General features: G+C 39.0%; 2 protein-coding genes across 2 annotated transcripts; both read right to left on the bottom strand.

Annotated features, from left to right (window-relative positions):
• Positions 1 to 28,671: 28,671 nt before the first annotated feature.
• On the bottom strand, positions 28,672 to 52,130 carry LOC107042913. The gene is made up of 2 exons (XM_015264165.1): positions 50,901 to 52,130; positions 28,672 to 28,890 (listed from the first exon to the last, which is right to left on the bottom strand). The coding sequence occupies exons 1-2, from the start codon at positions 52,128 to 52,130 to the stop codon at positions 28,672 to 28,674; spliced, it is 1,449 nt and encodes a 482-aa protein (XP_015119651.1).
• A 1,179-nt stretch (positions 52,131 to 53,309) lies between these two features.
• On the bottom strand, positions 53,310 to 54,488 carry LOC107042912. Its single transcript, XM_015264164.1, has one exon. The coding sequence runs from the start codon at positions 54,486 to 54,488 to the stop codon at positions 53,310 to 53,312; it is 1,179 nt and encodes a 392-aa protein (XP_015119650.1).
• Between the last annotated feature and the right edge of the window lie 5,565 nt (positions 54,489 to 60,053).

Raw genomic sequence — 60,053 nt, 5'->3', positions numbered from 1 at the left:
TCGTTTGTTTGCAGGGAACCTTGAGGGAAATACTCGATTAATTTTGAAGCTCGAGCGGCATTCGGGGGATTATTTTTTCAAACCAAATTTCTGTCGACAGGATTGTTCCATGAGACGAACCTCACAGTTGTGAAATACAAATTTTATTTTCGAAACAAAAATATTTTAATTCAAATTGAGGGTATTGCAGTTGAAAATACAATTGTTGTAGATGTTGGTGGATGTTTTCTTCGTGTCAGAATTGTCAGTAATAATCCCAGAGGAAGTACATGGTATGACGTTCGTCGTATTGACTTCAGTGGTTTGATTTTTTCGTAATTTCTTAATAATTCCTTCGTGGTGTTCGGGGTCAAGTTGAAGATAGGGCTTAATGGAATTACTGTTCGCGTGTCCAGTGAGTTTGATGATTTGTTGTTCACCGATTCCCGATTTTGCCAAATTGGACACAGCTGTTGCACGACTGGAGTGATTAGTAATCTTTTTGTTGTCAACATCAAGCCCAGCTTTCTGAGCTGATTCCTTCACCCATTTCGAAATTGTGTTTTGGCCTATTGGAGAATCTTTGAACCACTCACTGCCTTTATTTTTCCAAAAAGGATTTGGGGTCAGAAATAGTCTGTCGCTCTTCAATTTCACATTTCTCTTCTCACATAATTTCTTAATAAGCCTCACTGGACATTTATCAGGGAATTCTTGATTTTCAATTAACCATTTGCTGTCCGCGCACTTTTTGTCACCCCCTTGTGTGGTCTTGGTAAAAATGGGATTGTATTCAATACGCCCCGTCTCACTTCCATCATTCCCTTGCTCTTCTTTGAAGTGATGAATCGATGCCATACAGCCCTCACCGCCTCTCCAAGCCAATTCCACCGAAATAATCATAAATAATTTTTTTTGCAGACCATCAGGGGTTTCTTCATCCCACACGTTGATCATTGTATCCCAATCCTCTTGTCCCAATGCTACTGCACTCGCTTTCCGCTTTTCTGGAATCGCTTGGAGTGCTCTGCGTTTTGCATCGCGGGCTCCTCTCGCTGTTTTAAAAACAGCATCAGAAAATGGATTGACGTTGATGTTGAAGTCGTTCAAATATTTTTCCTGGAGTAATTTAGCAGTCTGATTCCACATTGATTTGACGGTGCCCTCTTTATAATCATCTCCATTGATTTTCTTCATGTTGTAAGCATAGTCTTTGAGGATATTTGCCAATTGCTCAACACTAGTGTCCGCACGTAACGTGTATTTTCTTTCATCACAGAAAGTTGTAAACTGATTCCAGACTGTTTTTTTCGATTTCACTGTATTAACTGGAACATTTCCCTTCACTTTTTCGTCGATGGTTTGTAGGGAATGCTCTCCAAATCTACTCATTTTTACGTCAAAGCCACGAGGAATTACAATCGAATTGAATCTGTCATTGACATCTTGGGTTAATTCGACTGGGTATTGTTTTGTTTTTAATATATAGGAACTACCAGAGAAAATTATCAAAAAATTATCAGTATAATACCATGGTCCTTGGTACCACGTGACGTCGAATGGACCAATCCTGTTGACGGAAATTTGGGTTGAAAAAATAATCCCTAGAAAATGCAAGTCAAACAAACTTTGAAACAAAAAAAAAACGGATCCTAATAATAATGAAAAATAAACAATCGTAACGAGTAACGGGGAAACTATAAACTTGCATTTTCTAATAAAGAAAAACCATAACAATAATACTAATATACAATTGGGAAAAACCTTTAGATAAAATGAAAAAAAAAAAGAAAAAAAAATAATAATAATAATCAAAAAAATATATATTAATAATAACAATAGTTCAAATAGGTCATTATCCGCATAGTAGGGAGAGGAGAAATAATATGATACATAAATGAAGATTAAAATTCCGAAAAGAAAATAATTAAAAAGGAAAGATCGCACCAAATTGTTATCATAAAAACCAAAGAACAAACAACAAAATCCAAACAAGGAAAAACACTAGCAGCAATAATTTTACTAATGAAACCAGTCTCACACAACTGGCTTATTACAACTGATTGCAGGTATGCGACAATGCAATCCCACACACGGCCGGATGTAATACGACCCGGGGTCGCATTACAGCAAGCCAGCAGTCCAGCGTTATCCCTCACCTACTGAAACAAAAAAAAAGAGTCCAACTTACCTGCCTTTAGAAAATTCACTTAAAATAAATTTGTTTGTACAGAAATATTCCTTGTAATCCGTGGGTGACGCCTAACGATGAGAAGCGCATCCATATCTTGGCTGCACCTCTCGCTGGGGGGATGTTGTGTTTGAAAATATAAAAATATTTGAATATATTTTTATAACCAATCAATTATAAATTGACCCATGGGAAAAATATTCTGGAGAATCGAACAATCGAACGCTACGATTTACCAACTTCAAACACGGCCTCATCCACGGAATGTGACGAACAAGCAGAAATTTTTCGAAATCGCGCATCAGCATCACACCACCCGAGCATTGACCGCACGATAAATGATGAAACTCCCGGGCATTCACCGAAATGCACTTAAGGAAAAATAAAAAATCAAGCGAGTCTTGTCCTAGCATCGATGAAGAGCACACAAAGGGGCGAACTCCTCGCGATTGCCAAGTACCTGGTTCCGGAATCAGTTATACCCTATGCCCGGCTTCTATTTGGTGATCCGAATATCGGGAATATACTCAATCACAATTACGTACATCTTCGTAGTGATTGGTCCAAAAGACAATATTTAAAAATCGAGCTCTAGTGTTATCGGTCCGCGAGTTGAAAAATTACTTGTTGTGCTGGTGCGCTAGTTCACGTGAGATAAGGACTCAAAGAAAAATAAAATAAAGGAACAAGAAATACTACATTCTCAAAAATCTTAACCAATAAACATAATTTCGGAGACGATAAAGTGTATCTGCANCTGGTGCGCTAGTTCACGTGAGATAAGGACTCAAAGAAAAATAAAATAAAGGAACAAGAAATACTACATTCTCAAAAATCTTAACCAATAAACATAATTTCGGAGACGATAAGGTGTATCTGCAAAATTAAAACGTGAGTAACATTGATCCCAGTTAATTTGGCAAAGAGGATTAGTCTTTTCTCTCTCTCCCTTATGATTGTTAGGAACTCGATGTAAATTCACGGTATTAAAGTATCAGATGTAAATTGATAACGGATAGTATCTAATTCTTGAGTAATAAATGGAATCAACTTTTAAATTGCATTTAGCATATATTCTCTCTTTTAATTAGATTAGACCAATACCCTCAATTCCTTATGATTCGACAGATGTGTCCAACACTTTAAAGGTAAGGATCCATACTAAACAAAAATAATTATTTTGTGCTCGGAGGTAATAATTGTGTTCTATTCAAATAAATATAACCCAATTATTCCATATCTAACACTGTTCATGAATGGTTTATGAAGACAGCTCATGTTAAAAAAATTGCAGTTTTTCAATCATTTAATCAATATTTCGCCAGAAGTAATCTTTCTCATTTTTTCCAGATTTAAAAAATGTTTCCTAACGGTTCAAAAAAAAGATACAAATTTAAAACTTTAAAAGCTCATCGGAAAGAAAAATTTTTTCTTTTGCATATTTCAATTTTTTCTTTCAAGAGAGCGAAAAAAAATTGAGAGGTCCCAAATTCAGTCTCATATTTCTCTCGTTTCTTTTTCTTTTTTTTATCGTTATTTTACATCCCTTCGACCCGGTTAGGGTATACTGCGATGATGATCAAGACTTTAAATGGTTAGATCGCACCATTCTACCCGGCCGGGATTTGAACTCGGAACCTTTCGCATGTGAGGCAATGAACTTACCCACTGCGCTACGCCACCGGGTAATTCTCGATTCTTTAATGGGACTTGAAAATACCCACGCATTATTATGTCAATTTTTTTCTCTCGACACTTGAAATTCATCAAATAATTTTCAAATCTCGAGACAAATCTAAAGCACATTTGAGACTTGTTAAATCTAATTTTGAGGTGATCCTAAATTTGTACGAAGATCAAAAATTGATCGAGTATTTTTTAAGGTTTCGGACAAATTATGAACCGCCTTCAAACTTCATTCGTCACTACTCAATGTACTAATTCAATCATTTTTATGTATCGAGATTCGGCAATAATAAAACCAATAGACCGAAATTTCTCTCAACATTTGAAAATAATTATTCGATTTCATGGAACGAAATAGTATTCAAAAATCAATCTTAGCACAGCTCGACACATTTCAGTGTCACAGGCAAATTAAATTCACAGAGTTATTAATTCAATCCTACCCATAAATCCAATAGTTTATGGGCCTAGGCACAGTGTATTACTTGTGACTGAAAGCCGTCAAGAAATTATTTCCTTCCATTGTAATGTTGTACGGAACCGCAATTTAATTTTATTTATTTCTAATCATTGTTCGGGACAATTATTTATTTGAATCTTCTCTACTGTTTTGTAATTGCTCATCATTGAGTGTTTTAAATTTCGAATTTTTCAAAACACCTTGTGATTCCGTTCAACCCTAAATATTGAAGAAAATAACAATGATTACCTTTGGTCGCCTTCGGGTAATTGATTAATCTGAATTGATTTCACCTTTTTTTTCGGGCCTTATTCGATAATTATCAATTATTGAATGTCATTCAGGGGAACTCCTATTCTATCAAACTAATAATTACTAGAAATATAAATATTTGGGATTCTAAACTAAATAAGGAAGTTGACTGTAATATTATTCGGGTTACTATTGAATTATTATAATTTATTCAAGAAAAGAATTGAAATCTTGAATGAATGGAGTAAATTAACAATTAGGAATTGGATTACGTCTAATCCACCACCACTCTGCACACTCTCACACAACTCTATTGTAGGATTTCATCAATTAGACTGAAGGAATTTACACATTATTATTCGGGAAAAATGAAAGAATACTAATTGATGTTCTAAAGCTCCAAAATAATTGCCTGTTTGACTCAACACGCGGTGTTACATCGACCGGTTGATCTCAGGAGCCCATCACGCCCATTGTCCTATATTGCACGCGACCTGTCTCCCAAAGTTAATTACCGGTCACCCTCACCGTGTATTATCTCTTGATTACTCCCCAATATCAATTATTACTCTCTCTCCAACACTCGACTCCCCACAGCACGTAATATTTCTACGGTACTTACGAAAATTCGGGGAAAACTGAATGTTGGGTGTTTCGACTCTTTCGGGTTAATTATATTAATTTTTCCCTCAAGATCTCGGCAGGCATCCGTGACGACCTCCCAGGCAAATTCACCCTTCACGAAAAGGTGAAACTAACACTAATTTTAACTTCAAACTACGAATTTTAGATTTTTCGTGTCCCCACATCTGTCGGGAACCAACGCTATACTCAGAGTGATGTAAGATGGCTGTCCTTCGTCTCTCCAGGCTGGTCCTTCTTCTCCAATTTTCCATAACTTCCCCTTTAGCCAATCATATACTTCCATCTGGCACGAATTTATATTGGTGAAATCATTTCCTGTCATTTCACCTGTTGATTGGCCCGGACCTTGACCTCCACGCCGGCAACGGTCTTCCCAGTCATTAATCATGCCGAGTTTCTTCTCTGGGTTTCCTATTGGTTCATTTCCCGTCCTTCGCCACTGGTGTCCTCTTGTTAATCCATTTACCCTCTCGTGATAACTGGGTCAATCGATAAGGAGGTGACTGTATCGACCTCCTCAATAAACAACGGACAGCTCCATGGGGTTGACATTTGTTGATGTCTTTGAGATATTTCCGGGAGTAATTCTGTAATTAATTAAGAATCCCCACTTGCAATTTGTCTTCCCCATGCTCGTCATGGTCAGCTGTACTCGTGGTGATCATTAGTCTGTATCTTTCTTCCTTAGGAGAGGTGGTAATTCTCTTCGGGACACCATAACCCCTAACCATCACTCAGGTCTGAAGGTCCTTTTCCCCCGCATTTCCATAGCACTTTTGAGTCTATGGTCCTTCACTTTTTGTCATTCTCATCTTTCCCTTTATTCAGGAAGACAAGAATACACCTCTTCTCAGCTCTGGATATTTTGTGATTGCTATCCCGTGAGCTTGACTGGTGACAGTTCCTGGTTCTCCGTACCTCTCGGTTTCTTGTCTTGGCAAGGGTCCAACTAGGTTTTCCGGGTCCTCAGACTTCGGCGATGGTGTCGGACGATGTCCTCTGAGCTATCTTCTTTTTGTGGTGGTCTAACATGGATTTCGGGTAAAACTGTCTAGTTTAAAAAGGGAGGAAGGTAGAGTAATCCCTACTAAGTGACGGTTACTTTCCTTTGCCTGAATTCTCACTAAATCCTAATTATCCATTCTTTTTAGGAACGAGGTATGTTCCTCGTGACACCATAAGTGAAAATCTAGTGAACCAAGCGTCAGTCAAGTGTAAATGGATTGACATAAATCTGAATAAATATGATTAAAAAATTCAAGCGAATTTTCTAGAACTTAAATAAAATGAGATAAAATGAAACATGAAAAAAATGAATGTATGAAACGATAGAAAAACTACTGCGTGGAAATCTACAAATTTTTACAAAGTGATAAGTGAATCAAAATTTCCAACAAGTGATTTGTGAAGTTACAAAAAAAGTGATTTTTAATATCACAAGGGCCAATAATTCCCTTCTAAATTACATTTAAAGAAAATGATAAATCTCAAGAGATAATAAAATCATTGAATAACTACATTTTCGTACGAATCCAAGAAATGAAGTGAATGGATACTTGTGTATAAAAATCGATAAATCAATGATACCAAAGCGATTGATTTTATTAACATGCTGTTGGAGCAACATGAGTCTCCTTAAAAATATTATTGACTGAATAAATTAATTATTTAATATCATTGTTATAAAATTGGACATTTGATGAAGTACAGTGGTCGTAATGAAATGATGATAATTCGAAAATGAATCAACAAATAATGTGACGTCTGGCGAAAAATACATTTTATTTAATTTTTCTTTCTAATTAGAAACAACCAGAAACTACCAGATGTTTGGTCTCTTTTGAATATTTTTCCCACGGACTCAGATAATTATTTTTTCATGATTCAAAAATGCACCTGCACAAAATGAATCATCTAGAGTACACGATGTTTAAGTACATTTCCAGGGAAATTCATAAAATGGAAAAATAAAGTTGGAATGATAAACCGCCAAACACACTTCAAGTGTTTGTCTCCGGTGATATTTTATGTTTTATGAATTGCAGGCTACTATACAGTCGCTGACTATGGGTCGAAAGGTTGTTAGGACCCACCAAAAGAATCCATAAAATTTTCCGTTGAACATGAAAGTTTCTCACGCACCTACGCCCTATGCACTCACCCGGCGGATAAGGGAGATAAATAGGAAAATCCAACGGTCAAGGGACACGTGTGTACCCTCATCTGGAATTTGAACTGATAAATAAAGCCGAAATAGTACTTTCGACTTTAAACAATTAATCCTAAAAATGTTTCTTCATTCGAGTTGATAATTAATCAAATTGAGAATTATTTTGAAATCCTTAATTCAAAGAATCTTAAATTATTAAAATATCAATAAGTAAATAAAATTCAATCGGAAATAAGTTGAAATTCTCAATTTGTTTAATTATACGGGATTAAATAATATCAACTAGAAGAAATTAAAATGATTGGCCTTCAAAGTTCTCAATTTGGAGTTTTGAATAATTGAAATAATAATTAATACATTAATAAATTCAAACGTTTGAATCAATATTTTGGGAACAAAAGAGATGACGATCAAACATGAATATTAACAATAAGAATTAATTATTGAGAATTAGTAATAAAATTCAAGTTTAATTTAATCAATTAAGATAATTCATCGGAGAATTGGGAAGGGAGGAATTGGGACTCCTGAGACAATTTTCATTGGTTAGTTGGGAGCGGAGAAGTCTGCCCACACCCCAATGAAAAATTTGAATAACTCAATGTGGAAGGGGATGGAGTAGACGTGTAACATTGGGACTGATAAATCTGGAGAGGGAAACTCTGGACCAAGGGCCACATTGATCCAGAGTCCAAACTCCAGGAGTTTCAGAGGTCACACCGTTAGTGCGAGTTATAAAATTACGTGCACTCCGGATTTTCCTGTGTTAACTCCTACCAAGTTCGAAGTTGAACTTGTCATCGACTTTCTTGGGCGATTTCTCTTCAAGAGTTTTTATTACTCTTTTTTTAGTAGAGTCTCGTGATTCCAGTGTGTTTCTTTTTTTCAAGTCAAGTTAAGACTTATTTTCTTTTTTAAAAAAAAATTTATTAATTAGTTTTACATCAGTTGGTGAGTTTACCCATAAGGATTAGCAGCCGACATATTGTAAGTGAAATCCTGTATTTTATTTTTAATTGTTTTTTGTGTTTTCGAACATAGACTCGTAAGAGTCGATTTTATTGAAATTCAATTTTCTTTTTATTGAAAGACCTTGTCTCTCCTTTAGATTAATTTCCAAAGTTTATGTTAAGGACGAATTTTAATGTTCATACCAATAATTTTCATCTAAAACATTTTCCCTTGACATAGCAATAAAATGAAATAAAACAATGAAAAAAATGAATAAATAAATAAAATGAGTGATAAATACACTATTTGGAAATTACGAATTCATGCATTAATTAATGTAGAAAATGTACTTCATGTTTTTGATTACTCTGCACCAAAGGAAAAGGGTAATGTAAGACAACACTGTCCCAGGATTTTTCAAGAGGCTGGATCCATTTTTCCTTCGGAAGCTCGAATTTGCCAAAGGAAATAGTTATTGACGAGGAATTTTTCATGAAATCTTTCACGAAAAAACAAAAAATTGTTTTAAAAAAAACGCCAAGTAACCGTTTTGATGTTTTGTTTTTGGAAAATTTCGGAACATAGAAATCTCTTTAAAAAAAAACAAAACAATAAGTTGTTGAAAAAAAACGCAAAAAAACCGTTTCAATGTGTTGTTTGCGGAGAATGGATTGGTGAAAACGAAATTATAAAACAGAGAATTTGAAAAAGTAAGGCACACCTTTACGATGATTATTTGCGGAAAATTAAAAAAAAAATGAAATGCAACAACATCGCATTGTTGTTTGTAGGTATGTGAGAAATAAATATAATTGTTTTTATCATCCCTGTCGGATCACTCGATAAGAGGATTGAGTTCTTCACTCAGAAGTGAGCTAGTCGATCATCGGTTAATTGATCAACCATCGATCATTAAAGATGATCGACTCGCCACCGACCAACAATTGACCATCAACCGCCGATTGACTAACTATCGACCAGGTGATCAAATAACGACCAACCGGCTATCGAACGAGTGAACAAGTCAAGTCCGTGTTGAGTGGTGCCATCGATCGATCAGCCAGGGATTCCTTCCAAGTCGCCAGTAAATTTTTTTGGTTCAAAAATTGCTATGAGTTGCGGGTGGGAGCAAGCTATGGAAGTGATGATTATCCACAAAAGTCCTTACCAAAAAAAGTGCAAAATGAATCAATTCTGCAAAAAAACAAGTTCAGAAAAGTTGCCAGGACCAACGTACTTGGCGCGGTTTTTCGTTTAAATGTTAAAAATCGTTGTCATAGTCTTTCAGATCGATACAGAACTTGCGAAAACAACATTTGCATATATACCATTATCAACAGTTATTTTTTCGCACATTTTTTCACGGACTTTTATACTTCCAAATTTCCAAGAAAAGGACTGTTAGAAGCGACAAGTGAGATTCCCCCTGCTTCTTGAAGGATTTTTGAATTACACTCAAGGTACCTGAATATATCACGCCTGCATGAACTATTGAAAAGCGTGAGCTGCGAATCGTATCGATGCCAGAGGAGTAGGGAGCCTTCGATGTCTTAATACGCCATTAGAGATGCCCGGTTGTACTTACATACACACTACCGCGAAATACCGCAGAGTAGAGCACTGTAAGACTGTTCAATAGAATAAATCAATTGTTTTGAATGAGAAGAGAAAATTTCTTTCATAGTAGTAAGTATTGATTCGCACTATATGAATACATGCGGATCGTAGAAGATGAGCGGTCGTCTTTAGAGGTCCACTATTCAATATTTGAAATGATCATTTAAAAAAAATCGCGCCAAGTACGTTGGTCCTGGCAACATTTCTGAACTTTGTTTTGGCAGAATTGATTCATTTTGCACTCTTTTTGGTAAGGACTTTTGTGGATAATCATCACTTCCATAGCTTGCTCCCACCCGCAACTCATAGCAATTTTCGAACCGAAAAAAAATACTGGCCACTTGAGAGCAATCCCTGGCAGATCGATCGATGGCGCAACTCAACAGGGAGTTGACTTGTTCACTCGTTTGATAGCCGGTTGAGCGTTATTGGATCACCTAGTCGATAGTTAGTCAATCGGCGGTTGATCGTCAATTGTTGGTCGGTGGCGAGTCGATCATTAATTGATCGATGGTTGATCAATTAACCGGTGATCGACTAACTTACTACTGAGTGAACAACTCAATCCTCTTATCGAGTGATCCGACAGAGATGCCAAAAACAATTATGTTCATTTCTTCTCACATATCTACAAACAACAATGTGATGAGTTGATACTCTAACCTGCCATCTTCTGTTGACTTGGCGCACATTTTCATATCATTTTGTTTTTAATTTTTCGCGCATAATGACATCGTTAAGATGTATTTTATTTTTTCAAATTCTCTGTTCTATAATTTCGTTTTCACCAATCTATTCTCCGAAAACAACACATCGAAACGGTTTTTTTGCGTTTTGATTTCAACAACTTTTTGTTTTGTTTTTTTTTTTTAAAGAAATTTCCATGTTCCGAAATTTTCCAAAAACAAAATATCAAAACGGTTACTTGGCGTTTTTTTTAACAATTTTTTTTTGTGAAAGATTTCAATCATTTTTTCAAATACGTACCTAAGCATCGTTTATTATCAGAGTTCGGTAGTTATGTGATCAACGTGTATTCTAGTTTGCAATAAGACCGGTATTTTCCACAGAGAAGGATCACAAAACATTAAACCATCAATTCGAAATTTTTTTGGATCAATTGCATTCTTTTTTGAAAATATATGTACAGTGACGAAGGTTCATCATCCGCGTTACTTATTGCATGACATTTCTTCTGAATTCAACACGGTGACGCAGCATTATTTCAACAATTCTCCTTCTTTCGGTGAGAATTTTTAACTATTTCCTGAAATTTTTATTGTCATGGGAACCCATGCTAAGTGTAAACGTTAAAATGTGTTCCGCGTCACGTTTGAAAAGAGGCAAAACAATCATTGCCTTTCTATGCACGTACTAACTTCTACTTAGATTTGTTATTCTCCAAATATAAGAGGTGTACGTCTTTGGAGTTTTTTGGCCATCGGGTTTTCCTGATACGCAAATCGTCGACATGGATCCATTCGCTCTTTTTATCCCGCAGCAAGCTTGTATAATGATCACAAGCCTGTAACGAGATTTTCTCGTTACGGTAAACTATTTTACCAACACGAAAACCAATGAGTCAAGAATGGTTAGAGTGAGGGACAGAGAGGAGAGCGACATCTAACGCCAGCTGAAGAAGCTGAGCGAAAGATGAGAGTGACATCGAACGGCGGTTCAAGTGAACTGCGCGTGAGGTGAATAGACCAATTAAATAATGCCAAGAGGCGTGGTTTGGGTGAAACCATACTTCTGAACATTATAGAGAGGCTGTCGATACTCTGTCGCCTTATCTAGAAACTCGCCCAGCTGTGTTTGGGGGAAACGGGCCAATGTACTGACATTCCAACTGGGCGATTCTAGAGGCGCTATTGACTTAGACTAGGGACCAACGACTAGGTGAGAGGACTAGCGCCCCCTCGATTGTCGTCGAGCTGATTGGTGGTGGTAGGGTAACGGAGGACCCACCGCCGCTGAGATGTTCAGAATAGGGGGAGAAGGCCCTAGTAGATTTCGAGAGAGTCGGTGACAGACACTGGAGTCGAGCGGATGTAAATCGTCCGGTCCTCGACGACGGTTGAAAGTGGCATTAGTCCATTATGGATTATGGGGGTCCGTTGTGAGGACGAGGTCCAGAACAGCGAGAGAATGGGACGCTTCGGCGTCCCAAACAGAAGGTTCGGATTACTTTGAGGACGTGGAGTGTTTTATTTCCATGTCCTCAGGGATCCATCACTTCGGAAGAAAGAAGTGGTGTTGGCGTGGATGCGTGGGCCGGGAGTTAGGCCGACTCCTGGAGGCCCGATCGCACGTACCTCCACGACGAGTACTCTGGGTGTTGGCCCGCGATGATAGTGCTTTTACCGCACATTGAGGTTGACTTGCCACAGGTGGGTGAGAACAAGTCTCCAGATGCCTGGGTCACCTGCCTCTCAGTGTTCGGCGCTCCGAGGAGTGAGAAGGATTCGCAAAAGATGGTCGACTTCTCCAGAGTTGAGCCACTCTGGAGAGGAAAGGAATACGTCAGAGGAATGGAAACATCCTCGGCGAAAGATACATGGAGGAATGGCTCCTGGAAGGTACGCTTAATCGAAGTCCCTCGGCTGAAGAGACAAGGATCGATCGAGTGAAATACTCCTAGTATGGTGAACCTCGCCTACTCTACTGTTTTACGCTGATGCTGGCTCGGAATTGTTAGCCCCGCCACGAAAAGTCCTCAGGGTAGACGAGTTATCCTCTAAGGTCGGTTTACCGTTGGATTTTCCGTGAAAATCCAGCTGGCGCCCGACTTAAATGAGCGATAGAGGAGATGCCCAAAATAGTTTGGGAAATTTGCTGGTGGAGCACCGGCAAAAATCCTTTACAAGCCTCCACATTGCAATGTAATACAGTACTGCTGACGGAATAAGATCTATTGCATACATCAACTGTAGTCGTCGGAACAGCTTTCATCTTCCAATTATTATATTTTTTCCGAATGTTTTTTATTGTGCGAAAAAATTTCCATTTTGAGAATAAGTAAACCATTACTACTGCTCAGTTCTATTCTACGTGAGAAGTTCGTTATATTCCCACAAGTATCACAATATTGAAGGACTTCAAACCAACGTGTAAATGATTTTCCAATCAACTCATTCAATTCCACTGGTTGGTTAATATCTTTTATTGATAAATTTAATATGGGCAATTCGATTTGTGGTGAGTTTTTGTATAACCACACACTTTACATCGATCGAGATGGATCAGTTCGTGTTCAGCATGCTTTCGTAGCTCACTAACTTTGTCGCACAATTGCTCTGAAAAAGATGCTGGATCCTGTTCACCATCCAAATGGAATTGACTCCCCACAAACTGCCTAAGAATTGTTGGATCTAGAGTTTGTGATCCTTTCTTGTACTCTTGCAGGAAATCATTCATCACGCTACATTCATCTTCAGTAGTTGAATGTAATTCTCTGCATATAATAGGAGATTGAAAAATGCATTGGATTACTGCATTTGCGTAACTTGAGCCCCCGTCAGAATTGCCTAGCCCGGTGACGCAGGTTTTGACATCATCTTTTTTTTTGTTAACACTTGTCTCGTTAATGACTCCAGTTTCAAAAGCCCATTGGGTATCCCATTCCTTTGGCCAATATTTATTTGGAACAACAATTTCAGTCAAGTCGGGTCTGTAAGTCTTTCTCAGCCTATTGTATTCTTCAATCACTGTCTTAGATGCTTTCGCTGAAGATGGATCAAAATTGATCAAGTGGACGCCTTCTAAATTTGTCACTCTCGAGAGAACGACATATGTTTGGCCAGAAGAGAATATTGTTTGTCCCACATCCATGGCAGCATTATGCAAATTCAAACCCTGACTTTTATGGATTGTAATTCCATAACTGAGTGAAATTGGAAACTGTCGCCTTGTAATGTAAGATTCATTCATAATTTCAAATTTGACATCCATACGCTCAATTTCGCATTCTTGACCGGATACTAAACGTATTGTTGACTTGATATGCTCAACTTCTCAATGCATTTCGCGACAGACGTTACAATTCCAATTATTCCATTCACCAAACCAATGGTAACATCAATGTTACGTCTCACCATAACTTTAGCACCTATTTTAATAGTCACAATTTTCGCCAAACCAGCAGAAGCGCGGTCGTCATTTCCTGCCTTGTCTAGAATTTCCATAGTTTTTGCCTTCAGTCGGTTATTACGACAATCTACAGAGTCTTCGACTGTCAAAACTATTTCATTGCCAAGAAGGTCCTCCAACATTATCGAGTTTAAGCAGTCACATTGCTTATGAGTTGCTAGTAAACATACTGCATCGGGGGGCAAATTTTTCATGTACAGGGATAAGAGCCGAACTCGGTTTGCTGTTTTAGGTGATCCAATATCGAATTTTCTCATTTTCAGTAGATTGATATCCTCGGCAGTATTCGCACCAACTCTTAAACGAGAAAGAAGATCTCCATACGCTCGATCTTTCTGTTGTCGCATATTGATGGTTAATTCATCATAGCTGAATAAATTCACCCATATATTTATACTACAAATGGATCCTAACCGTTTCTCCACTTCAATTGATGATAATTTTACATAAGGTGAATCTTGTCGAACCGGTGGTAGCTGTAATAAATCGCCGAACAAAAGAATGTGCTTTTCTCCACACCAACCATTATTCTCGTCGAATGTGTCGAATATTTCCATCAGCCTTTGATTGATGTACATCAGAGCAATATTAGAAACCATCGATATTTCGTCAATTATTATGAGTTCGACATCACTCATCGCTTCATGCATGAATTTCAACAGATTATTAGATAACTGCTTATATTTTGGAGTATCGTCATGCTCTATTAGAAGTTGAAAATACCTATGAATGGTCAATCCATTTATATTGAAAGCAGCGATACCGGTGGGGGCTGTAACTGCAGTCTTTTTATTTATTTCTTTAATGATCCAAGTTCTTATGACTTCAATCGAGAAACTTTTCCCGGTACCACCTTCACCGCTGATATAAAGACGTACTAGTTCATCTTTTGAAGTCAATACATTCTTTACTTTATCAAAAATTCTCTTTTGATCGGCATTCATTTGTGTAATCATAACATCGAGGTCTACGCTTCTGACTACCTTTTTTCGATATCATTGAATTCTTTCATAGCCATTTTTCCTTCTCTTGGATCGCAACCGATCTCAAGTCTAGGAGATTGAGTGCCCTCTTCCACAGTTTTTTCGAGTTCGACACGGATTTGTTCTGAAATGAAATCCAATCCTTTTTGAAAAGCTTCAGTTTCTCTATGATATTCACAGGCTTTGGCAAGAGAGTATTTTTCATTGTCGAAAGCCTCAATATAAGATGAAAACCCTTTTCGGAGTTCATCTGTATCCCTCCATAGTTTGAAGAGTAACAAGAAAGTAAAGAAATACTTTTCCGGCTCAGTGTTGATATTGTGTTTCCAGTGATTTATCAAATAAGCTTGCTTATGTCTCTTGAGATGCAAGGAAGGTTTCAGAGTATAGTATTCAACTCCTTTAATCTTCGGTTTCGTTCTAACAATGTCATACCATGCACAAAATTCATACAGACATATAGCACCGTGGGCCGATTAGGATAATCATCGTCAATGAATGAGGGAAAAAATATATCTGTGGAATCTTCGTCCAATTTTTCAATTTCTTCGTATTTCTTTACTTTACGACTGCGGACCATTCTCACATCAAACCATTTAATGGTTGAATTCGAATCATTACCATACAAGGAAATCCCTAATAGCGTATCTGCTGCTTCAAGCGCTCCAAGTTCATGATTCTGGAGGACCCGTATCCCTATATTCCACAATTTCTGTCTAACTGTTTTTGTCGATATTAATTCACTCATTACGGTGGATGATTTAGATACTTCATATTTTGTGGAATACTTTGTACAGTACTGAGTTAGAAGCGATGAGCTTTCACCAATAAATTGAATGTCCATATTCCTTTCCCATGCGACACAAATGGCTGGGTTATAATCATTAGTGAAAATTTCTTCTTCGTTTTCAACTTTTTTCGTCCCACGATAGAAACAGCAGGATCACGCCATATAAATTCATCAGTCACAGGACGTGGGAAACCAAATCGACATTTCTCCGTTATCTTCCCGGACTTTGATTTTGTTCATTGTAACGCGGCGGTATAGAGTTGGGGAGATTTTCTTATCAGGTATTGTGCAGGTGGCATACTTCATGGTGAAATCTGCAACTTCTTCATTACTATTGATACCAACGATAGGCGCTCCTTTAACCCATATCAATAGATGGAAATGCTGGGTTCCTCGTCCTTGGTATTCTCTTCGCCAGAAATAATGCTCAATTTCACCAATCGGGTGTTCATTTCATAGAAGGAAGTCAAGCAATGCATGAAATTTCATGTCCAGGAATCTGGACACCAATACTGGATCTGCCGCAATTATTTCGCCATCAGATAATTTGTCTAGATACGGAGCATTGATCCTACGAACGTGTAAAACCAAATCTTTCCAATTCCATTCTGCAGGGCTGACGGTTAAGAACCAGATGGCAGGCCCGTAATATCTAGCCATGCACTTCAAATTGTTCCGAGGTTTTCGCCAATATTGTTCAGAATTACGAAGACGTTCGAAAATCATATTCATATTGCCTTTTGCCCCTCGGTTTCGTATTTTTTCTAAATAACTGTTTGCTGTATATTTCTAAGGCGGATTGGTTACGTGCAAGGTATGATAAATGCCACTGTTGATTTGCCTTATATTGGTATTATTCAACAAATAGAATACATGTTGTTGATTCAATCGGAAACGTGGGATTCTTGGGAAAAGTCGCATTTTGATATACTCCTGATCCATGATACGTATGTTTCGTTCCTCACCTTGTCCATTTTTTCCACACGGATATAAATCAGGGAAACATAGCACATGCAAATTTTTCGTATTGTAATTCAATGGAATGTCCTGTCCTTTTCTCATTTGATATAAGTTACGCGCCGTATCATTGATTCTTTTATCGTGCATGGGATAAACTGTATATTGCTCGAAACGCGGGGTGCTATCAAAAATTTGAGTAACCATCGGAGATTGTTGAGGGAGTTCCTCATCCTTACTAGCCGATAGAATTTTCATTTCTTCATTTTCCTTCTCTTTCCTGAGATTCATTGATTGCATGTCATCTTGTGCTCTGTCATCATTGAGATTAGTCATTGACGCAACATTATCATCATCATCATTATCATCTGTATCGTTCTCTCCTGACTCTGTGATGTTCTACATCACACCAATTCATCAGATTTTGAGCTGATTCCGGCAATTCAATATTGGCACAAAGAGGATTATTACATTATAACCATTTCAGAGCTGTAAAGACTTTCTCCAGATTCACCAATTTTTGCCAAACAATAATGGCTTCACCAGGAATTCCTCGGATCAAAATCAACAACTCATGATGTTGGTTAATAGGATCAGTTGATGAAGGCATTTTATTGAGAGTTTCTTCCATTGGCAAAGGTAAATGGAAAGTTTGACCTACTAGTTTCTGGATGCGTATAGAGTTCGGTATATTCTTTTTTTGAACGGTTCCCGCCCTTTGCACAACTTGAAACACCTTCGCTCTTTGACTAAGGATTCTCTCGTAGTCATTCAGACTAATTATTTCATTGAGAACATGACTTACAACATTATTATTCATGATGCAAGTTGGCGGTAACTGATTGAGCCGGAATTTGCCTAAGCAATACCGGCATACGTACTCGCTGGAGTAGAAGTCGTTATCTTTGACCAACTGTTTCAAATGTTCTCAAAAGCAACATTGAATTTCACTTTTCAAATCTTCAATGGCTCTGATTGCGGTCCAAGGGTGCATTTTTTGGCACGAGATACATGGAAATTCAGCCACACCTTGTTTGGCCATGGCAACGAAAGCTTTTTTGTATTTGATCTGGATCATATCTTCATCTAAGTTATCGATTCCGGTTACAGAAGAGTCGAAGTATTGCCCGGACTTCCTCATCTCTGTGGAAATTTTACGCAATGTATCCAACTCCATCGATTCTTATGCATCATCCAGATGACTCAATTTCTTAATGGTTTCATTGAGTTTATATAAGAGTCTTTTAACAGTTCGCACTTGTGGGAAATGCGATGCTACCATTTCAACAAAAAAATATGATGATTTACATGGATTCTGTTCCATATAACAATGAATTGAATGACCTAACTTATCTTGTGAATGCTTGAAGAAACAACTTTGTAAAAATTTCCGTAGAGTACACAACTTCTGCACTGCCAACGATTCAAGAAACTTTTGATAATCCTTGAGAACGTCTTCATTCTGCAGAACCTGGCAATATATAGTACATTCCCATTTTTTACGGTGCAACATCTCTTTGATTGAGGGCAATATATTGACTGCTTGACCCTTCGAGTTCATTTCTATATTTAAGAGCAGTATATTGACTGCATGGTCCTGCGAATTCATTGGTATATTATTTCTTTTTGGCACACTGAATGTGTATATCATTTCATAGAAATAGGATTCTGTTGATGATGCATGTTTTGACAAACCACAGAGATTCTCTACTTTAGAATCCTTTTTATTACCATTAACCTCAATAAGATGATGGTCAGCTGTTTTGCGTAGTGAATCTAACCAACGATTCAAATCTTCCATATATTTTTTCCGTTGTTCCATACACCATTTAACCATCTATCTATCTTTTGAGCTTCTATGGTACTTTCCGCTGAACGAGATCCATCGGTTATCCTAACAATATCTGTCAATCACTCAACGTATTGTTCAGGACATGATTTCATCGAGATAGTTTCGCGTTTGACTTTTTGAGTTGCAGATATCTCTTTCCCCACGTTTTTTCTCATAACTCCTTTTGTTTTTCCTTCGGTTGGAGCTTTTTGGTACGGTTTTTCCATATTTTCCGACGCTGTTACTCGTTGTTCTGCGAAAGTGACTTTCCTTTTTTTTTAAGTAACGATAGCTGATAGCTTCGTATATGGGAGAGTGATTTGACCTGTGAGAATCATCTTCGTAGGCTTCATTCGTTTTTTATGCCTTCCCGGTAATGTCAGTATTAACCGAGCTCGCTGAACCTGTTTCAACATCTGTTCTTTCAGGTGTCAAATACAAAAGGCTTTGAACAAGAAATTCTTTATCATTCAGTGTTTTATTTGACGAATGTGCGGAATTGACTGTTTTTCGCAAAGATTTTCGATCAGAGGAAATACGTTTTCGATATGCGACGTGTGCTTTCTGTCGAATCTCTTCTAGAGACAAGGATTTAGGAGGGTTGGAGTGAGTAATGTATGGGAACGCTGTGATTTTCATAGTTTGAAACATATTAAGCAAATGTTTTCGCATTAACGCCGTATCATATGTGACAAGTTCTGGTTTATCTCTGAATAATATCGTTACAGCGAAGGCAATAGAAAATACAGCACAATCAACCGAGTTTGGTTGCATTTGAACCGTTCTGAATTGTACCAAACTGTTGGTAATATGATAAAATGGATATAGATGTTGTAGGAATGTCTTGTGATCATTGTGTAATGAACGATTGTTGATAGAATCATAGATAATTATGTGTTTACCATCATAGAAACTACAAATCCAATAACCCAAGTCTCCCTTACCCTCAGCATCATTGCTATACAAAAGATGAATATGTTTCTTCGCAGGACGGATGGCCTCGATTCGATTAGGCCTTTGCAGAAATAATGTGTCTTGGTGGCAATAATCGGAATGTTTTGACGAGATCTGGATAAAAAATAGAATATGCTCATCTTTCAACATTTCATTCCCAGAAATCATCGCCATCCATTTACTACTCAATGGTCGCAGGACATGATTGTTACCGTTTCGACGTTTCACTGTAGAGATGAGATTTTTTCCTCCCTCAGCAGGCATTTCGTAGAAGGGTCATTTAAATGGGATTTTCCTCATCTTGCTCGACTCAATCTTTATTACATCTGATTTGCTCTTGCCCTCCTGTAACTCTGTGTCATCGATTTGATCGCAATTTCTCTGCCTATCCACTTGTTGATTTTCTTTCTTCCCACCCAATAATATTTTCTTCTTCATCACTGGATTTCCGAAGTTCAATGCTGATCATGTGCTACAATTCTTCGGTTGTATAGTAACCGGGATGATTGGAAACTTGGAAATGGTTCTAGTTTCAAACATATGTAACAAATGCTGACGCATCCTTAATATATCATATGTGATTCTTTCCGGATTCTCACCAAAAACAATTGAAACGGCGAAAGCTATGGTAAACACTCTACAATCCCATCCATTCAATTGCTGTTGGACCTTGCAAAAATTAATGTTTGCATCATCAATGGGGAAGGACGGGTATAGAGCTTTTAGATACCTTCGATGGCATTTCTCAAGTTTATTAAAATTTGATGAATCACATACATGAATAGCCTCGGTGTCGAACCATGTGCAAATCCAGTGACCACCGTACATTTCCCAGGCATTCTTAACTGATAATTCTCCGCTCAAACTGTGTAATAGATGTATATGTCTCTTATTGGGAGGGATTGATTCCATGAATTCTGGTATAAGGAGCTTCCAGGATTCACGGAATTCAAATTGAAATTTTGCGGGTAGAAGAAGGGCAAAATAATTGATTTCATCATCAGACAACCAACCCTGTTGTCGACTCGCTAATATGAGACTACGATTAAAGGAAGGCATGATGATTGAAATAAAAATTTTAACTCGTTTGTTTGTTTAGTTCGACGTTTTTATTGAACAAATGAATGTCTCCACTCTTATAACTTGGTATAATATTCGTGGATTTATTGTCAATTCCCTGAGTTAATAAAATCTTATCTTATAACTTTGAGTAATATCAACAGAAGCTTTGATTTGTTGAACAAGCAGCTTCGAGCAGCTGAAAAGCGAATAACAGCTAGGACAAAGCTGAACGAGTATTTAAAATAAATCGAAAAAAACTGAATACAAAAACAGCTCGCGGAAGGTTGGATGATCAACAAAAGGGCTGCGTCAAGCTGATAATGTCTAATATAGAATAGCTGAAAGTAACGGCATTCGAATAGCTGAAACAACAGCTCTTGAATAGCTGAAACAATAGCTCTTGAATAACTGAAACAGCAGCTCTTGAATAGCTGGAAGAACAGCTCTTGAATACCTGAAAGAACAGTTCTTGAATAGCTGAAACAACAGCTCATGAGTAGCTGAAACAACAGCTCTTGAATAGCGGCAACATCAGCTCTTGAATAGCTGAAACAACAGCTCTGGAATAGCTGAAAATATGTTTCGGAAAGAGCGCAGGAATAGCTGACGAAAAAAATAGCCGATGCGGGGCTGAGTCATCAAGAGAAACAGTCGAAGTGATCCTAGATGATCTAGAGGAACAGCTCGAATAAGTTGACAATGAGAAGAGCCTTGAAAAAGCTGGGTGTTAGAAGAAGATTCTTTAATCAAATAAGATTGATGACTACGTAATAAGATGAAGAGATCTTTCATCAAAAGATTGAGCAAGGCTGCGAGAGAAATCCTGTATCTAGTATAGTATAGTATATAATATAACGACAAAAAAGAAACAAGTGGGTCATTGCATTATTTCCAACTTAACATAGTTCTCTTTGCTAATAAATTAGCAATTTCCTTCCGGATAGACCTGTTTCGAAGTTAATTATAGTTGAGAGCGATTTTTATTTAATGTTGGAATATTATTATTCAAATATAAAATATATATTTGGTTATTTTCTTTGATTTTTTCCTTTCAATTTTATCTTCTGATAGTCACACGGGGGGTTGAGCGAGCGAAGCGAACGGGGAGCGAAACTAACTGAAACTGAGCTATCGGCGAAAAATTGATTTTCAAAACCTCAGAGTGCAAAACTTCAAGTCTCCAAAACTTGAAGGGATTAAGTTCCGATTAAAGTCCGACTAAGCCTTGATTAAGCCCCGACTAAGTCCCGATTAAATCCTAACTAAATGCCGATTAAATCCCAACCAAGCCGTCATTATGCTCCAATCAAGCCCCAATACTGATGAGTTTTTTGCGATTTATTTGACGCTATAACTGAATAATTCAAGAACGAATTATGCTGATCCCATGATATTCGAACTCTGAAGAGGGCATTGAAAGGAATATTTTAATGCGTTATTGAATCTATTAAAATGGTAAATTTTTGAGCCATCGTCGAAAAATCGATTTTCAAAACAATATCAATCTTTAAAAAACTACATTATGGATCAAGTTTCAATTGGTGTTATTAAATAGCGCTTATGAATGTGTACATTTAGTAAAAAAAAAATGGAATTCGATACATTTGTCATGGGGAAATCGTCGATGAAACCTTTCGAGGGACCGATCATATGCATACATACATACATACATACGGACATGGTCTAGAAATCACATTTTTCGACTAATTAGACAATATTTAGTCACTCCCACAAAAAAAATTGGAAACTTAAATTTTGACGATTACAATGCTTCCATCCGGAAGCAAAAAAGGACAACAATAATACAGAAGGAAAATAGATTGAAGAGGAGACAGAAAGGAGACAAAAAGATTGAGAAAAAATGAAGATAAAAGAGAAAAAACAGACAGAGGGGAAATAATACAAATGGAAAAATGAGGGGAGCTGCCAATGATATAGAATGTGAATTCCGCAGAAACAGAGTTGAAGGAACGAAGAAGTAGATATGAGATGGGTAGCAAAGAGGATTTACTTAAAATGTAGGTTAGAAACCGTTGAAATATCCTATTGGGTCCAGCGTTCATTCAGATTCCCTGTAATTGATGGATTTGTTTATAATATAGTCCACACAACATACAACAACACGAACTCACTGAAAATTCCAAATTTATAGTCGATTTATGAAAATAATCTGCTACAAACTGGTAGAGGATTGATCAACTTTGACTGTTAACAGAATCGGTATGCTAATTACACATTCAAAAATTCCATCACCCAGTAGATTTTGAATAGGGATACCACAACAACTTTTCCTATCAACTTTATTTATTGACTCGTTGAAGGATATCCAAGTACTTCAAGCATTTTTTTCTGGGTAAATCCTTTCCAAAATTTATAGAATAGACCAAGAAAATTTTTTTAACGCAATATCAACCTCAGTTTCCGAACATTTTTGCAAGAAAAGGATTTTTTTTTATATTCCGGCCCTTTCTGCCCTCTGATTGGCTAATCGGCCCTATCCAACCCTATACATGCGGCTGTGGATTCTACACTGCACCCCATTCGCACTCCTATAGAACATAGGAGTAGCATGGGTAACCACAGAAAACCCATGCCGGTACAGGCGGTCACTATATTAGCGACCTCAAGCTCGCCGGAGCCTCCGGTTGAAAAACTCGGTTCCACGGGGAATCGAACTCACAACCTTTCGTACACTAGACTCGCACCTAGCCACTTCGGCCACCGACGTCGGTAGAAAACGATTTTTGAAAAATGAAATTTAACACAGTGCATCCATAAGAGCGGTATACCCCCACTTTCAATCGAATTATTCGTAGTCTTAAAGCGTTTATTCGTGCACATAACCGTATGACCTTGTTCGTTATACTCTCTAGTTTTTTTACGACATGGAAAAACATAGGTTTCCGAACAGATAATTGCGAAGAATCGAATTAAAAGCCCCTTGATTGGTACGGCGACCGTATTGGGTGGTTTGAGTTCGCGCCCTCCTGGCGTCTGGCAACGGTCCGTTCAACTGACTACTTGGACAGAATTGACGAGGTTATACGGAACACGTGTACAGTGTTGCCGTATGGTCATCAGAGGTTGAACCAACGAGAGTCAAGTGTGAAATTGAATAAAATATTGTTCACAAAATTTATTTGAAGAAAATCCCGAAAAAATTTATTCAACAATGAAAAATCCGAAAAAGTATGGGGATGTCAAAATTTTGGTTGAAAATTAAATGTTGCCTGAAAAAAAGTTGCTAACTTGAACAAAGTACTTGGATATCCTTAAGAAGGGAAAAAAATGAAAACTGAGAATTGAAACTGAAAAAGCAAGGAGAGAAAAAAGAGGGAGGAAAGTCGGGGTGACACACGAGGAAAGGAAAACAAAAGAAATCCTGTGAAATTTTCACCCCCAGATAGATAGCTACTACGCTATTCCCAGTCGAAATTTCAAAGTAGATGTTCTTTCTTTTTTATTTCTGGAATAAAACAGTCTAATGAGATCGGATATAGCGTTTTCCAAAATGAGGGAATATTTTCCAAGCATGTTGAAGAATCGTATGTTCTACTTGGGCAGGGAAACACGATTTTTCACCCTTGTCGCATAATATCCTAATTTTATCATAACAAGTTTATTCTCTTGATGAGTACATATATTGTCATAAATACTTCCATGAGTACATTTTTTTTGTTCATTAGTTTTTTAATAATGTTGAGGAGAAATTTATTTTCATCCAACTGATACTTAGGATTCATCCTGGGATTCTTGTCAAGATGAAAAAAAAAATAACAATAAATTCTTACTCATTCACAATCATTTTTAATATAAATTCTTACTTTTTGGAATCCTTATAGGAACCGTTTATCAGATCAAACCAGCCTCCTTACGGTCTTGATAAAATTATCTGAAAAAAGAAAATACGTAGAATTTTTCTTATTCAATTTTTCGCATGACACTACACGTACGAAGAAAATATTAAAGCCTAGCGCTTGCTTTGAGAAATTTTATTGAATTTCTATTGAAAGTCTATGAGAATTCTGTTGAAGTTTTATTGCAATTCTGTTGAAAATTTTCAATCATTTTTGCACACATTTTATTGAAGATCATGAAGTCATGAAGTTTTACCCCGTCATTTTGTTAAGAATTATTCAACAGAAAGAAGTTAGATGGATGTTGATTTTTTTATAGAAATTCTCGGGCATAAATTTTCTCATTTTTTCGTTGTATTTTCAATTGTTTCTCATAATAAAATTGAAGAAAAAAAATAAAAAAAACGAAATGGACAAACTTTTTTCTATGAAGTTACTGGCTATTCTTCGGTCTTACCTGACACATAGATCATGTGTCGTGTCTTGCCTGGGGGTGCATTCAAGGCCATTTTATCCAACTTCGGGGGTGCCTCAGGGTTCTAACCTAGGCCCTCTATTATTTACTATGTTCTTAAATGATATTGTCAGGGACATAAACTCAGATGTATCGATTGGAGGACACGAAATTATATAGACTAATTTAGAGAGATGTTAGTGATGTTACTGCGCTACAGAATGACCTCAAACGTTTCTCTGATTGGTGCTCCCGTAATCGCTTGGAACTCAATGCTAATATGTGCAAGAATAGTATATTTCTAACCTAGGGAGGGAAAATAAAGGATCCTCAGCCGCCAGTGCAATTATCAGCCGAGCCGAAGGCGAGGTTTTTCCCGCGAAGCGGGAGGGAAATGTAACTTTGCGCCCGCCGGGACGAAAAATGTCTTTTTATCGAACCCGACACCCAATTCCAACAGAATACAGCATTGATGGAGTGACCCTTGATGATATAACTATATATCGTGACCTAGGTGTTATATTCGACAACAGATTGACGTTTGTTCCGTATATAGACAAGATAATTAGTTCCACAAATAAATCTCTTGGATACATAATTAGAATGTCTCAAAAAAGATTAGAAACATTGAGGTTGTTAAAACGCTGTACTGTAGCCTAGTAGTGCCCAAGATTGAGTATGCGGCCATTGTGTGGTCTCCTACTCAACTGAATCAAATCAACAGGACTGAGCAGGTTCACCGAAGGTCCTTATAATACTTATCATGGAAAAAAGATGGTATTTACCTGTAACGCAGCTGTGATCTATCAGATCTTCTCAGTCGGTTTGATATGATATCTCTCAATGAGAGGCGTACTATCACAGCTATTTTATTCGTTACCAAACTTGTTAGAACCAATATTGATTGCCCTAGCTTCCTTGCTCAACTCCCATTCAGAATTCCACCAAGTCTCAACTCCAGATACCAAACACCGTTTTATCTCCCTTTCTCTAAATCGGAGCTCACCATGTCCTCTCCATTATATAGAGCATGCAACCACGTCAATCTACTTGTTGAGCGTTGTGAGGGTGAACTGGATATTTTCTCGGCCCCTATATCCAGTGTAATTAGGCTAGCAACGGGGTATCTAAAATCGCTTCGTCCTTGAGTTCACTCAATCGCTGACGGTACCGCAACACTGTACTCATACTTATCTGCAGTGAATCACTATTGTAATCTATATTATGTTTCGCCATGTTTAATCAAATTGTCTCAACTGGGTTTTAGTTATGTGTTATAAATATCTTATACTTGTACATATTTGCAATAAATAAATGAATAAATAAATGAACAAATATATATTGAAACGTGCACGTCAAAGTTACAAAATGTTTTATAGAATTGGCGCGAGAATTGATCCGAATTTTCCAATAGACCTCAAACAAAATTCTCATGGAATTCCCATAAAAATGAAATTTAATTTCTTAGGGAAAGCTCTAGGATTTTCTATTGTATTTTTTTTACGTGTATGTTGACGAATACAGTACAGGCGATCAATATGAAGTCTCACCTTTCGAAATAGTTGTGAAAAATGGTCAAAAGTGTTATGAGAATGTAGCAAGAGACTGGGCGTGTAGAATTTCACGAAATTATCAAATGAATGCATTAATGCTAGATCGTTCTTGGAGAAGAAAATCAATACATTCCCATTGATGTGATTTTTCCCATCCACAGAGGACAACTGCAACACATCAATTAGTCGAATTGAATTTCATTTCCATCGATTTATTTACTGTTAACTCATTCAAGTCATGATTCCACAAATTCCAGAATATCCATGCCAAAAAAATGAAGTCTTATATCAACCGCTAATATATTGATAGAAGACAGGACCACCCCCTCCTCCTCCACGTGGCTCATTCTCTCCTCTGATACTGGCCCTTCCAATAAGTGAAAGAACGATGGAATGAATAGTATTGAAGACTTGTTGAAGTGGTGAGATTGAGAGCTACAACAAAGTCCGTATGAAAATCTCCAACTACTCAAAATTATTTATTTGAATTTTTGTAATCGAAAATTGAATGTTAACATATTCCCAACGTATAAAGGAACATTATCAACAATTTTTGCCCTCTATAATAATTATAAAAGCTGAAGAAGAAGAGGCACCTCGAAATTCATTATTCCATCAGTATTTCTATTGATACGATAAAAAAAAGTTTGTCTCTCTTTCAGATATTACAGGGTGTCCCATAGCATGTGACCAAAGTACATTGCAAATAACTTGGATGCAGTAAAATGTAAATAATTGTTCTTTTTTTATTGTACAAGGAACATTCGGCAAATTACAATACAATTCCTTCCAAGTGTCCGCCATCACTTGTACTACAGAACTCTATCCTTCGTTCGAAACTGGTATAGATACGCTGTATTGTGTTTTTATCAACAGCTCGGATAGCATCCGTCATTGCATCTTGCAACTCTCCCACCGTCGTCGGATGCTTCTCGTAGCACTTGTCCTTGAGAAAACCCCATAGGCAAAAATCGCAGGGATTTAAGTCCGGACAGTAAGGCGGCCATTCCATGCCCCCATGGGCATACTTAGGGTAACCTAAGCCTAACACGCGAGTGCCATAAACGGAAAAAACTATTTCAAATTGCTACTGCTCTTATAGCTGCATTAGCTGAAACTCCTTTTCCATAAGATGATTTGATGAAGAATGATTTTTGTTCGATGGTTAAATTTTCCATTTTAGTGCTGCAATTCCCGAGCGACTGAAGCATGAATGAAATTTGCGGAAAGTCTCCACTTCAACCATATATTAGACTTTAGACTGCACTGCCACCTTGCGGTATTCTACGCAATTTACTTTGGTCACATGCTATGGGACACCCTGTATGTATAAAGTTCATCGATGAATGATGATTCTACGTTTAGTGATTTTCATGCACTTACCTAGCCTTTTGTTATTTTATATTTGAGAAGATTCGGTAATCCAGACCTAATTTACATTTTGCAGAGTACTTTTTTTTTACTGTTTTCATCAATTTTACTTTTTTTTTTGGTTCAAATTCACTCATTTTAATCTGTATTCATAGAAAAATTCCACAAATTGGAAATCAAACCTTTGAAAATAATTACCTTTTTCGGTCGACAGATGAACTTTGAAATTAAAATGTATGTCCTTATTTTAAACGCCATTTTTCATAATTGAGAAGCGAGAGTTGGTGATCATATTAAATTTTTTTTTTCAATTTATACATCGAGATTTTTTTCAGGTAAAATTCTCGGTTACGAACAAAATCAAATTGCTAATTTTGAGCAATCGAAGGCAATGTCGACCTTTAAAATCTAATTTTTGAGGAAAAATCAGCCGAAAAATATTCATTTTTGAAATTTTTCCTCGAAAAACAGTAACGAAAAACTCACGCAGCATTACGGTGGTCGAGATTCTTTCCAGCTCTCTTTTTCTTTCCCCTTCCACCTGTTCCTCTTCCAACATTGCCATCACCTCCCCCTCCTCGATTGTTCCCAACACCTATTCTATTCCCTCCGCATCCCCTACGAGTGCCACCTCTCGGTGCTTGATTTTCTCGTCCCCTCTGATTCCCTCTCTCTCCATTATTCCCTCGATTCTGTTGATTTCATCCTCTCCCTCCTCACATTGGCTACTTGACCCTCTCTGACAGCTCTGCCCCCTCGTTAACCCTCTCCACGAGGCTGTTGGCCATAGAACCTCTGCAATAAATTGAGACTCTCTTGCATATTTGCAATGAGAAGTCGAGGAAGACCGTTCTCCTTTTGATGATGTTGCTGCTGGGCCTGTCCTTGTTGGGGCTGTCGTTGCTGGGGCTGTTCTTGTTGAGGTGGTGGGGATGGTGGTGGTGGTGCCTGTTGCCTTTCCATGGTGATGGCGTTAGTCTTTCCAAGTAGAAGAAAAAATTTTAATTAAGTTTATTATTAGGCAGAAACGAAAAAAGGAGTTGGTGTAGTGGGTTAGAAATGAGGAAACTGGGAGATGATATGTGAAACAATCTTTAAGTGGGAGCATCTTCTAATTATCAATTCAGTAACGAAATGGTGGAGGGTAACAAGTCAACTCAACTCCTAATGGAATTTTTGAGAATTTTTCTGAATCTGAGAGGGATATTGAAATTTTGATGGTCATTTTTTTCATAGACAGAAATATGTCCTATAAAATAGGACTGCAAAAAAATTTCCACTTCACTGCTGAATTTCACTTGAGAGAGATTCATGAAGTTTAGTTTACATAATAGGAGTGTAGCTATGTATATATAGGGAAGCAGAAATTTGCTGAGACATCTCCACACCATTATTGATTGAATGAATAGCATCGTTGGCTAGAAATATACCTTATTATTTATCTCAACCGCAGCCGAATGAAAAAAAAGCACTTCTAAATATCTTTTTATTTACTGACAAAAGCGTCGGGATGTTAAAACAAAAATTTCCTTTTTTCCATTATATATAGCTACATTCAAGCCGCCTCATTTATCCACTTTAACCTCCAAATGCCACATGGGCCGCGTTGAATTCCATCAGAAAATAGTTAGACATTGAAGCAAGGGAATAAGTCAAAAGATAGAATACACAATATCTCGAACTTGGAGCAAACACTGACAATAATTTAATCGATAATTACTTACCTAATGAATTCAAAGAAATTATCAGGTACAATTTTTTTTCCTCTTGCCTGCTTTTCACTTGACGTGGAAATTAAGGCGTCTACACAATTAAAAAGCATAAGGCTCGACGCACAATCGAAAAATATAAGGAGTACGGAATAAATACAAGGAATAATGCAGAGGGATGAGAATGAAGGCCGTTTCCGTTGAAAAATAAAAGCAATAAAATATCAAGTTGTCGGTTTATATATATATCGGTTTGTTTTTATTACATTCATTATGTGGATGCCTTTACCGTAATTTCGTGTAACGCCTGCGCACTACTGAACGACAATAGGTTTGGTCAACCTTCCAATCGATCCTCAGTACGGCTACTGCCAACTTCGAACAAAAAAACTCACAAATGAGTTAATCGTCATCACGGAAAACTGGAATTCGACGAGTAGAAATTCCTGTATCTTTAGAAATACTGCTCGGAGAGAAAAAAAAGGACACAGATGAGAAGGGCCTGGATGGTTTTACTATGAAACTGTTGTCAGTTTCTGCGTAATCTTTGTCGGTTTATTAAAAATCGAGGGAGAGTAATTGGGAGGTAGTGGAGGGAGTAGTGACTTCGTGTATAGATACCCGCTAGCGCTCGGCCGTTTCGTTTGGTGTTTGGATTTAAAATTTAAAACGGTTACTTGGCCGATACGCTATCGCGTATCTCGATAAGCAAATGGTGGAATGACAGCAATCATGAAAAAAGGGCTCTCCACAGGAAAAACACTCATCGAACGTGACTCGTCAACAACCACGGAGAAATGGCTCACTACATAGGAAGTGCTCACTATATGGAGAGGACTCACTAGATAGAAAGGGCTCCCATAATATGACTATAACATTCAAGGAGTACAAGACACGATCTATTCAACTGCTCTAATATACCCTGCATGCTGGAAATTGGTTTGATCATATCCATGATGGAAAAGGGGTAACGAAATCATTCATACTAATAAGGCTGTAAAAACAGGTGAGCTCTGAACAATTTAATAATCACAACTTACTGAGAAATAAAAAAATGCAGTCGACAACTGAACAGTCTAGGAACACAATGGTTAAAGAAAATTGAGTATAGATCATGATGAAGCAATAAAAATAAATGAAAGGAACGAAATGAATGATAAACATCATTAGAGCATGTGAGTAACAAAATGAATTTCTGGAATTGAATAACAATGATTATGATGTGACGAAGTGGCTTCGTTTTAGTCCTCGATTAGACGTGTGGAGAAAATAAATAATTAAACATAAATAATACGCGCACGCTCCGGTCACTAGAGTGTAAGGTTATGAATGATTGGGATTGAGTGAATGAGATTAAGAATATCAACGAGGAGTCCTGGCTCATTTCCTGATCATCGAGGGGTCATTAATTACCGGAGAAGATCATCAGCAGGCCTGGTAAACGAGTAACACCGTTTGGAAGCCGAAAATTTCACCACCAAAACACCAGAGGTTCCCCTATTTACTCTCGGGATACGGACACATGTCAACACGGTGTCAACCGGAGGATTTTGGATCTCGCGAGTGCCCTGAAACACACTACCAGGGTGCAGCACGTTACGGGCTCACCTAACCTAATCAGTGACACGCACAATACAATCGACTCATGCACGAGACAATTGGCAATACTAGAAAACGTCAGATACCACCTGACACCGGAGATCCACACCTGAAGGAATAGAAGGCGCCACCGCATAGCACGTGGCCGGCGATATTATGTAATTGGGGCCAGGATTGGCCAATAAATCAAATCCGGGCCAATGTCAAGGCCCGAGAGAAATGGAGCGAGATAGCCTGAGATGGAGAGGGCGATTATTACTTCCGCCTTCTCCATCATCCCTTCCATCTCTACTGTCAATCGCTTTGCATCGCTTTAAGTTTCTCTAATCTTCGTATCTATTGTGTGGGTCTAATTAAGAAGCTTTTCGTGCAAACTCGACAACGCAGGTGGGAACTAGGTTCTCCGGACCTTATCCGGAGGTTTTTGAGGCGACTGAGGGCAATTTCGAGGGGAAATATAGGCGGCAAATATCCAGGCGACTCTCCAGGCGAATATTCTATTCATCGGGCGAACACGTGACGAGGGACGGAGTCGAGACGTAATATTGGGCCAGGACGAGTGATTAGAGTGAGTGTGCACATATAAAATATTGTTATTGATGCAACGAGGTCATTAGCGAGTACGAGAGCATTTTAGGGCTCATTAAAGCGCCTGTCAGCTTTCTTGACAGTAGGAATCTCATTGCGAACGGAGACTATCGACTCCATCTTGATAAAACCGCGTGGCCATCGAGTCAGTGCTTACCGGAGCGAAATACAATAATTTATTGTAAGCGTTACGAGCGTCTGAGCCATAGATAATATTGCGATATTATTAATTGGAATTATTATTTTATTTTCGTTTCCTTTGTATCGTTGTTCGCCGGAGGTGCAACGGAGAAAGAGGACATCTCGGCTAGTAATGCGGGTAAGAGGCGTTGTGAAAGCCCAGGTAATGTCTATGGATCTGTTCATCTTACATTTATCCTTGATTATTCATCTTTCTTTCATTTTTCTTATTGAGCGATAGCCTTCTTAATTCATTTCTATTATTATTAAGTTAATAGAATTATAGCAAAATCATTTGTTTTTCAGTTCATAAAATTAGTTAAGTTCCATTGTTTAAAATACAGACTGTTCAGTAATTCGATAATCTTTCTCTTTACTGAATAATATCCTTTCCTTCAAAGATATAGAGTGAATAAATTAGATCAAGCACAAGCACACCGGACAACAAATAGGTAACGGTGTATATTGCACTGCGTGCATCTGAATGGTGAAGAGTTCTCAGGCAAGTACTGCTTAAGAATTATTTCCTTTATCATTGGGGATCATCTCGAGTTTACTGCAGTAACCGGAATAAATATATTTTGACTATTCGAGAGATTAAAGAATTTACGTTGATTGTCACTTGTTTTCTCAACACGCACCTTTTCACATTGCCTGATATTTTAGAAATACCAGACAATATCACAATGATTATAAAAAAACTAAGTGGATCTAAAATTTTAAATTGCTAATCGTGACAGAAATGATCGAAGATCATGATCACGAATAAACCACTAAAATTGAAAGAAAATAATTTTTACACGGATATTTTGTTTATTTTTATATTTCGCCTCGAGAAAGGCAACAACCACACGGTTATTTTCCCTTGGGAAAGAAAATAACGGTTGCTCTACACGATAAAGGGAACATAGAAGTTAACGATTGTGTTTCCTGAGAGAAGGAAAACTGAAATTAACTGTTGCTTTTCTCGAGAAAGGGAACATAAAAATTACGATAAAAGCCCATTGAAAATAAGTAGGAACAACTGCTTTGTTTCATGAGTAGATTGGTCCACTCAATATCTCATTAGTTATGTAATACTTATGAATCTAGCGTATAGCATTTAGCGACTTGACTGATAGAAGTCAAGCGCCATTCAATTCACAATTAGGGAGCCAATATTGCAATGATAGAAGAATTTTTACCAGATGAAATTACAATGGACCCCGTATTATTAAAGTTCTCTATCAAGGCAAAATATCAGACGAAATTCAAAGTGTGGAACATGTGTTTGAACTAAAAACGAAGTCTGTAATATAACTCGAAATATCTGATGATATAAAATCAGATCAGTTGAAATACGTGAATAATATAGGAGAAAATCCAAATGAATAAAAATTTAGAAATAACAAAAATTAAATAACAAATAATCTAGAAATACAAAAAAAAGATAAATGCAAATCTGGAAATAATGAAATGCCCATGAATTGAAAATTTGGAAATAAGAACAACCAGGTAACGAAAAATCCGGCAATGTAAAACCAGACGGATAAAAAGTCTGGAATAAAATCAGATGGACCAAATTTGAAAGTACATCTTTAACATGTAAATACTAGGCGAAAGGCCCAGAGAGCGATAGCTGAAACTCAAGTTTGTTCTAAACAAAGTTCTGAAAATAAAATCAGATCGATGAAAATCTGTTAATAAAATTATATGAATAAGAATCTGATAATTAGCAATAAAGTTATTTGAGATGCGATAATAAGAAATGAAGCCGATCCATGATCAAAATAAACAGATCAAAATAAACTAAAATCAGGTAATTAGCAATCAGACAAATCAAAGTCTGAACAATGTAAAATCACACAAATCCCATCAAATGTGAAAATCATGATTCAGATAGATTGAATTGATAGATAAACCGAATCCGGGTACAAATAAAAATCTTAGCTGGAGGAAAACTACTCAATTAATTAGTACGGAGATTAAGAACATAAAGCGATCATTTTCCATGTCTTGAAATAAGAATTGAACAACATAAGTTCTCCTCTTATTCCTTATAGTAAGAAGATTATATTCCAGAAGCTTATATTTATATGTACTCAATAACTAATTCGTAAGATACCCAGCTCATAATATTTAATTCAATATTTTTGTACAAAAAACTGCGCCAAGGAAAAGTTTCATTTGGTTTTTACTGGAAAAGTGGACATTTTTGAAAAATACAAATAAAAGAAAAACACAGCCAAGTCAGGAATGTCAAATAAATGGGTATATTACGCGATCGGATTCGTATAAGAAAAATACTTCTCAATAGAGCAAGGATTTTAAAAAAATTCTCCATAAAATAAAAAATCAGTAGAAGCCAGACCCACGTCCTTGGCGCGGATCAGCAGATGGAGGACTAGATTGAAATCACTGAAATATACTATATACATTGATATAGACAGTGAGTAGAAAAAATCCGCGATACGTCTTGTGATGAGGCGATTCTTTTATTTTTATTTGTTATTATTTTATACTTTGCCCAACTACACACTGCCCCCTAAATAATAAAATCCCGCCACCGTTAGATACCCCTTCCCTCGATTTTCCCCTCATCTCCCTCTACTCACGCCACCGGACATCACGAAGACATCAGCCGAAGAAAGACAACAATTCCGGCCCTACTGGATAACCTGAAGGAGCCGTTGCTCTCCCCACAAACCACCCATACATGGGCCTCGGCAACCCACCGCCCTCGACGATCCCAGCGAGACATCCCTGGATTGTGGTCATCGTCACCACTCATCCGTGCTGATTGGCCCCGATTGCTCCCGAATTACAACCCGAAGGACTTCGGCACCTGACGAACCCCCACGAATCACGGAGGAAACGAAAAGACCGTCACTCGTGCAACCGCTGTCCTGGACTTTGCCACGTGCGCCCCAAGAGTTGAAGAAATAGTGTATATACCCCGAAATTCTGTATATTGGATTTTGTGATAGAGTGAAGAGGATTTTGGTGCCCGACCTCATCCCGGCTCTAAATACTGTGCCCCTGGAGTCTGGAAGGAGCAACGGAGGCTCAGTCGTAGGAGTTGCTGAAGGCCCCGAATTCTTGGACGTTCAGGCCTCAATAGGAAGTCGTGAGTACGAGTTACCCCCCTCATTTTCCCTCTTGTCACTACAATATTACCCTCCATACCCCCCAACGGTCAGCCTACACTCTTTTGTTTCTTCCCCATTTAGTCATTCTTCTTATATTTAGTTGCATTCCCTCGACACGACTAGCTTCTCCCCTTTTTCCTGCATTAGAGTCACTCCCTTTGCACGTGTACAAAAGTTGCCTGGCCTTACCCATAACCCTAGTTCCAAGTAAAAGGCATTTCAAGCGTCTTACGACGATCTATCATGTAAATTAATAGAAACATAGATATTCAGTTAATTTTTCCCTCATTTGTCCTTATTATTTAATTGCCCTAAATTCCCCTTTTAGGAAATAATAATAATTAAATATTGAAAGGTCACAGTCTATGGTTTCATTGTGGGGGGTTATTTTGGAAAATGGTCGTTATGTGTAGCACCATCTATCGCAATTCCAGAAAATTCTAGACATTTTGAAAAAATTCCATGCAGTTCTAGAAATTTCGAGCAAATTCAGGGCGTTTCTAGAAAACTTGAGAGAATTTGAGAAGTTTTCAGAAATTTCAACGGGATTCAAGGAGTTCGTAGGAAATACGTGTGAAAGCAAGAAGGTTCCAGAAAATTCGAGGAAATTCAAGGAGTTCCTAGAAAATTCAAGGGAATGCAAAAATTTTCTAGGAAATTCGAGAGAGAAGAAGAGATCATAGACGCATCCACGTACAATTACAGATCTATTAAAGATACAACTGCCTGCAATTTTCTTACAGAAATTCGATCGTTTACTATACTCATTTATTTGACACTCCTGCCTTGGCTTTCTTTTTCATTTATTTGTATTTTTCAAAAATGTCAACTTTTCAGTAAAAACCAAACAAAAGTTTTTCTTAACGCAGTTTTTTTACAAAAACATTTGTTTTTTTAAGAGAGATTTCACAAATTTTTTCAAAACAAGCACGGAATTGTTTTCATATCACGAAAAAATTGTTCTTTTCAATTGGACTCATTTATTTTTACGCAAGATAAAACATTCTTTCAGTTGATAATTGAAGAGAAACAAACAGTTCTACTCAAGATTAATTATTTCTACCAACTTTTGATTATTTATTAAAGATTTTCAGAGTTAGTTTCTTTCTTCCATTCAATACTTTCTTGGATTGTCTACGGGGATTTGTTGGTGAGATAGATGGAATTCCTTTCAAGAACAGCCGAACAAAATATTCACTTCATAGATATTTTTATAAAAAACGTATGTTTTTTATTTTCAAGATCTTACTAATTTTTTGAAATAATTATGGGTGTCTATATTGGTACCCCTTGGTGCCTGGTTTTTAGTGCCTGGTGTCTGGTGTCTAAAAGCTCTGTCTTCGTGTCTGGTGTCTGGTGTCTTGTGTCTGGTGTATGAAAGTTCCTTTTTCGCATCTGGTATTTGGTGTCTGGTGTTTGGTGTCTGGTGACTGGTGTCTGGTGTCTTATGTGTAATGTCTAGTGATTGGTGTCTGGTGTTTGGTTTTTGGTGTCCGTATACAGTTTCAACGATAGGGGGATACGTAATGGACATCTGGCATTCGTATCTGGTGTCTGGTGTCCGGGGTTTGGTTTCTGGTGTCCGTATACTGTCTCAACGATAGGGGAATACGTGATAGATAGATATTTGCGTCTGGTGTCTAGTGTCTGGTGTCTCGTACCAGATTTATAATTCCTGGTGTCTGGTGTCTCGTGTCCGAAGTACGACATCTGGTGTCTAGGGTTTGGTGTCTCGTCTCTAGTGTTTGGTGTCTGGTGCCTCATGTGTAATGTCTGGTGACTGGTGTTTGGTGTTTGGTTTCTGGTGTCCGTATACTGTCTTAACGCATAGGGGGCTACGTGATGGATAGGCACTCGTGTCTGGTGTCTGGTGTTTGGTGTCTCGTGTCTGGTGTTTCAAAGCTCTGTTCAATAGAAAGACATGATGTGACTAGTGCCTAACATTTGTGGTGTGGTTTCTTGTATCTGGTGTTTGATATCTGCCGTCTCGTGTGTAATGTCTGGTGACTGGTGCCTGGTGGCTGGGACCTGGTTTCTCGAGTCCGCTGTACGATATCTGGCGTCTAGTGTTCGGTGTCTCGTCTCTGGTGTCTGGTGTCTGGTGTCTCATCACAGTTTGGTGAATGGTGTTTGGTGTCCGATTTATGATATCTGGTATCTCATGTGCAATGTCTGGTGACTGGTGACTGGTGTCTGGTGGCTGATATCTGGTGTTTGGTGTCTTGTGTCCAATGTGTGATATCTGGTGTCTAATGTTTGGTGTCTGGTATCCGGTGTCTGGTATCTGGTGTCTGGTGTTTGGTTTCTGGTGAGCGTACACTGTCTCAACGATAGGGGGTTGCGTGATGGATAGGCACTCGTGTCTGGTGACTGGAATCGGGTGTCTGGTATCTGGGGTCTGGTGTCTGGTGTCTGGTGTCTGGTGTCTGGTGTCTGGTGTCTGATGTCTGGTGTCTCGTGTCCGATGTACAACATCTGGTGTCCAGTGTTTGGTGTCTCGTCTCTGGTGTCTGGTGTCCGGTGTCTCATGTGTAATGGCTGGTGACTGGTGTCTCATGTGTAATGGTTGGTGACTGGTGTCTGGGGGCTGGCGTTTTGTGTCCCATGTATGATATCTGGCGTCTAGTGTTTGATGTCTCGTATCCGGTGTCTGGTGTTTGGTTTCTGGTATCCGTATATAGTTTTTACGATAAGGGGATACGTGATGTATAGGCTCTCGTGTCTGGTGTCTTGAATCTGGTACCTGGTGCTTGGTGTCTGGCTTCTGGTATCTCATATATGATATTTGGTATCTGGTGCCCAGTTTCTGCTGTCTGATGTCTCGTGTGTAATCTTCGCTGACTGGTGTCTGGCGTCTGGTGTTTGGTGTCTCGTGTTCCATTTCTCGTGTCTCGTGTCCGATGCATGATATCTGGTCTCTAGTGTTTGGTGTCTCGTATCATTCTCCTGATGTCTGGTGTCTCGTGTCTCGTGTCCGATGGATGATATCTGCTGTCCAGTATTTGATCCCTCGTATCTGGTGTCTCATATGTAATGTCCAATGACTGGTGCCTGGTGTTTGGTTACTGATGTCCATATACTGTCGTAACGATAGGGGGATACTTGATGTATGAGCACTCGTACCTGGTGTCTGGTGTATTGAGTCTGGTGCCTGGTGACTGGTGTTTCCTGCATGGTGTCTCCTGTTCGATGTATGATATCTGTTGTCTAGATTCGCATATATCGTATCTAGTGTCTGGTGTCTGATGTGTAATGTCTGGTGACTGGTGCTTGGTGTTTGACTTCCCATGCCCGTATACTCTTTCAACAATTAGCGTGGCTAAACACCCTACTGCGTGAACCACTTAGCAGAATTCACACAGATAAGGGTTCAGGACTAACGCAGATAGTACTTTTAGAGTGGAAGGGGGGGGGGAGTCTTGTTCTTCATTTTGAATGATTCACGCAAAATTCGCAGCAATCACGAAGGTGATTCACGCAAGCCACGCGGAACTCACATAGATGATCCTCGTGCTCTACGCAAGGGTTAATCGAGTGGTTCACGTAGTAGTTATACAGATGAGAGTGATTTACGCAGAATGTATTTTTTTATTCTGATGAATTCATGGAAGAACCGCAGCGTGAATGCGATGAATGCCATGGCACATAGTAGTTCGTGACTCACTGAGATAGTCATCCCCATATGACTAGCTGGTTAATTCATACGAAAACTGTACCATTTATGCAAATGAATTTTCTGTAGGGTCTCGGGATCACGCAGATTATGCTTTGAAACGTCAAGGGGGAGGGGGGGGGAGCGAGGGGCCAATCTGTCGAGTTGCACAGATGAGTCTAGTCAGTGATGCAAGTGTACGTACAGGATTTCTTCAGATGAGAGTGATCCACGAAGGATGTTCTCTATTCCGAGTGATTGACGAAAAAATCGTAGCATTCTCGGATTCCCGCAGATCAATGGGATGGAACATGCCAACACGCATATGATCTTGGTAGTTTACGCAACGGTGAGTACAGTATTTCACGCATAATGTTTTCTATTCTGAGTGATTCACGCAGAATCTGCAGCATTCACGCAAATGAATTCAATAGAAGGGCAGGGGGCAAGGAACCACGTGGATCACTCAAAGGATCCTAGTGATTTACGCAAAAGTGAGTGGAGTTCTTCACACAGCATTTGTATAGATAAGAGTGATGAGCACAAAATGTTTAAAATTCTCAGTGTTTCAGGCAATACCCGCAACAATCACGCATATGAATGGAATAAAACAGGGCTTCAGGCAAGCCATGCGGATCTCACGTAGGTAATAAACACGCAGAATTCCTATGGATCAGAGCAATTTACGTAGGATGGTCTTCATCCTGAATGATTCCCGCAAAACTCGCGGCAATCACGCAGGTGAATGCAATGGGAAATAGGGCTTCACGCAAGCCATGTGAGACTCACGTAAGTGATCCTGGTGATTCACACAAGAGTGAGTAGAGTGCTTCGCCCAGTACTTATCCAGATTGGAGCGATTCACGGAGGATGTTTCCTATTCTGAGTGATTCATGCAGAACCCATAGTGTTCATGCAAATGTTCACGGACATGGATGGATCCTCAGATGACTAGATGACTATTTCATGTATCAGACCTGATTTGAATTCCAATTTTCTTTCTTTGGACACAACTTTGAGAAATCGTATAGAAAAAACCATTTTTGTATTTTATACGAAAATTGAGTTATGGGGAATGTTCTAACGGAGCCTTTTTCTTCTCAATTATCTCAATTTCTCATAAATTGCAAGGTAATGAATGATTTCGAGGAAGTAACTAGTTGGGGTATGAATTCCCTAGTGACCAAAAGGAAAAATCTGTTGGCACGCATTTCTGCGTTCTGCTTGCGCATCTGTTACCGATGGAACGTATGTCTTGCGCGTCAAAAATTTGACTCCAGGATAGCCTTATTCAACAAAGTAATTGTCTGAGAATGATAACTCTCTCAATCCACAAAATGTTGTTGGGGGGGGGGCGGGGGAATTTAAGTAACAGAATTAAAATTTCGTTGCTTCATCATTTTTTGCCCGGTATACGCCCAAACAATTTTTTAATAAATTCTGATCAACTATTCGTTCCCAAATTATGAAAATGCTTCCCTAAAATTTCCAAAATGATTTCCAAATTATTCCATGCATTGGTTTTGAGATATAGTTGATTTGTTCGTCAAGTATACGGCGGTGCTAATCTCTTACTAAAGTATCTCTAGCGTTTACTACAGGGAAGATAGGGAACGAGAAGTCTAGGTATTATACAATCGTCAAAAAAAGTTCAGTCCTCTTAAAGATGTTTATCCACAATCGCAAGTACTAAAAAAAATTGACTTTTTTTAAACGGCGAGATGAAGTTATTCCTTTTACTTTGGTACAAATTTCAATCCACCAACCCATGCTCATTATTCAGAAATGAAATAGACAAAATATCACAAATGCATGCGCTAACATGCGCTTATATGGGATAGAATCATTCGAATATTTCCTCTGTTTGCCCCGGTACCCCAGATTTTTCTCTGGCCATTCGATTCAGTATAGTTTTGCACATTACCTCCTATTTTTATTTGTATTTTTATTTGTATTATTGTCTTGTAGTGAGTGAAATATCAATTTGAATATAAATCTCATAAGAGTCCGTGTATCAGGAAAAATTTGTTTAATCATTTCTGGCGAGACTATTGCGATTAATTTTTTTTTAACATCAAGAAAGTTGGTTTCATATGTTCGGCTATCAGCCTTAAGAATTACAAAATTTCCTTTGAACATGGAACAACTCACATTTACCGGCACTGGCTAAACATCCTTGTTACGTCCGAATGACGTACAACATTTTTATTATTATTTTGATTATTAATTATTAATAAATGATGAAATATTTCCATCAGCTCATTTAACATGAGAAATGTTATCTATTGACATGCGATGTCAATATGCAAAACATTATGGGTGGTCTACTCAGGTGAACTGGAATTCGAATCTTTCCACCGCGTACCCGAGTCAATCGGAGTTTATTAATTATTGTTATTATGAATAATGAAAATATTATTTAAAAGTTCAACATTTTTAACAAGCATTCAATGGGAAAAAATATTTTATACCTGAAAAATTAAAATTAAAATTTTTGGATTATTAGAAAGCCCAAAAATCTTGATTGAAGTTAGAAAATATTTCAACATAAAAAGAAAATAAATGGAAGAAAGGAAAAGGCATCGCTGTTGCGAAGAGCCTTATCATGGAGGGTTTCGGATGTCCGTACCAGACATCGGCTGTGTCCCGGCACGTAAGCCATCATCTCCCCTTACCGATATAAATTCCTCAATACACTTCCCCGTATTCCGTAATCATAATACACAATACGTTCCCTTCGTATTCGAACAAGACGTTCCTTGTTCTTCTACAGAGATCATGCGGCACACGCCGGTGAGCTGTGATTCTCCTCTTCAAACCCACCACGCGACTTCACACTCTTTCCCCCACCTCCCAATACTAATTAAAAAGTGCCATACGATTGATACACACAATTAACCCTGACACCTAAAGGTTAACGCGTAGGGCGTTAACAGGACAGTCCCGGCGTCACCGTCAACGGAAACAGATCAAGGAATACCAAGTGAACTCCAAGTGAACTCCAAGGATTATCAGTGGTTTTTCTATCATTATATATTTATTATGTTAACATGAAAATCCATTCAATTTGTGAAATCGTAGTGATATATATATTTTTTCCTTGGGTTTGCTGTGATTTATAAAAAAAAACACATTCATTTCCCAAGTGATTTCCCTTCAGGAAATTACAATAATCCGTTGTGATTGGTGGGAACTAATGAAATTCTTTCCTGATTTCCCTTCAGGATATCAAGAAAATTCACATTTAATAAATCAGAAAAAAAGGAAATAGATTTTTTTTAGTGATTTTCCTTTTTTTTTAAATAAAATATGATAGTTTTTTTTTTTGAATAATTCGATTAATTGATTGCTAAATTTTGATATCAATTGATCTTATTATTCAAAATTTTTCAATTTGATTTGTCAAAATTTTAATTCACTTGGGTTTCCGCAGAGTTAGTTTGATCTAATTCGGATTGGTCGGAAAAATTTTGATTCATTTAATTGACCTCATCTTCTGTTGACATCTACATCACAATTGTCATCTACATCAATTGACATCGACATCAATTGGCATTCACATCACAATTGGCATCTACATCACAATTGCCATTTACTTCAATTGACATCGACATCAATTGGCATCTATATCACAATTGCCATTTACTTCAATTGATATCTACAGCAATTGGCATTTCCACATCATAGCCTGACACTGCCAGGACCTCGTTCCAGCCATCGGTTCCCTCCAGCCCTCCCCTTTCTTACAAACAAAATTTTCAAATTACCCGAAACCCCAAAGCAGATCATGTAAGTCACTTGAATTCAATTATTCTTTCCCATTGAAATGAACAGATTCTAAAGTCAAGGAATCGGGACTTTGGTATACAGAAAAAAAGAATAAATAAGAAATGGAAATTTTTAGGAAAAATACATTTCCTCTGATTAATAAGAATAAAAAAAAATTTATGGGAAAATACATTTTTACTCAGAATAAATAAGAAATAGAAAGTTTTAGGAAAAATAAATTTTCCCTCTGAATAAAGGATTAATTAGAATTTTTATGGGAAATACATTTCCCTCTGAATAAAGAGAGAATTAGAATTTCTGGAAAAATACATTTTCCTCTGAATAAAAAGAGAATGAGAATTTTTATGAAAAATATATTTCCTCCAGAATAAGGAGAATTAGAAATTTCCGTAGGAATTTAACTCCCTCCAAATTGGAAAAAAAAAAGAAATAATCTAGTTGCGATTTAGTTTCCTCTACGAGGTATTAAGGGAAGAAAAGGATTGAGAATTATTTCCTCTCTGGATTTCTCTCGAATTAAATTTTTCTTATGATGATCAAGATTAAAATCACAATTAGAAATTAGAAATTTCAACTCCGAATTGAAAGAATCCTTTAATTCAATTAAATTAAGAAAAGCTGGATTGAATTGATCGGTTGATCTATGATGACTTTCTTTACATTTATTTTTGATCTCCCAAGATCCTCAATTGGATCATCATGAAATCATTTGTCTCTTTGAATCCAAATTCAAGTGTCTAAGCAATTTAACATCAAACATTCGTGTCGTCGCCATTTTGGGTCCGCTTTGGACTATTCAACAATCATAATTTCAATTAAAACCACCTAATGAATGAATAACTTTTATTCAATTATCGAGTTCAACTCATTGCAACCCTTGGAATTAGANCTGCAATCCTTGGAATTAGAATCTCCCCAATATATTTTCGATGATCAAATTGTTCAGTATTCTGATGTGAACAATCAGAGAACGATGAGAGAATATAAAACAAAAAAAAATCTTAATTAATTTCATAGCAAAAGTTTAAATGGAAGTAGACGAATGATTCATGGGTTACTCATTTCCAAATAAGGAAATGATCATCCTGTCAATCAATCAATTCACGAAGAAACTAAAATGTATCCTTATTATCAATTGTTAACCAAAAATTAACTGGGAAAAATCATTAAAGAATATCGCTAATTATTCTTGAAAATTCTGTTTACGATTCATTTCTAGAATAAGCAAAAGTCACCTCGCCATCCTAAGCTATTTCCTTTGGTAGGCTTAAAAAGGCAACCTTTAGTCGTATTTTCTCAATTTATCAATCAAGGTAAGTTGAAAAATCATGACATAACATCCTTAAGGAATTTATGGCGTGATCAGGGGTAGTCGAAAGAAAGTCAAGAAATTGATGATTTTTTAAAAATTCATTCTCTGATTTTTTCAAAACCCCCATTCAGAAAAAAAATAAAAAAATGGAAAAAAAGTCAACATTTTTCTGAAACTTTGCAATTGGGCCGAGTTTTTATAGAGGAAAATTTAAAAAAATAATGTAAGAGGCCTATGAGAATTGTTTAGACACAAAAATGAAAAAATCAATCAAAAATCGGAATTCTGCGTGCGCAACTTGAAAAAGCGACAACGTCGAGGTTAGAAATCGTAGACGGGTAAGCGCGGCAAATACCAATGGAGTTGTGATGATACATTTCGCTATGGGAAAGGACATACCAGCTGAGTGAATCAGTGCTGCCAACTCGTACCTCGAACGGCACGACGTTGTCGCTTTTTCTCTCCATATTAATCATGTTCCAATTTTTCGAAAGAGAAGTTATAAAAATAAGAGTTGCAATAAGGTTGAAATATGTGGGGGGAAAATAGAGAAGTGATTAAACAAATTTTTTGAACACAAAACTTCGATATATTTTAAAAAATTCCAATCGAAAACGCGTTTTTTTGGTGCGGCGATTGGTGTTCTGTAAGAGAACAATAGATTCTCCACTGTCTCACCTCCTACATGCTCACTCCGCCATAAATTCCTTAACCTTAACTGAGTGGGGGATCATGGCCAATGAGGAATTAGGGATACTCTTGATTGACCAATCACATGCCATACTCAGTTCAGGCTAGTAGGACAGAATTTATGTTGACGATTGTATGTCTACGGTTCTCTTACAAACTTTGCGTGCTTTCGGACGTCACACAAGTCTGCCGATCCGGGTTTCCTACGCTTCGGTTGTTCTTACATTTCATGCCCGAGCCTTGGAAAACAGATCACCGTCGCCCACGTGCAAGATTGCCTTCCGAGCCGACGGCGAGGATGAGTGACCCTCTTTCTATTCATTAAGGAATCCCGCAATCTTCAAAAAGTTCCAAATTTGAAAAATTTATGTTTGAATAACTCCAGAACCGCTGAGACGATTTTGGTGAAATTTCAGTCCGATCTTAGGAATACGAAGATGCATCGATTACGATGACCACAAATCAATCCCATCCCTACTCTGAGAGAAATCATCAAATTTGTGGGAAAATATAATTTTTCGACGTTTTTCCACTAGTTTTATTGCAAAATCGAAAGAACCACTGAGGCGGTGTGGTTCAGAATTTAATCAGTTCTAAGTTCCATGAAGATACATCGATTGCCACAAGAAAAAATTAAATTGCATCGTTTGTTCGAGAGAAATCGTTGGGCAAANAATTTCAGTCCGATCTTAGGAATATGAAGATGCATCGATTACGATGACCACAAATCAATCCCATCCCTACTCTGAGAGAAATCATCAAATTTGTGGGAAAATATAATTTTTCGACGTTTTTCCACTAGTTTTATTGCAAAATCGAAAGAACCACTGAGGCGGTGTGGTTCAGAATTTAATCAGTTCTAAGTTCCATGAAGATACATCGATTGCCACAAGAAAAAATTAAATTGCATCGTTTGTTCGAGAGAAATCGTTGGGCAAAATTTTGGTTACGTACATACATACACACATACGCACACACACACACACACATACGCACATACAGACCGGCCTCTGAAAAGGGTCGCGAGAGTTTCTAAAGGTCATGGAACGTGGAGAAAACGTGAAATTTCTACATTTGGTTTTCGGGGTCAATATAATAAATTCCTCCCTTCGGGTCGGAAAGCTAAGAACAAATTGATCCAAGAACTCAACGAAAAAATTAGCTATCAATTTTCTTCATGGGGGACATAGGCAATTTTTTGCAAGAGTAAATTTTTTTATGGTCAAATGCCATGAAACTTCGGCAAACCATTTTTCGGACTATTATGAGATGATCGATTTATTGCTCAGCTCTCCGTTATATTGTTGCATCTTGTAATGATTTATTTTTGGCCTCAACAAATACTCAATAAACCCCAACCCAAAATTCTCGATTATCCAAACACGGCCAACTCATTACCTTCGTTCTCGTAATCCGACAAGTCTGAAACGCCAAAAACCATAACGCTAAAACTGGACTCCGGGACTAATCAGCAGCTCATCCAATCCTTACTTCGTGTATTTAGGGCGCCAGCCGATTTTTAGCAACGCGGAATCGACAAACCACAAACGGAACCGTATTTTCATAAAACTAAGTACTGATTGTCCGCAAAAATCCAATAACGACAAGAAACAGATCACAAACCATACGCAGAAATGTGGATTACGAGGGTACGGGATTTACTCGGCTGCTCAGTGTGCGAGTCGTGGAGAGAGGGGTGGATTCGCGGACGAGAACATCAATTAGCAAAGCCAATCATCGATCGAGAAACCAATAAACCAATGTCTTAAATTCTAAACGGGATAGGTAAGGTCGATATTGAATAATAAACATAATTGTACTGACGTGTGTCTCTATTGCCGATATTAATACAAAATCGTTAATTCGTATAAATACAAAATTACATCAATATGACTCAAAATAATTTTAAATACTCTGAAATGATCCATTAAACTCCAAAAGACTCGAAAGATACGAATAATAATTTTAAGTATGAAAAAGAAAGCGATCCCAATCCAAAGTTGATAGAAAGAAGCAAAAGTATTGTCCACGAGGGGAACACGAATCCGAGAGAGAGAGAGACTATAGGAAGGTAGCGTACGTGCGACAGAGAACGGATGAGGTAGCTACGCGGAATAAAGAGAGAGCTTACGAAAAGGTACTAATTTTTCTTATTTTCGACTGTAATTAATCGAATTTCGAATTCTGGAGCGCCTTTGTAATAGTTTACTTCATTCTTACGCCATTTGTAACGTATTGAAATCGGGGATCTCATCCACCGAAAAGGTAGCAAAATGAGCTAGGCAGCTTAAATCATCCACGTGGCTGATTTACCGGAAGGGAGCATTTCTAACTCGAAAATGGAGGTTTTCTCCATGAAGATAGGTAGCTTACGGTCTCCAATGATTTCTTAAATAATAGGTAGCTTATTCATTACCGCAAGAGAGCTTAGATAATTTTATTGTTCTGGATTCCAATCATAAAAGTAAAAATAACTAAAAAGATAGCGTCCCCACGCCCAACCGGACTCAACGAACGCTAAAGAGCATTAAAACGCGTAAAAGGTAGCTTAAGAGCAATTCAGGTAGCCTAATTTCTCTCCCAAAACTCGTGTGAGTTTGAGAAATATAAAGAAATAGGTAGCGTAGAATAACTAAGTAAAGAGAGCGAGAAAAGGTAGCAGGAAAAAGGTAGCAATGAAGCAGGTAGCGAGTTGCATCAATCACCGTAGCGAGACACATAAAGCATGAAATTTAGCCCAAAAGTTACGGTAGGTAGCATTATTACTATTTGGATTTATTCAGGTAGCGTAATTATCATTTAGATAATTTCAGGTAGCTTCAAGGGAGCATTTTGGTTCGTTTGAAGGGTTTTCTATCCTTCAAACCATGAGTATCTGTGTTGGCGTCATTCCGAGAGGTAGCGACGCCATCCCGCGTGGTCCAATCGCTTTTCCGGAAAACTGCACTAATTCACTCTCCCTCATCCTCGCCATTGGTCGGGAAGTTATTGGTTCGACCCGCAATAGGTCACAGCTAATTCCACCAACTCCTACCGGTCATACCTCAAAGAGTGAGCGTGCGAGCGGGCCTGATTTTTTCTTTTAGTTTTGGTGCCCTTTACCTTGTACAACATTCGCCACATGGCTGAATCAATTTATTGAACACTGACTGGAGTGGAGGATAATATTTCAATTCAATTCCTTAGTTGGCTATATCCCCTTGTTTAGTGAAGAGCAAGTACCATTGGAGAATAACATGTGGAGGATGTCATAAATACTCCATGGATTTTTGGAAAAAACGATGGTTTTTCTAGACGAATTTCCATAGAACGATTTCAATATAGCAGGCTAAATTAAACATCAAAAAATGAGCCGAGGAAACCATAAGTCACAGTCAGTCCACATGCAAAATCAAAGTGCTGGTGAGAATTCCAGTAACAATAGTTGAATTACAAAACCCTGGCATTCTAAAATTTAAAAAGCAAAAAATTCCGATGATAAATTGACTTAATTCTTATTCTCATAAAATTAAACGTAAAAATCAGATGGAAACGTTTCTGTTGAAAAGGTGGCGCCAGGCCCCGGTCCCACTGGGCTTAGGCCCTAGCGGATAAATATATATATATATATATATATATATGTATGTGAGATGGATAGTCTGATAACTTAACGATCTTTCTGAATCGTATATATATATTCATTATGGGGAGACTAGATCTTGCGCATGCGCAGATCTCCTCTCCATTAGGTTGTAACTTGTGAGAGTTCACTCTACTGCGAGACGCGAGATGAGAGACGTGTTGTAGCCAATAAACTAGTTATCTAGTAAGAAAACCCGTGTACTATTTATTGTGTCCACACCCGCAGTTCAACAGTTTCAATTCTCAGTAGTTTTTAGTTACATTTAGTACAGCTGTATATGAATTCAGGCACATCTTCTCTTGCTCGAAAGAAATCTCGGCTCTGGAAATGAAAATGTTGGAACATTCTTGTCCCAGAATTGACAATTTTTCTCGTTATGAACTCAATCTAGTCCTGTTCGTATGTCAGCTAACGTATGGACGCAATTTCTAATGTTCAATTAGTGTTGAATTATTCCACAATTTTATTGCTTTCCAAATTCTCTTGGTTCTTGATTCAATAACTGTCCTCACTTGAAATTAATATCTTTTCAATTGTGAATGTCAGTAATTTATCTTCAGAAGTTGAGCTACTACTTTTTTACATTCAGTAGAATGTTTTCTAGAACTATGAGTTTGCAATCTATGAGTTGAAACCAATAACTTGGTTATGGAAACTAGAGACTTATTCCATTGGCATAATGACACTGGGGCACACAATGAAAACTTACATATGAATGAGCTAAAATAATTATGCAACAGAGGGTCTAGCTGAAGTCTGACTTTTTTAGTAGTAATCAGGTCTAAAATATTGAAAACCTCATGAATTCGTAGAAAGGTTCCGTGCTCTCGAGAACAGGAGGTAGAACTGCCGTGAATATTTCGATAATTCACTCAGTAAGATCCCCATGACATCCTAAAAGGATATTTTCCATTGGATATTTGTCGAGCAACAGGTATTTATAACCAGACACTGTTATCAATGGATTAATTATTACTCATCCTCAATCGATTTCAATCATCGAGAAGATTACTTTCGTCAGCTTTATTGAATGAAAGAAAAGAAAACTTGGAATGATTTCATCCAACGCTCTGTAACTCAGTATTTATATCTTTGTAATGAATAATGAATAAAAAGTGAAACTGTGAAATTCATTACTCCCTCGTCTTTCATAATTCTCTTAGGGGACCATTCTCTATCTGCACTTATTTTCCTGATTTTTTTTTTATTACGATTGGTAAGTAATGACCATACCATTACCACTCACCTCTGACCAACCCCCCACGGTTGGTAAAATGCGATGAATTGGGAGCGTTTGGTTTATTTTCAGAAAAAACCTCCAGTTAACGCTTCAATTCAATTAGTTCAAACAAAAAATGTAAAACTTTAGATGAGTGATTTTCCACTTTATTGAATCGTTTGAAATTCATAACAATTTTATACAGGAAAAAGAAGGAGCCACACCTTCATACTTTTACATTCATTCTGAGCCCTGTTTCTGATCTTTATTCTGGGCCTTTATTTCTAGGCTATTTCTGATTCTCATTTCTGACTCTTATTTTTCTCAGCCTTATTCTGATCCCACGTGAATTACTCATGACCTCCATATGACTCCTATATAATTTCCATATGATCCGCACATGAATCCCGCATATGACCCTCATATGACCTCCACATGACCCTCACATGACCCTCATACGACCCCTCTACATTCCTCATATGAAACCCATATGACCGCTACATGACCCCTAGATGAGCCCCATGTGACTCCAATATGACCCCTATATGACCCCCATATGTTCTCCACATGACCCTTGTATAACTTTAAATTTGACCCTTATAACTCTTATGACCGCTATGACCGCCATTCCAACCCTTACTTCGATGCTTGTGACCCTCATACTGAACCTTATGACCCTCATGACCACAATCCAGATTCTTATGACCCTTGGTCTCGAGTCTTGTTTTTTTATCTTCATTTTCTTTCGCCAGAAGTCGATTTGGATTTTTATAATATAATATGTAGAGAGATATCAGATAGTGTGAGAACTCTGATTCTATGCCGTTCGCCATTCGTGAAATTCCGGAGATTTGACTGGAACTTTTCAATGTGTTTCGGCGAGAGTTAACCAAAAAAAAACCGATGGAGAGCCGGGATTTCGAAAAGGGTTGAGAAGTTCACCAAAAAAATAAATGTCACTGTGCGCGTGGGTAGAGTCACAATAAAAGTCTATATTTATCATAACATATACACAAAGTCAAAAAAATGTCCGCGTCACAAAGATAATTAACCGCTGACAGTTAATTTAGAATGAATTAGAGAGCTTACACGGTGGAGATGTTCACAATAATTCACGATGTAATCGCGGAGAGAATGGCACGATGCACACTTGTCGCGAGGCGATTAGAGAAGAAGGCGGAAGTGACGAGATGGGACAAGTGTCGCGGCAGGTGCGGTCGGTCCGAATTCATTGGACACGGTCGGTAACCCAGGTCCGTGTCCAGAAGGTGCTGCCGCTCGTGGTCAGCGGACCAACCTACCGTGACGTGAGGCTGAAGCCTCAACATTCTCCCCCCGTCAGCAACTTGTTGGTGACCAGGTTCTCGAGAAAGCCATGATAGAGCCTGAAACACTAAACAGAGAAGATCAACAAGGCCGACTAAAACCAGCATCTATTCAGCTGGTAGAGATGGGCAACGGAACCAGCTTAGAGATTGGCCTAGTCAGCGACGTCACTACCGTCTTGATGGTCACAACTCTGGAGAGGCAATCCTTCCCAGGGTGTAGAGCTGTGACACGTGCGAGGGGCCACTTCGACGGCGGAAACCTTTCATCGGAGAGAAGAACCAGAGATCCGATGCGAATACCGTTGGACGGACGATGCCACTTGGAGATGGACTGCAGCTGCTGCAGATATCCTGTACACCACTGGTTCCAGAAGTACTGCAGCCTCTGCTGTATAAGTTGCCATCTAGAGAGCCGTCCAATGTTGAGATGATCCAGTGAAGGTTCCGGTAGCGCTATTGGAGCTTCTCCAATCAAAAAATGCCTAGGAGTGAGACACAACACGTCGTCGGGGTCTTCAGAGAGAGCCTGTAGAGGTCTGGAGTTGAGCATAGCTTCAATCTGTGTAGGCAGCGTAGAGAGTTCCTCGAACGTCAGTGTAGTATCCCGAATCGTTCGAGAGAGATGATACTTCACTGATTTTACTGCTGCTTCCCATTTTCCTCCAAAATGAGGGGCCCCAGGTGGATTGAAAGACCACCAAGTGCCCTCTTCCAGGCAAACTGCTGTGAGATGCTGGAACTCCTTTGATCCAATGGAGAACAACCTCTTCAGCTCCTTGTCTGCACCAACGAAATTCATTCCACAATCACTGAAGAGGTTCCTGCAACGACCTCGACGACTCACGAATCTCCGATAGGCAGCGATGAACCCATCAGCAGAGTAATCGGTGGCAGCTTCCAGATGAAGTGCTGACGTGGCCATGCAAACGAAGATCACTAACCAACCCTTTTGGGTTTTATGACCACGCCCCTTCCACGTCTTGATGGACACTGGTCCATCGTAATCTACACCAGTGTTAGAGAAGGCACGTCCTGGAGACAGACGTGCCGGTGGAAACTGCCCCATCAGTTGCTGAGCACGTACTCTACGTTGGCAGACACATTCCACGCACTTGAGAATGAAGGATCTTACTGGCGCTCTTCCGTCAATAATCCAGTAAAACCTCCTGAGATGCGTCAACGTGAGTTGAGTTCCACCATGCAACGTTCGCTGATGAGAGTCCCTAATGAGAAGTTCAACCAGCTCGGAATCTGTAGGGACGATCGCTTTTTGTTTACTCTCTGGGTGCAGGTTAGAGAACTTCAATCTCCCGCCCACTCGGAGAACACCTTGATGGTCTATGAAGGCAGTCAGTTTGGTCAACGGATGAGACCTCTCAAGTTGTTGACCACGATAGATCATGCTGCACTCCGACTGCAGATAATGAGCCTGAGTGGCTCTGACTCAATACACCTTAGCTGCCTCGATGCCATCAGGACTGAGTGGATCCACGAGAGTTTCACCTGGTTTCCTCCTTATCCGAGCAACAACACGTTGACAAATTGCTGTTATGCGCAGCAATTTGTAGATAGAGGAGTACTTGGTGATGAGATCCCGGAGAGTAAAGTCTATCGAAACGGTAAATATGGATCCGGGTTTCTCTTCCAGATTTGCTGACGGATCCAGTTTGGCATTCTCTTTTGGCCACTGAGGGGAGTCTAACTGCAGCCACTTTGGACCCGTCCACCACAGTTTATGAGCACTGAGTTGAGCCACAGTGGTGCCCCGAGAAGCACAATCAGCAGGATTCTCCTTACCGCTGATGTATCGCCACTTCGCTCCTGGAATCAGTTCCTGTATGCTGGCTACCCTGTTATGCACATATTCCTTCCACCGGGAGGGATGAGAGCTGATCCACGCCAGGGTAACAGCTGAGTCTGTCCACAGGAACACAGGAGCGTTATCAAGGTTGAGTTGAACACGCACATACCTTGTGAGTTTCGCCAGCATGACTGCGGCGTTGAGTTCAAGTCTCGGGATGGTGAGCTGCTTGAGAGGAGCCACCTTGGTTTTAGCAGTAGCTAACGAGATACTCACGCCATTCGAGCTTGTCACCTTCACATATACCACCGCAGCCATCGATGTTTGCGAGGCATCTGAGAACCCGTGTATTTACACCAGAGCATCCTTCTTCACTCCGAGCCAACGAGAAATGGAGATATTTTCGACCTGAGACAGCTCCTTACGGAATTGGGTCTACTTATCCGAGATTTGTGGTGGAAGCGCATCATCCCAGTCCAGGTTCTCAACCCAGAGACGCTGTAGGAGTGCTTTTGCCCTAATCACCACAGGAGAAAGTAGACCTAGAGGGTCGAATAACTGAGCTATCTCAGACAACATATTTCTCTTCGTCACCTTTGAGTTGGCCGGAAGGTGGATTGAGAACTTGAATTGGTCTGTGTTTGGATCCCACTTCAGACCAAGAATCTTTGTGGTGGAATCCTCTAGCGGCTTGTGATCCTGAGAGACACCTTCTGGATTCCGAGATCTGAGTAGAGACGGACTGTTGCTATGCCACTTTGCTAGAGGGAAACCACCAGCTCAGCAAAGATTCCTCACTTGCTTGGAGACTTCTAGAAGATCACTCTCCTCTTCAGCACCACCACAGATGTCATCCATGTATCTTCCACTGGTCAACGGAGAGATTGCTAGAGGAAAACGATGTCCTTCATCCGCGACCAGTTGGTTGAGAACTCTACAGGCTGAGAATGGGGCCGATTTAGTCCCGTAGGTCACGGTGGTGAGCTGGTAGGTGTTGATCTGACCTTGAGAATCCCGCCACAGAATCTGTTGAAGAGGCCAGTCCTCACGATGCACCTTGATTGGACGGAACATCTTCGTGATGTCCGCCATGAAAATGTACCTGCTCCGCCTGGATGAGAGCAGCATGTCAGAGATATTCTTCTGCGGTTTGGCTCCAGTGTGTTGGATGTCATTGAGAGACACCCCTGAGCTGGTCTTACTAGAGCCATTGAAGAGTACCCTCAGCTTCGTTGTTTCACTACTTTCCCTGAGAACACCATGATCAGGAAAGTAGTACATAGGAGTTGACGAATAAGCTTGCCTCTGAACAGAACACCGAGTGGAGACACGAGCCGACTGCTTCTCCTCAGGGACCCTCAACCCTCCTGAAGCCGAAGCCCCATATGCCAAGGTCATCCCCTCAGATCGACAGCCGAACTTCACGCTCCCGGCATTCCCCGAACCAGTTAAGGCTGGAACACGCACCATGTGTCCCAGATCTTCGTACTCCTTGAGAAAAACACTATATAGCTGAAGGGTCCGTTGATTCCGCTCCATTCTCCGGAACAGGCTGGAGAGACACGCTTTAGCCCGACCATAAGAGTCGCCAAGCTCTGTAGGAGAACGTGCAAGAGGCAGGCGAACCACGTAGCGCCCTGAGCTGTTTCGTGAATGGGTGCGCTGGAAAAACTCCTCACATTGTGCCTCTTCTTTCGTGATATCACTATCCTCGGCTTTTGGGACCTCCTCCTGCAGCCAGAACGAAGTGAGAAGGTCGTAGAGTTCCTCGTTGCTGACTGCAATGTGATTAGAGCTGGCCACCATTGGAATCACCGCTGAAGTAGGTCCTAGTACCACCCAACCGAAGATAGTGTGCATTGCTATAGGGGAGTCTGAAGGCCCCTTGATGATCTGTGGCTCCACAATTGATCCGAAGAAATCCACGCCAATGAGAAGGTCAATAGGTCTTGGCTCCATGTATTCCGGATCAGCTAACTTCAGTCCCTCGGGATGGCCTCAAGCTTGAGTATCCGAGACTGCGAACGACGGCAACGATTATGTGAGATGGTCAAGAATGTAGGCCTTAATCTGAAGATGTTTGTCTGAGTGCAGAGACTTCAGACAGAACTGAGAGAATTCCTTTGAGAATGACCTTGATCCACCAATACCAACGACAGGTAGCAAATCTGGAGACTTAAACAAACCTAGCTTTACCGCAAGACTATCTGTAACAAATAATAACTTAGATCCAGGATCCAACAGCATCCGAACTTCACAGCAACAGTCATTCTCTGAAACGAAAGAAGCTAGCGCTGTTGCGAGAAGAACACCTGGTCTGAGTTGAGATGACGATTCATGAACTGATAATGCTACAGATGGAGAATCACTTGACAGCGACGGCCGTAGAGAACGTTCTGAAGTTACCGGAGCCGCTGTCGTTGAAGTCGTTGGTTGAGAAGATCACTGCTGCACTGATGAAGGCCCCGGAACAGCGGACTGTATAGGACGAGTACCAGACTGAGACCACTGTCTTTGAGACTTCAACTGGTCTGGTTGAGATGTCTCCAGTGGACCATTCTGAGGGCGTGTGATGTGGATCATCGAGTGGTGACGCTTGTGACACACAACGCCCATCTTCGTGGTCCTACAGTCACGGATGGAGTGCTTCCCCAAGCAGTTGAAGCAGAGGTACTTCTTTTCGACAAACTCCTTCCTCTTTTCCGACGACAACGGCTTGAATTTGGGGCACCTATCGATGAAATGCTCATCTTCACACATGGAGCAGGCATTGGCGGTCATGTCTGCCCATGACTGCAAACTCAACCCGCGAGCCTGTGGACCCGCACTGCCAGTTGACACATTCAGCACAAGGGAGGTGGCTTTGCTCTGGGTGGTTGAGAGGACACACTCGAAGTTGGCGTCTTGGGAGCGTGCAGAGGATGCAGCTCAATTCTCTCCCTAGCTCTTTCTCTGCTCAACATGAACTCCCTAAGTTCCGCGTACGTTGGAAAGGTGGTGGTGGATCCGATCTTAACTTCCCACGCCTCCAACGTCTTAACATCTAACCGGCTTCAGATGATATGCACCAAGACGTCGTCCCAGTGCTCGACAGGGCGCCCCAACGACTTCAGGGCGTTGAGAGCTTCGGTGGTGGAGTTGAGGAGAGCAATAAACTCCTTGGCCGTACGGTTGACGATCCTCGGAGTGGAGAACAACCTTTCCAGCTGGGTAGAGATGAGGAGACGTTCATTATCATACCTCGCGATAAGCATATCCCAGGCTGGAAGGAACGAGTCTTGAGCTACCGGCAGAGTTGAGATCAACTGCTTTGGGTCGCCAGCAAGAGAATTCAAGAGATAAGGGAATTTCTCGATCGTAGAGAGGTTATTGTTGTCGACGACCATCGAGAAGAAAAGATCTTTGAAGGGTGTCCACTCGAAGAAGTCCCCTGAGAAGGTAGGCAGCGAGATCTTCGGTAACTGCCTTTGAGTCACCTGAGCAGACGGAACTGATGCAGCGGGTCGACGAAACGACTCCGAGAGGTCCGCGGTCTCATCAATGGCCTTGATTTGTATCGTATACTCCCTGCTTCACGTAATCGTGCTCGAGCACCTCCGCGCTATCCTTCCCAGTGAGCAGCCTCACGTGCTGCTCCTCGAATTGGCTCCAGTAATTCTCCAGGATATCCAGCTTCGACTGCAACTCCGTGACTGAGAGCTCCTTCACTGCCGCTGACGATGATTCCGTATAGAGAGACTCAATAAACTTTGCCCTACTGGCTTGAATGAATATTCTCCCTGCGAAAGACATGCTCACCCGATAGCAAATACAAATTTAGCAAGCAGAGAAAGCACCAAGCAAAAAAAATCGTAGAGAACGCAACAGTGGAGAAAGCACAGCCAATAGTGAAACAAAATTGAAATCAAGCAAAAGCAGCAGCAAAGTTAAGGGAAAATCAATAGAGGAAAATAATAATAATAATTGACTTCCCTGTGAGAAGGTCTAATGGTAGCAGTGACGAGCGCAGAACTTCACCAGGCAGCGAGAAGGACGAAAGATCTGCGCCTGAAGTGCTGGAGAAATATGTCACGGAGCCCCAGGTTGAGCGACACTGACGGATTTGCCATTTTTAGTGGCGCGCACAAATGTCAATAGCCCGAGATGAGCACCACTGCACTGCTACGTCACGAAGCAGGAGCCGCGTAGGAGGAGTCGATGCGCGAAGTCGGTGGATGGAGCAAAGGGGGTGGAGCCGACACACAGATTCCCGCGCTTTTCACCGACATCACGCGTACTAAAGTTTTACAAAAAATCAATGTTGACTTTTCCCGATTTATCCGGCTAGAAGGACCAAATGTTTCGGCGAGAGTTAAACAAAAAAAACCGATGGAGAGTCGGGATTCGGGAAAGGGTGAAGAAGTTCACCAAAAAAATGAATGTCACTGTGCGCGTGGGTAGAGTCACAATAAAAGTCTATATTTATCATAACAAATCCACAAAGTCAAAAAAATGTCCGCGTCACAATGATAACTAACCATTGACAGTTAATTTAGAATGAGTTAGAGAGCTTGCACGGTGGAGATGTTCACAATAATTCACGATGTAATCGCGGAGAGAATGGCACGATGCACACTTGTCACGAGGCGATTAGAGAAGAAGGCGGAAGTGACGGGATGGGACAAGTGTCGCGGCAGGTGCCGTCGGTCCGAATTAATTGGACACGGTCGGTAACCCAGGTCCGTATCCAGGAGGTGCTGCCGCTCGTGGTCAGCGGACCAACCTACCGTGACGTGAGGCTGAAGCCTCAACACAATGCCAACATCCTCAAAACATTGAGAACTTTCAGAGTGTCCCTGGATATCGTCGGCATCAGTTCACCGATGGAACTGATAATAAAAAGATTAGAATCAATGAGTTGACTATTAGTCATAAAGATTTTCAAATCACGTAGAATAATTCTGTTAGACGAACGACAAAATTGTAATAGGGAACCTAACAAATTCGCTAGGAAATTCTATCGGATTCCTATTGAACTTTCATTCATTTTTGGCCAAGTATATTGGAAAGCTTATCTGCAAGTTTTTTCAGATAACAATCTTGAATGGACAATATTTCATTGAAAAATCAGTAAAATTTGATTGTTTGACACAACTTATTCTACTGAGTTTTTGCGATAGAACTTCTTCGGATCAAATTATCTAATTTTTTTTATTTGACTTTTCCGATACGAAGGAAGAAAACAAATCACAGTAGGAGAATCTTCGAAAATTCCTATCAAAAAAAGTCTCAATAGAAATATTTGAATAGAAAGCTGGATTTCTGTTGATATGTGCTATGAGATATTTTACATTGGACATCTCATATTAGAAAACCACGCAGTAAAGCAGTGAAATTCATCATTAGAATCGGCGAAAAACTAATGAAATTTTAAATAAAACATTAGTTTTGTATACAACTTTCTTTTGCCCGTAATCATGAAACTACTTCAGAAGTAAGTAGGTATCCAAAAAGAATACGAAGGAAGCCATTTTGTAAATACTGAAAGTTTCAACGAAATTCTTTTTATGGAATTTCTTTTCTAAATGTGACTTGGTAATTTTGATATTCTTGATTTTCTGTTCCTTTATAAAAGTTTAATTTTCATGATTCTTGCGAAATAGTAGAACTGAAAATGGATCGAAACTTATGAGAACCATCAATTTTCGAAGTATAATCACCAGTTATAGTGAAACTGTAAGACCCATTGTACTTCTATCCCTTCTGATGTTTTCGTCATCAGTTTTCTTCAACCGTCCTTCGCTTATTCTCATTTTTCAGGATTCCCCATCAGGCAAATTGAGTTTTCTCATTTCATAGAGAGAAGTAGCTAAACAGAGCCGATCCTGGATATTACTTCGGAATCGGGCCGTTAGATGGCGCGGTAGTCACGACGGGTCAGATGGGGAGTCTGATCATGTCTCTTGTAGTGGGCGGCGGATGGGAGGGGGGAGTGTCTCGTGGTTATGTCATATGGTGGATATCCAACACTTCTCGAAGCCAGAAATGCTGTGACTTGGTGGAGGGGGGGGGGGCGTTGACTCAACGAAAATGATCTCGATGGACTGAGACGAGGTTTCGGGTAAGGCTTTTATCTCACTGTAGATATTCAATGGTTGCGTCTTACGGTGGGTGTCAAGGTCACGCATTTAATCACGTACGTGTTATCTAAACAAGAGCGGTCTCGCTGGGCGTCGAGGCCATGGAACGAAGAATGGTTTTGAGGAAATTATTATAAGATTTAATGTAGATATCCAATGAAACTATGTCAAAATATGAAAAAATCTTCGTGAAGCTCTGGAAAAGAAATCGGAGGGAAATACCTGTTGAGATATTTACAGGTAAATATGATTGAGTATGTACTAGATTTATTGTTCCAGAGTTGGAAAAAAATTAAAACATTCCTGGAAAATCTCGTAACGTATCTTTCAAGAGTTGACAAAAAAAAATTAAAACATTCATAGAAAATCTCATATAAATATTAATCTAACGAAAAGGTAATTTAAAAAAAATGATTCAATCGTGAGGCCGAAAGTCGTAGTACGTTCATTCATGTCTGGTTTTGAAGACTCAGTTGAATGTTTACATGAAGGCATGTGGCTGCCTGTCAGCTGAGAGCACCGGCAACGTTCTCACAGCTAGCTAGCTATGCTTCTGGCGTTGACTCGCAGCGGAATTTCCAAAGTTGATTATCTATATATATGTAACTGAGAGGATTTATCAATGCGGAATAAAACAACCACTGTAGTTCACCACCATCTGAAATAAAATGCCGAACACAATTTTTTAATGATAAAAAAAATTGAAATAATCTCTTAAGAATTCATTGAATATATATTTTAAAAATCATTAAGAAAATAATATATGACGATGTGAAAAAAAACATATGATAATGATGAAAAATAATCTTTTACATAATTTCATCCATGTTATATATATANAGAAAATAATATATGACGATGTGAAAAAAAACATATGATAATGATGAAAAATAATCTTTTACATAATTTCATCCACGTTATATATATATATAAAAAAAAAGCGGAAAAATGATAAAACATGATAATACAAAAGAAAAAAATAATTTGACAAGAGTTCATTCGTGACAGTCCAGTTTTCACTCAAAAATATCATTGAAATCACTTTGATCAGTCCCGATACGATGATAATAACATTTGAACCATTCAGACAATCCATACGCATTCGCGAGNTAATTTCATCCACGTTATATATATATATAAAAAAAAAGCGGAAAAATGATAAAACATGATAATACAAAAGAAAAAAATAATTTGACAAGAGATCATTCGTGACAGTCCAGTTTTCACTCAAAAATATCATTGAAATCACTTTGATCAGTCCCGATACAATGATAGTAACATTTGAACCATTCAGACAATTCATACGCATTCGCGAGAGCACAACAGATGGACTCATCAGGTGTTTTGATGTTCTGATGCACTTTGGAATGTGGGCAGTCCTTGATGTAAAAATTGGAAATGTTTG

This window comes from Diachasma alloeum, unplaced genomic scaffold (genome assembly GCF_001412515.2).
Source record: "Diachasma alloeum isolate Michigan unplaced genomic scaffold, Dall2.0 Dall_scaffold_00537, whole genome shotgun sequence".
Taxonomy (NCBI): domain Eukaryota; kingdom Metazoa; phylum Arthropoda; class Insecta; order Hymenoptera; family Braconidae; genus Diachasma; species Diachasma alloeum.
Note: the sequence above shows the minus strand (reverse complement) of the source record. Positions and strands in the feature narration are given on the sequence as shown.

Coding starts and splice junctions, on each gene's coding strand:
- LOC107042913 (XM_015264165.1), bottom strand. CDS start 52,130: ATGATCTATCGTGGTCAACAACTTGAGAGGTCTCATCCGTTGACCAAA. Junction 28,891..50,900: donor GAGTTGTGACCATCAAGACG/GTAGTGACGTCG, acceptor CTACTTGGAAAG/ACTAACGCCATCACCATGGA.
- LOC107042912 (XM_015264164.1), bottom strand. CDS start 54,488: ATGGAGCCAAGACCTATTGACCTTCTCATTGGCGTGGATTTCTTCGGA.